The sequence below is a fragment of the Dendrobates tinctorius genome, unplaced genomic scaffold (genome assembly GCF_039654945.1).
Source record: "Dendrobates tinctorius isolate UK_male_01 unplaced genomic scaffold, ASM3965494v1 ptg000065l, whole genome shotgun sequence".
Taxonomy (NCBI): Eukaryota; Metazoa; Chordata; class Amphibia; order Anura; family Dendrobatidae; genus Dendrobates; species Dendrobates tinctorius.
Genome location: NW_027361733.1, coordinates 24575019 through 24647107, shown reverse-complemented (window position 1 = coordinate 24647107; position 72089 = coordinate 24575019). Strand labels below are relative to the sequence as shown.

General features: G+C 46.3%; 2 protein-coding genes across 7 annotated transcripts; one reads left to right on the top strand and one right to left on the bottom strand.

Moving 5' to 3' along the window:
• The first annotated feature begins 30695 nt into the window (after nt 1–30695).
• Nucleotides 30696–37843, top strand: PDRG1 (p53 and DNA damage regulated 1). Its single transcript, XM_073580767.1, has 6 exons — nt 30696–30854; nt 31775–31850; nt 32046–32120; nt 32331–32411; nt 32502–32610; nt 37590–37843. Exons 1-5 carry the CDS (start codon nt 30765–30767, stop codon nt 32582–32584), a joined length of 405 nt encoding a protein of 134 aa, XP_073436868.1. The 5' UTR covers nt 30696–30764; the 3' UTR covers nt 32585–32610; nt 37590–37843.
• TTLL9 (tubulin tyrosine ligase like 9) lies at nt 34450–58407 on the bottom strand. Of its 6 annotated transcripts, none has more exons than XM_073580763.1 (14): nt 58293–58407; nt 55414–55463; nt 50420–50512; nt 45690–45801; nt 45420–45605; nt 41055–41123; nt 40877–40967; nt 40667–40707; nt 40440–40527; nt 40293–40351; nt 39428–39624; nt 37564–37677; nt 34623–34747; nt 34450–34539 (listed from the first exon to the last, which is right to left on the bottom strand). In XM_073580763.1, the coding sequence occupies exons 1-14, from the start codon at nt 58305–58307 to the stop codon at nt 34463–34465; spliced, it is 1317 nt and encodes a 438-aa protein (XP_073436864.1). In that variant the 5' UTR covers nt 58308–58407; the 3' UTR covers nt 34450–34462. The 6 variants fall into 6 exon arrangements, with proteins under 6 accessions (XP_073436864.1, XP_073436865.1, XP_073436862.1 ...); XM_073580764.1 differs by having other exon boundaries at nt 55414–55460; nt 58293–58394; XM_073580761.1 differs by having other exon boundaries at nt 40877–41123.
• Nucleotides 58408–72089: the final 13682 nt, after the last annotated feature.

Below are 72089 nucleotides of genomic sequence, written 5' to 3'. Positions count from 1 at the left end.
CACCGTCGTCATCCGGACAAGCCGGGTCCTATGAGTCTTGAGGGCCCTGGGGTCCCTCGTAGAAGACGGGGTACTGTCATGTCGGATGCTATTCACACCACAGCGTCCGGCAGGCAGAGGTAGTTCCACCTCCGTCCACTATAGCCTCAGTGGCGCCGGCTTGAGTTTCTCAGGCTATCGGGGGTTAATCTAGCTGAAGATCAGGTTGGATGTTTGGTCACGCCCACGGTCTTTAAGTAGTCATGCTGGCCTATGGGCGTCGCCAATTATAGCTTGTGTGTCATACCAAGTGGTTCCGGTCTGGAGTGGAGGTGTTGGAGAGAGAGAGAGATTCATATCTGGTGTCGTATGATCCATTGTTACCTTCTCGCCTTCCCATATTTGTGTTTTGTTGTGCCCTGTTCACATTACTGTATAGTCCTGTGTGTATGCGGCGCGGTGCAGTTTAAGTTCTCCCTGTCTGTCTTTATTGTTTGGGGCTTTGGTGGTTTGTCTCCTCACTGGGTGGAGGGTGGAGGGTTAAGCTTAGGGCTGAGCAGGAGATAAGGAAAGGGTGGAGTCTCAGGCATTTGCACCATCAGCAAAAACCCTGGGTTGAGGGTCAGACAGGGTTTCCCCTAGTTAAAGGGACATCACAGGGGCCCCGGGTATTTCTGCCTTAGTTGACCTAAGCCCCGCGTGACAGACAGACATTTACAAAGCTTCTATACTTACACATGTTAGGATATAGAAACTCCTGATGAAACATTGGTTTATTCTGAAGGGGGACCCTATACTCTCTGGACATATTCCTGTCCGGCCTAGAACAGTTTGTAGAAGAAGTCTTACTCTCCGTAATCTCATTGAACCGAGTAACACAACCTTGAATCCTTCCCTTGGGTCTGGGGCAACATCAGCCAGGAACCCCGGATGTTTTGCTTGTAGAACTGCGAAGTGCCTGTATTGTTCATCTACCATTAACGTTGAAGGACTTTAGATCTAACACCATGGGCATTAGTTATATAATTACTCATTTTGTCAACTGCCAATCAATTTTTGTAGAGTATCTACTGGAATGTGGTTGCGGGCTCCAATATGTAGGCCGCACCATACAGACCATGCATGCGCGGCTAAATAAGCATCGCCAGAAAATTCGTAATGACTTTCCACTGCTTAGTTTGTCCAAACATTTTCTTACTACGCATCAGAAGGACCGAAAATCTTTACATTTAATAATTATTGATTATATACCAGATACTGTATCTGATCATTACAGTAGCTTAATTAATCGGGAAAGTTTTGGGATATTTAAGCTAGGCACATTGGCCCCTGAGGGATTGAACTTGACTATTGGGAAAGTGACAAGATAATTTTATTTCTTTTAGGCTGTGTGCACATGTTGCAGATTGTTAGCGTTTTTACCGTGTATTTTCGCCGCAAAAACGCTGCGTAAACGTAAAAAATCTGCAACCCATTGTAGTCAATGGCATTCCGCACAAGCTGTGCTAATGCTGCGTATTTTTCCACGGAAAAATACGCAGCATGCTCATTCTTTTTGCGGAATCGCGGGGATTCCGCACACATAGGAATTCATTGTTCCGCTTACTTTCTGCATGTGGCTAAGCCCACCATGCGCAAAGTAAGCAGAAAATGTGCCGATGCTACCCAGGGCCCTGGGTACCATATCCCTGTTAAAAAAAAAATTAAAATAAAAAATCGTGATATTCTCACCTTCCTGCATCCCCCGCAGCCTTCCCATCTGTCAACCATATTCCCAGCATCTTCCGGTCCCAGGGATGCCTTGCGACAATGACCTGTGATGATGTATCGGTCTCGCGAGGCCTGGGGACGCCGGAAGGTGAGAATATCACGATTTTTTTAAAATTATTTTTAACATTATATCTTTTTACTACTGATGCTGCATAGGCAGCCTCAATAGTAAAAAGTTGCTCACATTTGTCAAACACTATGTTTGACAAGTGTGACCAACCTGTCAATCAGTTTTCCAAGTGATGCTATAGATCACTTGAAAAACGCTAGCATTCTGCAAGCTAATTACGCTTGCAAAATGCTAGTTATTAGCGGGAATTCCGCATGCGAATTTCCTGCGGCAGGGAGTTGCGGAATTGCCATGGAAATTTCCGCGGCAATTCCGCAACTCTCTGGCGTGGGAAATTTGCGGGAAATCCGCATGCAGAATTCCCGCGAAAAACTAGTGTTTTGCAACCAAAATTAGCTTGCAGAATGCTAGCGTTTTCCAAGCGATCTTCAACGTGTGCACACAGCCTTCCTTTTTAGCCTTATATAATTTTTATTGTAATACATATGTTCTTAACTTTACTTTTTAATCTTGTTTTATGCATTTTATTATGTATTATTATCCTTATTGTTTTCCTTCCTGTGTAATTTTATGCTGTCATGTGACAGGTTAATCATGTGATTGTTGTTGGATCATTTGTTTGTTTGTCTGTTATATACAGTGGGGCAAAAAAGTATTTAGTCAGTCAGCAATAGTGCAAGTTCCACCACTTAAAAAGATGAGAGGCGTCTGTAATTTACATCATAGGTAGACCTCAACTATGGGAGACAAACTGAGAAAAAAAAATCCAGAAAATCACATTGTCTGTTTTTTTTTCATTTTATTTGCATATTATGGTGGAAAATAAGTATTTGGTCAGAAACAAAATTTCATCTCAATACTTTGTGATATATCCTTTGTTGGCAATGACAGAGGTCAAACGTTTTCTGTAAGTCTTCACAAGGTTGCCACACACTGTTGTTGGTATGTTGGCCCATTCCTCCATGCAGATCTCCTCTAGAGCAGTGATGTTTTTGGCTTTTCGCTTGGCAACACGGACTTTCAACTCCCTCCAAAGGTTTTCTATAGGGTTGAGATCTGGAGACTGGCTAGGCCACTCCAGGACCTTGAAATGCTTCTTACGAAGCCACTCCTTCGTTGCCCTGGCGGTGTGCTTTGGATCATTGTCATGTTGAAAGACCCAGCCACGTTTCATCTTCAATGCCCTTGCTGATGGAAGGAGGTTTGCACTCAAAATCTCACGATACATGGCCCCATTCATTCTTTCATGTACCCGGATCAGTCGTCCTGGCCCCTTTGCAGAGAAACAGCCCCAAAGCATGATGTTTCCACCACCATGCTTTACAGTAGGTATGGTGTTTGATGGATGCAACTCAGTATTCTTTTTCCTCCAAACACGACAAGTTGTGTTTCTACCAAACAGTTCCAGTTTGGTTTCATCAGACCATAGGACATTCTCCCAAAACTCCTCTGGATCATCCAAATGCTCTCTAGCAAACTTCAGACGGGCCCGGACATGTACAGGCTTAAGCAGTGGGACACGTCTGGCACTGCAGGATCTGAGTCCATGGTGGCGTAGTGTGTTACTTATGGTAGGCATGGTTACATTGGTCCCAGCTCTCTGCAGTTCATTCACTAGGTCCCCCCGCGTGGTTCTGGGATTTTTGCTCACCGTTCTTGTGATCATTCTGACCCCACGGGGTGGGATTTTGCGTGGAGCACCAGATCGAGGGAGATTATCAGTGGTCTTGTATGTCTTCCATTTTCTATTTATTGCTCCCACAGTTGATTTCTTCACTCCAAGCTGGTTGGCTATTGCAGATTCAGTCTTCCCAGCCTGGTGCAGGGCTACAATTTTGTTTCTGGTGTCCTTTGACAGCTCTTTGGTCTTCACCATAGTGGAGTTTGGAGTCAGACTGTTTGAGGGTGTGCACAGGTGTCTTTTTATACTGATAGCAAGTTTAAACAGGTGCCATTACTACAGGTAATGAGTGGAGGAAAGAGGAGACTCTTAAAGAAGAAGTTACAGGTCTGTGAGAGCCAGAAATCTTGATTGCTTGTTTCTGACCAAATACTTATTTTCCACCATAATATGCAAATAAAATGAAAAAAAAAACAGACAATGTGATTTTCTGGATTTTTGTTTCTCAGTTTGTCTCCCATAGTTGAGGTCTACCTATGATGTAAATTACAGACGCCTCTCATCTTTTTAAGTGGTGGAACTTGCACTATTGCTGACTGACTAAATACTTTTTTGCCCCACTGTATATACCCCTTCCTGTCTTGTAATAATAAACTGCAACCTGATGAAGACAGGGTTACCGTCGAAACGCGTTGTGAGCTAAAGAAGAAACAATTGTCTTTTCCTTGTGTTCCTAGCGCTCCGCTGACCGCTCACTCTCATCTTCCAAGTTCACTTTCCTCCATTGGAGGTGTACGGCTGGAGCTGCAGTGGATCATTAACTCCTAAATTGTTTTGGCGCTCTCCTGGCGCTCCCTAGCGACCACTAACCCTATTGACTTCTATACTTAGACAGTTTTGTCCTCACCATGACAGAAAGCAGCACCAGGAGACGAACAGGAGAAAACTGCTGCACCAGGAGACACCCACTGCACCAGAGAGTCGGCCAGTCATATGAAAGTACTGCCGTCAACTAAACTGACAACCTCCCCCATCACATCCGCAGATTACTTCCACCATATTGTCACGTTCCCCATTCATGAGTTCTGTCACTCCACATCTCTCGTGACGAGAGGACTGGCCAGTGACAGATGGCTCCTGGGTATGGGCAATAACAGAACTGCCACCATTACACTGCTAGAGAGCTAGATAGCATAGCTTGGATGCGGGGGGGGAGCATATACCATATACTCACCTTCCTGTGTGCCCTTGCTGCATCTTGTTGGTTCTGGCGCCAGCAGTATTTCCAGCCGAGTGATCACGTGGCCCTGCTCATTAACCCCTTTACTCCCAAGGGTAGTTTGCATGTTAATGCCCAGGCCAATTTTTACAATTCTGACCACTGTCCCTTTATGAGGTTATAGCTCTGGAACGCTTTCATGGATCCTGGTGATTCTGACATTGTTTTCTCGTGACATATTGTACTTCATGTTAGTGGTAAAATTTCATTCATATACAGTCATATGTTAAAGTTTGGGCACCCCTATTAATGTTAACCTTTTTTCTTTATAACAATTTTGATTTTTGCAACAGCTATTTCAGTTTCATATATCTAATAACTGATGGACTCAGTTATATTTCTGGATTCAAATGAGGTTTATTGTACTAACAGAAAATGTGCAATCTGCATTTTAACAAAATTTGACCGCTGCAAAAGTATGGGCACCTCAACATAAAAGTGACATTAATATTTTGTAGATCCTCCTTTTGCAAAAATAACAGCCTCTAGTTGCTTCCTGTAGCTATTAATGAGTTCCTGGATCCTGGATGAAGGTATTTGTGACCATTCCTGTTTACAAAACAATTCCAGTTCAGTTAAGTTTGATGGTCGCCGAGCATGGACAGCCCGCTTCAAATCATCCCACAGATGTTCAATGATATTCAGGTCTGGGGACTGGGATGGCCATTCCAGAACATTGTAATTGTTCCTCTGCATGAATGCCTGAGTAGATTTGGAGCAGTGTTTTGGATCATTGTCTTGCTGAAATATCCATCCCCTGCGTAACTTCAACTTCGTCACTGATTCTTGCACATTATTGTCAAGAATCTGCTAATACTGAGTTGAATCCATGCGACCCTCAACTTTAACAAGATTCCCGGTGCCGGCACTGGCCACACAGCCCCAAAGCATGATGGAACCTCCACCAAATTTTACTGTGGGTAGCAAGTGTTTTTCTTGGAATGCTGTGTTTTTTAGCCTCCATGCATAACGCCTTTTTGTATGACCAAACAACTCAATCTTTGTTTCATCAGTCCACAGGACCTTCTTCCAAAATGTAACTGGCTTGTCCAAAAGTGCGTTTGCATACCTCAGGCGACTCTGTTTGTGGCGTGCTTGCAGAAACGGCTTCTTTCGCATCACTCTCCCATACAGCTTCTCCTTGTGCAAAGTGCGCTGTATTGTTGACCGATGCACAGTGACACCATCTGCAGCAAGATGATGCTGCAGGTCTTTGGAGGTGGTCTGTGGATTGTCCTTGACTGTTCTCACCATTCTTCTTCTCTGCCTTTCTGATATTTTTCTTGGCCTGCCACTTCTGGGCTTAACAAGAACTGTACCTGTGTTCTTCCATTTCCTTACTATGTTCCTCACAGTGGAAACTGACAGGTTAAATCTCTGAGACAACTTTTTGTATTCTTCCCCTGAAAAGCTATGTTGAATAATCTTTGTTTTCAGATCATTTGAGAGTTGTTTTGAGGAGCCCATGATGCCACTCTTCATAGAAGAATCAAATAGGAGAACTACTTGCAAGTGGCCACCTTAAATACCCTTTCTCATGATTTGATACACCTGGCTATGAAGTTCAAAGCTCAATGAGGTTACAAAACCAATTTAGTGCTTCAGGAAGTCAGTAAAAAGTAGTTAGGAGTGTTCAAATCAATAAAATGATAAGGGTGCCCATACTTTTGCACCGGTCAAATTTTGTTTAAATGCAGATTGCACATTTTCTGCTAGTACAATAAACCTCATTTGAATCCAGAAATATAACTGAGTCCATCAGTTATTAGATATATGAAACTGAAATAGCTGTTGCAAAAACCAAAATTGTTATAAAGAAAAAAGGTTAACATTAATAGGGGTGCCAAAACTTTAACATATGACTGTAACTTGCGTTTATTTGTGAAAAAAAAATTCTCAATTTTCCAACTTTGAATTTTTATGCCCTTAAATCACAGAGATATGGCACACAAAAAAACTTAATAAGTAACATTTCCCACATGTTTACTTTACATCAGCACAATTTTGGAACCCAAATTTTTTTTGTTAGAAAGTTATAAGGGTTAAAAGTTGACCAGCAATTTCTCATTTTTACAACACCATTTTATTTTTAGGGACCACATCACATTTGAAGTCACTTTGAGGGGTCTATATGAATGTTTAAAAAAAATTAACATTTAACTTTTTTTCACAAAAAAATTACTTCAGGTCCAATTTTTTTATTTTACCAATGGTAACAGGAGAAATTGGACTGCAAAAGTTATTGTGCAATTTGTCCTGAGTATGCTGATGCCTGATATGTGGGGGGAACCACTGTTTCGGCACATGGCAGAGCTCAGAAGGGAACGAACGCCGTTTGACTTTTTCAACGCAAAATTGGCTGGAATTGAGATCGGGTGCCATGTCACGTTTGGAGAGCCCCTGATGTGCCTAAACAGTGGAAACTCCCCACAATTGACACCATTTTGGAAACTAGACACCCCAAGAAACTTATCTAGATGTGTGGTGAGAACTTTGAACCCCCAAGGGCTTCACAGAAGTTTATAACGTACAGCCGTACAATTCAAAAATCATATTTTTTCCACAAAAAAATGGTCTTTTCACCCCCAATTTTTATTTTCCCAAGGGAAACAGGACCCCAAAAGTTATTGCGCAGTTTGTCCTGAGTACGCTGATACCCCATATGTGGGGGTAAACCACTATTTGGGCGCATGGCAGAGCTCGGAAGGGCAGCAGCGCCATTTGCCTTTTTTGGCAGGAATTGAGATCGGACCCCATGTTGCATTTGGAGAGCCCCTGATATGCCTAAGTAGTGGAAACCTCCCATAACTGACACCATTTTGGAAACTAGACCCCCCAAGGAACTTATCTAGATGTGTGGTGAGCACTTTGAACGCCCAAGGGCTTCACAGAAATTTATAACGTACAGCCGTACAATTAAAAAATAATATTCTTTCCACAAAAATAATCTTTTCACCCCCAATTTTTATTTTCCCAAGGGAAACAGGACCCCAAAAGTTATTGTGCAATTTGTCCTGAGTACGCTGATACCTCATAGGTGGGGGTAAACCACTATTTGGGCGCATGGCAGAGCTCAGAAGAGAAGCAGCGCCATTTGACTTTTTTGGCTGGAATTGAGATCGGACACCATGTTGCATTTGGAGAGCCCCTGATGTGCCTAAGCAGTGGAAACCACCCACAAATGACACCATTTTGGAAACTAGACCCCCTAAGGAACTTATCTAGATGTGTGGTGAGCACTTTGAACCCCCAAGTGCTTCACAGAAGTTTATAACGCCCGGGTGTGAAAATAAAAAAATCATATTTTTTCCACAAACATGACCTTTTAGTCCCCAATTTTTTTATTTTCCCAAGGGTAACAGGATAAATTGGACCACAAAAGTTGTTGTCCAATTTGTCCTGAGTACGCTGATATCCCATATGTAGGAGAAAACTACTGTATGAGCACACGTCAGGGTTCGGAAGGGAAGTAGTGACGTTTTGGAATGCAGACTTGGATGGAATGGTCTGCGGTTGTCATGTCGCATTTGGAGAGTCCCTGATGTGCCTAAACAGTGGAAACCTACCACAAGTGACCCCATTTTGGAAACTAGAACCCCCAAGGAACTTATCTAGATGTGTGGTGAGCACTTTGAACCCCAAGTGCTTCACAGAACTTTATAACGTAGAGCCATACAAATAAAAAAAATTATATTTTTTTCCACAAAAATGATATTTTTGCTCCTAATTTTTTATTTTCCCAAGGGTAACAGGAGAAATTGGACCACAAAAGTTGTTGTCCAATTTGTCCTGAGTACGCTGGTACCCCATATGTAGGGGTAAACCACTGTTTGGGCACATGGCAGAGCTTGGAAGGTAATGAGGACCATTTGTTTGGAGAGCCCCTGATGTGCCCAAACAATGGAAACCCCCCAATTCTAACTCCAACCCTAACCCCAACACACCCCTAACCCTAATCTCAGCCCTAACCCTAGCGCTAACCCTAACCCTAATGGGAAAATGGAAATAAATACATTTTTTTTTATTTTATTATTTTTCCCTAAGGGGGTGATAAAGGGGGGTTTGATTTACTATTTATGGCGGTTTTTATGTTTGGCAGCTGTCATACGCTAAAAGACGCTTTTTGTTGTAAAAATAGTTTGTGCATCACATTTTAAGAGCTATAATGTTTCCATATTTGGACCCACTGAGTCATTTGAGGTCTTATTTTTTGCGGAGCGAGTTGACGTTTTTATTGGTACTATTTTCGGGCATGTGACATTTTTTGATCGCTTTTTATTTCGATTTTTGGGACACAGAATGAGCAAAAAACAGCATTTCATGAATTTCTTTTGGGGGGGTGCGTTTACACCTTTCCACATGTGGTAAAATTGATAAAGTGGTTTTATTTTTTGGGTCAGTACGATTACAGCGATACCTCATTTATGTCTTTTTTTATGTTTTGGCGCTTTTATACAATAAAACCAATTTTATATACAAAATAATTATTTTTGCATCGCTTTATTCTGCGAGCTATAACTTTTCTATTTTTTCGCTGATGATGCTGTATTGCAGCTCGTTTTTTTGCGGGACAAGATGACGTTTTCAGCGATACCATGGTTATTTATATCCGTCTTTTTGATCGCGCGTTATTGTACTTTTTGTTCGGCAGTAAGATGATAAAGCATTGTTTTTTACATAGTTTTTTATTTTTTTAAGAGGTTTACTAAAGAGGTTAACTAATGGGACAGTTTTATAGGGTGGGTTGTTACGGACATGGCGATACTAAATATGTGTACTTTTATTGTTTTTTTATTTTGAAAAAAAAAATATTAGGGAATATTTTTTTTTTTAATTTATTTAGGAATTTTTTAAAATTATTTTTACAAGTGTTTTTTTTAATTTTTTTTACTTTATTATATTGTCCCAGGGGGACATCACTAAAAGGTGTCAGATCGCTGATCTGACAGTTTAGACAGCACTGTGTCAGATCTCCGATCTGACAGGCGCTGCTGCAGGCTTCCTCCATGCCTGCTCTCAACAGGCACTGTGGAGGCCGCCTCCCTGCAAGACCCCAAAGGCCCCCGCGGCCATATTGGATCCGGGGGCCTGCAGGGAGGAGGCCCTACGCGATTCTTTCCTGTGTTTCCAGTACACTGCGATCATGTTTGATCGCAGTGTGCTGGGGTTAATGTGCTGGGGGTGGTCCGTGACCGCCCTGACACATAGTGCCGGGTGTCAGCTGTGATAATCACCTGACACCCGGCCGCGATCAGCGGCGCTCCCCCCGAGAGCGCCGCTGATCGCGCTGGACATACTATTCCATCCTTGGGACTTAGGCAGAGGCGTATCCAGGGGGGCAGCCGGGGCATTTGCCCCGGGCGCAGCCAGCAGGGGGGCGCAGTCAGGCCGCCTAATGCAGCGGTCCACAGTGTCTCCCCCCGGCGGCTGCGTTCTGCCGCCCCCTGGCCTGTGAGTCGGCTGTTCTCTGTGATGACTGTCAAGCTGACAGCTGGTGCAGGGAAGCTGCGCGCGCTGGCTCCCAGGGAGTAATTGTACTGGCGTCTATACAGACGCCAGTACAATTGAAGCTCTCACCACCGGGTCAGAGCAACGTCAGCAGCGTGATCAGGTCATATGATCACGCTGCTGACGTCACTACCCGGCACCCAGAGCGAACACTGGTGGTAAGTGTGCTCCTCTGTGGAGCTGAAGGACCACCGAAGATGGGAGATGGGGGGTGTTAATGAGTGGGGATGGGGGTTAATGAGTGGAGATGGGGGTTAATGAGTGGAGATGGGGGTTAATGTGGGGTTGGGGGTTAATGAGTTGATATGGGGGTTAATGAGTGGATATGGGGGTTAATGTGTGGGGGTTAATGAGTGGAGATGGGGGTTAATGTGGGGATGGGGGTTAATGTGTGGGGGCGTTAATGAGTGGGGATGGGGGTTAATGTGTGGGGGGTTAATGTGGGGATGGGGGTTAATAGGTGGGGGGTTAATGAGTGGGGATGGGGGTTAATGAGTGGGGGGGTTAATGTGTGGGGGTTAATGAGTGGGAGGTTAATGAGTGGGGATGGGGGTTAATGTGTGGGGGGATTTGGAGTGGGGGGTACATAATGTGTGGGGGGATTCGGGAGTAGGGACGGGGGGGTTAATGAGTGGGGATAGGGGATACTTAATGTGTGGGGGGATTTGGAGTGGGGATGGGGGGTTATTTAATGTGTGTGAGGGATTTGGAGTGGGGATGGGGGATTTAATGAGTGTGGGGGGATTTGGAGTGGGGATGGGGGTACTTAATGTGTGTGGGGGATTGGGGATGGGGGGATTTAGAGTGGGGATGGGATTTAATGTGTGTGGGGAGATTTGAGGACACAAAATGAAGAGTATGTATGTATGAGGGCATGTATGAGGAAACAGTATTCGGATGGGTGCTGACAGTAAGGGGTGTGAACGGGTAAATGTATGTGGACACAGTATGGGGAGTGAGGGTGATGGGATGTGTGCAGACACAGTATGGGGAGTCAGGGGTATGCGTGAGCAGACAGTATAGAGAGTGAGGGGGTAAATATATGAGGAGACAGTATGGTGAACAGGGGGATGTTAGAGCATTATAATAACACTTCTATCTTTAAGGGCATCGTGTGGAGATTTGCTGCAGAAGACCGGAGAAGATGGATGTCTGCAGAGACGAGATGTGGGTGAGAAAACTCATCATGGGGTCTGGACAAGAAGAAGAAAAGGAGAACGACTGCAGAGATGATGTCATCTATAAGGTACCTGGATGTAAATGTTATTTGTGATACTGACTAATTCTCTTGTTTTTATTTATGTTAGGAACATTAAAGGGGTTGTCCAGGTTTGTGCTGAGTCTGCAGTCATTCTATGTGACTGCAGACTTCTGAATTCTCACAGTACTCACTGAACGGTGCAAGGATTCTCTCATGCTGGCGATTTACATACATGCGGTCACATGCTGACTAGACGTGTGGCCTCACTCAATGAAAATGAATGTAATGAATGGAAGCGGAGGCAGAGATGGTGAAGTTCACATTCGTTTTTATTTTTTAAGTGGAACCTCAGGACCACGGTCCGGGGGGGCTCCGAAGGGGGCGTGACTAGTGAGCCCCGGGCACCCGTAGTAAAGCCCCTCAGGCAGGGCCAGAATGGAATACCCGGAGGACACAGGTGCTACCTCCAGTTAGACTCCGAACACGTGGCAGCTGTCCCAGCGGGACCAAAAGGGATAACAAAAGTTACAGCAGAGTCCGTAATGCGCTGGGTCCTGGATCCGGTTAGTTGGTAAGGAGTTGGTTCCAGTGACCTTGGCTGTAGGCGGAACGGGATGGCTTAGGCCCAGATGGTTGCTGATATAACCAGGTAACACAGGATACTGATATGCTGTGGAAACAGAGAGCATTAGATAATGCACAGAGACTGCAGATGCAATGCAGACAGGTTAGCATGAGAACCGGATGAAGCAATGAAAGATACTCGTTGCTCTGGCGCTCTCCCTATGGAGGAGAGGCCAGAAATAGCAGCCAGTGCACTGCCATTGGTTGATTGCATTTTTTGAATAATGCACGCCGCCCCTTTAAGAAGGCAAGAGAGCGAACGGGCATGCCCTAATAGCCTTAGTTACAGATCTCCTCACAGGACGCCAGGAGGAGGAGGCAGGAGGGAGGACAGAATGCTGAGCAGCAGCATGAGAGCCTCGAGGTGAGTGCCCAGAACGGAGAGCAGCGGCAGACCTGGACGCAGCACCAGCACGGGGGCCAGGTGTAACAGCGGCAGACTTGGGCGCCGCACAAGGACGGGGACCGGGTGTAACAGTGAACAGAGCGAGGCCGGACACGTCTATTCGGAATGTGTCCAGAAGTATATAAACAGGGCTGCCACTAGGAATTTCGGGGGCCCATACTGGCAAAAATTTTCGGTGCCCCCTTGAAACTCTGCCCAGGCTCCACCCAGCCCCGCCTCCACCCCTCACACTGTCCACAGTTCCACCGCTCTCTCTTGGAAAAACTCCACTTCTCACCTATCACACATTAACAGTTCCCATCACCAGATCACACATATAGCCGGCAGCTTTTGCTTTGGACCAAAGAATTTTTTAAGCCTCCACCATAACAGGGTAGACACTTTTGGTCGGGCTCTACTCCACTGTAACCAATTAAATATTTGTTAAAATATGCAATACAATTTAGGTATATTTTTATTTATTTTTCAATTTTTCAAATGACCAATAATATCACATACAAGGAACAAATACCGCTACACCATGTCCAGACCACATATTACCACCACATAGTGACCCATAATACCACATACAAGGAACAAATACCGCCACACCATGACCAGACCACATATTACTACCATAGTGACTGAATAATATCACATACAAGGAACAAATACCACCGCACCATGACCAGACCACATATTACCACCACAAAGTGACCAAATAATAGCACATACAAGGGACAAATACCACCGCACCATGCCCAGACTTCATATTACCACCACATGGTGACTGAATACTACAATACTGATCATTAATAAAAAAAAACATAATACTATCACCATAAGTGGCATTATACACAGGGGATCTGTATTTAGTATGCAGTGTCTGTGTACAGGTAATATAGTGATCACTGGTGACATTATACACAGGACCTCTGTATATAGTATACAATGTATAGTGTCAGTGTACAGGTAACACACTAACTCACCAGTGATGCCTCTAGGTGAAGTCCTTCATCCTTGCTTTTCATTCATCCAGCACAGATCGCCATCACGTCTTCCAGCCAGGGCTCGTGTCTGCAGGAAATAACAGTTATCTAGAGCTCCGCTTGCAGAACACATTACTTATTTTTTCCCAACTTCTACATTACACCACATGAAGAAAAAAAGGTGACATAGTGTCGCTCTGCACAGTAACAGGACCGCACCCCCATTTAAAACAGTATCCTCAAAAAATTAAATACATCACTGCAGTAATAATATTCCTTAATTAGCCCCTATGGAGGAAATAATATCCCCCATCCTTGCCCCCGTGTGTCTCATTCCTGGCTTTAGCCATATGTTCTCCCATCCCGCCCTCATGAGTATCCATTCTGCCCCCATATGATCTCCATCGTATCCATCCTCCTCCATGATCCTGTGCGATCTGTCTCCAACCCTGCCCCATCTGTCTCCAATCATGCCCCGTATCTCCATTCTGCTCAGTGTCTCCAATCATGCCCCGTGTCTCGCATTCTGCCCCCATGTCCAGCATTCTGCCCCCAGCATCCAGCATTCTGCCCCAGTCTCCATCATTCTGCCCCAGTCTCCAGCATTCTGCCCCCAGCGTCCAGCATTCTGCCCCAGTCTCTAGAATTCTGCCCCATGTCCTGCATTCTGCCCCATGTCCTGCATTCTGCCCCATGTCCAGCATTCTGTCCGTCTCCAGTATTCTGCCCCATGTCCAGCATTCTGTCCCATGTCCAGAATTCTGCCCCATGTCCATCATTCTGCCCCAGTCTCCAGCATTCTGCCCCATGTTCAGAATTCTGCCCCAGTCTCCAGCATCTGCCCCATGTCCAGAATTCTGCCCCATGTCCAGCATTCTGCCCCATGTCCAGCATTCTGCCCCATGTCCAGCATTCTGCCCCAGTCTCCGGCACGCTGCCCCATGTCAAGCATTCTGCCCCATGTCCAGCATTCCACCCCAGTCCAGCATTCTGCCCCAGTCCAGCATTCTGCTCCATGTCCAGCATTCTGCCCCAGTCTCCAGAATTCTGTCCCATGTCCAGCATTCTGCCCCAGTCCAGAATTCTGCCCCATGTCCAGCATTCTGCCCCATGTCCAGCACTCTGCCCCATGTCCAGCATTCTGCCCCATGTCCAGCATTCAGCCCCAGTCCAGCATTTTTCCCCAGTCCAGTATTCTGCCCCCATGTCCAGCATTCTGCTCCATGTCCAGCATTCTGCCCCAGTCTCCAGAATTCTGTCCCATGTCCAGCATTCTGCCCCAGTCCAGCATTCTGCCCCAGTCCAGCATTCTGCCCCATGTCAAGTATTCTGTCCCAGTCCAGCATTCTGCCCCATGTCCAGTATTCTGCCCCCATGTCCAGCATTCTGCCCCAGTCCAGCATTCTGTCCCATGTCCAGCATTCTGCCCCAGACCAGCATTCTGCCCCGTGTCCAGCACTCTGCCCCATGTCCAGCATTCTGCCCCAGTCCAGCATTCTGCCCCAGTCCAGCATTCTGTCCCATGTCCAGCATTCTGCCCCAGATCAGCATTCTGCCCCATGTCCAGCATTCTGCCCCATGTCCAGTATTCTGCCCCCATGTCCAGCATTCTGCCCCAGTCCAGCATTCTGTCCCATGTCCAGCATTCTGCCCCAGACCAGCATTCTGCCCCATGTCCAGCACTCTGCCCCATGTCCAGCATTCTGCCCCAGTCCAGCATTCTGCCCCATGTCCAGTATTCTGCCCCAGTCCAGCATTCTGCCCCAGTCCAGTATTCTGCATCATGTCCAGCATTCTGCCCCAGTCCAGCATTCTGCCCCATGTCCAGCATTCTGCCCCAGTCCAGCATTCTGCCCCAGTCTCCAGCATTCTGCCCCATGTCCAGCATTCTGCCCCAGTCCAGAATTCTGCCCCATATCCAGCATTCTGCCCCAGTCCAGCATTCTGCCCCATGTACAGCATTCTACCCCAGTCCAGCATTCTGCCCCAGTCTCCAGCATTCTGCCCCAGTCCAGTATTCTGCCCCCATGTCCAGCATTCAGCCCCAGTCCAGCATTCTGTCCCATGTCCAGCATTCTGCCCCAGTCTCCAGCATTCTGCCCCATGTCCAGCATTCTGCCCCATGTCCAGCATTCTGCCCCAGTCTCCAGAATTCTGTCCCATGTCCAGCATTCTGCCCCAGTTCAGTATTCTGCACCAGTCCAGCATTCTGTCCCAGGTCCAGCATTCTGCCCCATGTCCAGCATTCTGCGCCAGTCCAGCAGTCTGCCCCATGTCCAGCACTCTGCCCCAGTCCAGCATTCTGCCCCAGGCCCCCCAGATCGCCGCTGTAAAAAAAAAAGCAAAAAAAAAAACAAATTCTCCTTACCTGGCTGTGCTCCAGCGGCGGGCGAGGCTCCGTCCCTCCAAGATGCTGAAGCGCGCTCTAGCCAGCGACTGACAGTGACATCAGACGCCGGCGATGTGTGCGCTGCAGCTGACGTCAGCTGCCAGCCTCCGATTGGCTGGTGGCTGTTAACTATTGACGTGCGGGCTGGCGGGCCCGCATGTCAATAGCGTTTAGCTGCCGCCCGCAGCGCCGCGTTAAGGGCCCGGTTTACCTGCCGGTAGAGGCCCGGTGAGCAGAGGAAACCGGGCCCGATGCGGGCCCCCTCTGCCCACCGGGCTCCATACGCCAGTCAGGGCAGTAAGCCCTGATGGCGGCCCTGTGTATAAATCACATGCTTGTGCTGATATATCACCGTGTACTCTTGCCACCGGTACGGGAGAATCCTAAAAGTGTGCAGGTGCATTCGTCGTGTGAATTTAGAAGCCTGCAATGTCAGGATTCAGCTCTGCAGGTTCCAGTAGTCATCACATGGACACTTCACTCATATGCGATTTTCATAGTTATTGTCTTGTGACAACGAGCTTCTATTCCTGCTATCAGTTTTTTACTGAACATTGAGAGCATTAGGGAGAGCAGCTCGTCGGTACATGACTAAGTGTGCAAGTCACATATGTATTTGGGGGGGGGCGCCGAACCAAATTCTTGCCCCGGGTGCCAGAAACCTAGATACGCCTCTGGACTTAGGTCCCAGGTCACATGGACGGAATAGTACGTTCAATGTAGGAAAGGGGTTAAGGTAATGAATATGCACGCCTCTCCACTTCCATAGGCGTGGAGTGAATATTCATTACCTTAATGAACCGAGCCACGTGATCGCTCGGCAGGAAGAGCTGCTGGCGCTGGAACGAGATGCATCGAGGGCACGCAGGAAGGTGAGTAGGATTTTTTTTTCTTTTTTAATAGGAAACATGCATACAAAGATAGGGGAGCCATGCATACAAGGACGGGAGAGGGGAGCCATGCATACAAGGACAGTGACCGGGCAGCCATGCATACAAGGATAGTGGATAAGGAGCCATGCATACAAGGACAGGGACGAGGAACCATGCATACCAAGACAGCGATGGGGGAGCCATGCATGCCAGGACAGGGATGAGGGGACAATGCATAACCGGCTTATACTCGAATCAATAAGCTTATCCAGTTTTTTGTGACAGATTTAGGGGCCTCGGCTTATACTCCATCGGCTTATACTTGAGTATATACGGTATATATTGCCAACATATTCTGCAATATTGTGGGGGTAGGGCACTGGGGGGGTTAATGTGAGAGGATGGGGGTATTGTGGGGGCTGAAGTGGGGGAGGGGCAACAGGGCACGGGGTGAATGTGAGAGGATGGGGGTATTGTGGGTGTTGAGGTGTGGGAGGGGGACAGGTGTTATGAATGAGTCACCGGAGGAGGAGAAAACAAAAAATACAAGCTAAGTCCAGAAAACCGGAGAGGTTGGTAACTATCGGATTGCAGACCCCTGATCCTATACACCACAACTAACAGTAGCCGTGGGGGGCTCCTATGGTGCCCTAGACCCCTCGTCACAGCCGGAGAACTACATAAGCCTAAAGAAGGAAAGGGGAAATCTAAACTGCCCCAGAGCAGACCCCAAAGCAATAGACAGCCCCCAACATGTATTGTCGGTGAAAAACAGATGAAAACACAAACACATACAGAAAGACAGGCTGAGCAAACGATGGGGCCCAACTAACTAGATAGGACAGGACAGAAAAGATGCTGGCTGCAATCTGCAAAAAACCCTACCAAAAATGTCCCAACCGTCTGATAGGGAAAAAGGCCCTGAAGTCACTAGACTTCAAAATCACTATATCAGCACTCAGGTATATTCTGAAAACAGAGCAAAGAGATCAACTGATCAGAGACAAAAATGGAATTCAGCCAGTCCCAACCAGGACTGGATGAATACAAACACTAAGGAAACCAGACAAAATCTCATGGAATAATAGCAGGGCAAAATCTTAGCTTTTAGTAGACAGGAACTAAACTGGATGCAAGAGCTCAGAGCAGAAAGGATCACCAGCAGCCCTGCAGGGCGTTGACTGCCTTATAACCACTCAGAAATTCCAGATGTCCAATCACACTCCGCCTGTTCAGATGACAGGCTCTTCCCATCCCAATCAATTTCACTACCTCTCTTCACCAGCAGAGGGAGTTCATCAGACATCGAAGGTGAAGGGGAGAATGAACTCACAACAGTACCTCCCCCTTGAGGAGGGGTCACCGAACCCTCATCCACGCCACCAGGGCGATCAGGATGGGCCCGATGAAAAGCACGAACCAATCTTTTGGCATGAATATCGGATGCAGGGACCCAAGAATTATCCTCCTGGCCATAACCCTTCCATTTAACCAAATACTGGAGTCTCCGTCTAGCCAGAGGAGAATCCAGTACCTTCTCAACCTCATATTCCACATTACCTTCAACCAATACAGGGTCAGGAGGTGCCACCACAGGAACTACTGGCTCAACAAACGTCTTTAACAGAGACTTATGAAACACGTTATGGATCTTGAATGTAACAGGAAGAGCCAATCGAAAAGAGACAGGATTAAGAATCTCCAAAATCTTGTAAGGTCCAATAAATCTAGGTTTAAACTTTGGAGAAGCCACCTTCATAGAGATATTCTTTGATGACAACCAAACCATATCACCCACCTCAAACCGGGGACCAATGGTCCTATGCCGGTTGGAAAACCGCTGGGCCTTTTCCTGGGAGAGAGACAACTTATCCACCACTTGGTCCCAGATCTGGTGCATTCTCTCCACCACAGTGTCAACACCTGGGCAGGCAGAAGACTCCACCTGCCCTGAAGAGAATCGAGGATGAAACCCAAAGTTACAAAAAAAAGGTGACATCAAAGTGGCAGAACTAGCTCTATTATTTAAAGCAAATTCGGCCAAGGGCAAAAATGAAACCCAATGATCCTGATCAGCAGAAATAAAACATCTCAAATACGACTCCAAAGTCTGGTTTGTTCTCTCCATCTGCCCATTGGTCTGAGGGTGAAACGCAGAGGAGAAGGACAACTGAATTCCCAGCTTGGAACAGAAAGTCCTCCAAAATCTAGAAACAAACTGAACTCCTCTGTCAGATACAGTGTTCTCAGGAATCCCGTGCAAGCGAACCACCTGTTGCAAAAACAAGGGCACCAACTCTGAGGAAGATGGCAACTTAGGGAGTGGTACAAGATGGACCATCTTAGAGAATCTATCACAAATCACCCAAATAACAGTCATTCTCTGAGAGACAGGCATATCAGAGATAAAATCCATTGAAATATGGGTCCATGGCCTCCGGCGCACCAGCAAAGGCATCAACAACCCACTAGACCGGGAGCAAGTCCCACAGGACTGCACAAAATTCCTGACATCACGAGACAAGGCTGGCCACCAAAAAGACCGACTCACCAAATCTCTAGTACCAAAAATACCTGGATGACCAGCCAATGCGGAGCAATGAACCTCAGACATCACTCTCTTCCTCCACTGGTCAGGAACATACAATTTTCCAATGGGACAACGCTCAGGTTTGTCCTCCTGAAACTCTTCCAGAACACGTCTCAAATCGGGTGAGATGGCAGAAAGAACTACCCCCTCACCTAAGATGGTAGCAGGCTTGGTCACAATAGGAGAATCAGCAAAGAAACTCCTAGAGAGGGCGTCTGCCTTGACATTCTTAGTGCCCGGAAGAAAAGAGACCACAAAATCAAAACGTGTGAAAAACAAGGCCCACCTAGCCTGTCTAGGATTCAAGCGTTTGGCCGATTCCAGGTAAATCAAATTCTTGTGGTCAGTAAGGACCATGACTTGATGTTTAGCTCCCTCCAACCAATGTCTCCACTCCTCAAATGCCCATTTCATGGCTAACAGTTCCCGATTCCCCACATCATAGTTACGTTCGGATGGGGAGAACTTTCGGGAAAAGAAAGCACAGGGATTCATTTTAGATGTTACAGGATCTTTTTGGGACAAAACAGCTCCTGCACCAATCTCAGAAGCGTCCACCTCTACCTGAAACGGGAGTGAGACATCAGGTTGCCGCAAAACCGGGGCAGAAGTGAATCTTCGCTTCAGCTCCTGAAAGGAAGAAACAGCCTCCGGAGACCAATTCAGCACATCAGCCCCCTTCTTAGTCAAATCAGTCAATGGTTTGGCAATACCAGAAAAATTAGCTATAAATTTACGATAAAAATTAGCAAAACCCAAAAACTTCTGGAGGGCCTTCAAAGAAGTGGGCTGAACCCAATCATAAATGGCCTGTACCTTGGCCGGGTCCATTTCAATAGTTGACGGAGACAAAATAAATCCCAAAAATGAAATCCTCTGTACACCAAAAAGGCATTTCGATCCCTTGACATACAGGGAATTCTCCCTCAAAATCCGGAACACAGTCCGAACATGTTTCACATGAGAGTCCCAATACTTGGAGAAGATCAAAATATCATCCAGATACTGTAGATGATCAAAAATGTATCCACAAAGTCTCGGAAAATATCATTCATGAAGCACTGGAAGACAGAAGGGGCATTAGTGAGCCCAAAAGGCATCACCAGGTACTCAAAATGTCCCTCCGGAGTATTAAGTGCCGTCTTCCATTCATCCCCCTGCTTAATGCGAATAAGATTATACGCCCCCTGAGGTCAAGCTTGGTAAACCAGCAAGCACCTTTAACTCTGGAGAATAGATCAGATATCAGGGGTAACGGATACTGATATTTAACAGTAATTTTGTTGAGGGAACGATAGTCAATATAAGGCCTTAATGAACCATCTTTCTTGGCCACAAAAAAAAACAGCACCTAAGGGTGAAGAGGATGGTCTAATATGACTCTTCTCCAACGACTCCTTAATATAGGATCGCATAGCCTTGTGCTCGGGTACAGATAAATTGAAAAGTCGACCCTTGGGAAATTTACACCCAGGGCTCAGCTCAATTGCACAGTCATAACTCCTATGAGGAGGCAAAGACGCAGACTCATTCTCACTAAATACATCATAAAAATCAGCCAAATAGTCAGGAACATCATGCGACTGGGGAGAGGTGGAGAAAATAGGAGCGTCACTAAGGGCACACCGACAACCCCAACTCGCCACAGACACAGATTTCCAATCCAAAACTGGATTATGAATTTTCAACCAGGGAAACCCAAGAATGATGGTATCATGCAAATTATGCAACACCAAAAATCTGCAATTTTCTTGATGGTCTGGGGCGACCCGCATTACCACCTGGGTCCAAAACTGAGGTTTATTCTTCGTCAAAGGAGTAGCATCAATACCCCTCAAAGGGATAGGCGTCCGCAGAGGTGTCATAGGAAACCCACAACGTTTAGCAAAATCCAAGTCCATGAGGTTCAGAGCTGCTCCCGGATCCACAAAAGCCTTAGCGGAAAATGTGGACAGGGAGCAGATCAGAGTAATTGCCAGAAGAAACTTAGGTTGAACACCACCCACAGCAAATGTGTGTGCAAAATGTTTCTCTCGTTTAGGGCAGACAGAGATAATATAAGAGGCATCTCCACAGAAAAAACACAGCTTATTACGCCTTCTGAACTCCTGACGTTGCGCCCTAGACAAAACTCTATCACATTGCATAGGTTCAGACATTTGTTCAACAGGTGGCAACACCTCTCGTGCAGTTTTGCGTTCACGCAAACGCCGATCAACCTGAATGGCTAATGACATAGAATCGTCAAGACCAGAGGGAACAGGAAATCCCACCATAGTATTTTTTACGGTTTCTGACAAGCCCTTCCGAAAGAGAGCTGCCAAGGCACCATCATTCCAGGTAGTAAGCACCGCCCACTTTCGGAATTTTTGACAGTACAACTCTGCAGAATCCTGACCCTGGCTCAATGCCAACAGGGCCTTTTCAGCCTGATCAATAGCATTAGGTTCATCATATAACAACCCCAAGGCCTGAAAAAATGCGTTCACATCAGTCAGAATAGGATCATCAGGTTTCAAAGAAAACGCCCAATCCTGGGGATCGCCGCGCAGCAAAGAGATGACAATTTTAACCTGCTGCACGGAGCTCCCCGATGAGTTAGGCTTCAAGGCAAAAAATAATTTACAATTATTCTTAAAATTCAGAAATTTAGACCGATCCCCAAAAAACACATCAGGAGTAAGGATCTTTGGTTCAGCAGCATGTGAATGAGCAAGATAGGCATAAATTCTCCGCACTTCAGCAGTAAGCTGCTCCACATGATCAGACAATTGCTTAATCTCCATTGAGAAAAAATTCCTCCTACGGCCTCAGAGAAATAGAGGAAAAAATATACACAAAAAAAAATTCTGACACTTTTTTTTTTTTTTACAATTCTCTCCTGCTATTGAGTACCCTAGAATCTGCGGTATGGCTGGTGATTCTGTTATGAATGAGTCACCGGAGGAGGAGAAAACAAAAAATACAAGCTAAGTCCAGAAATCCGGAGAGGTTGGTAGCTATCGGATTGCAGACCCCTGATCCTATACACCACAACTAACAGTACCCTTGGGGGGCTCCTACGGTGCCCTAGACCCCTCGTCACAGCCGGAGAACTACATAAGCCTAAAGAAGGAAAGGGGAAATCTAAACTGCTCCAGAGCAGACCCCAAAGCAATAGACAGCCCCCAACATGTATTGTCGGTGAAAAACAGATGAAAACACAAACTCAGACAGAAAGACAGGCTGAGCAAACAATGGGGCCCAACTAACTAGATAGGACAGGACAGAAAAGATGCTGTCTGCAATCCGCAAAAAACCCTACCAAAAATGTCCCAACTGTCTGATAGGGAAAAAGGCCCTGAAGTCGCTAGACTTCAAAATCACTATATCAACACTCAGGTATATTCTGAAAACAGAGCAAAGAGATCAACTGATCAGAGACAAAAATGGAATTCAGCCAGTCCCAACCAGGACTGGCTGAATACAAACACTAAGGAAACCAGACAAAATCTCATGGAATAATAGCAGGGCAAAATCTTAGCTTTTAGTAGACAGGAACTAAACTGGATGCAAGAGCTCAGAGCAGAAAGGATCACCAGCAGCCCTGCAGGGCGTCGGCTGCCTTATATCCACTCAGAAATTCCAGATGTCCAATCACACTCCGCCTGTTCAGATGACAGGTTCTTCCCATCCCAATCAATTTCACTACCTCTCTTCACCAGCAGAGGGAGTTCATCAGACATCAAAGGTGAAGGGGAGAATGAACTCACAACAGACAGGGCACTGGGGGTGAATGTGAGGATGGGGTATTGTAAGTGAGGGGGGACAGGGCACTGGGGGGTGAATGTGAGAGGATGGGGTATTGTGGGGGAGGGTGGTACAGGGCACTTGGGGGTGAATGTGAGAGGATGGGGCTATTGTGAGGACTGCAGTGGGGGGAGAGGGGACAGGGCACTGGAGATGAATGTGAGAGGATGGGGGTATTGTGAGGCAGGGGGGACAGGGCATTGGGGGTTAATGCGAGAGAATGGGTTATTATGAGGCAGGGGGGACGGAGCTCTGGAGGTGAATGTGAGAGGATGGGGTATAGTGAGGGAGGGGGACAGGGCACTGGGGGTGAATGTGAGAGGATGGCGGTATTGTGAGGCAGGGGAGACAGGGCACGGGAAGGTGAATGTGAGAAGATGAGGTATTGTGATGGAGGGGGGACAGAGCACTGGGGGTATTGTGGGGAGGGGGGACAGAAGACTGGGGGTGAGTGTGAGAGGATGGGGGTATTGTGGGGAGGGGGAAAGGTCACTGGAGTGAATGCGAGAGGATGGGGGTATTGTGGGAAAGGGGAGACAGAGCACTGGGGTGAAAGTGAGAGGATGGGGGTATTGTGGGAGAGGGGGGACAGAAGACTGAGGGGTGCATATGAGAGGATGGGCTTTTGAGGTATGCGAGGGGGACAGGGGGGAAGTAGGGGGCTTTTTTTTACTTGTGAGTTAATACTTTTGTCACGGGGTCCTTCTCCAATACCACACAATCAACAGAGGGAGGGAAGTGTGAACAATCCCTAGACCTTTGTTATAGGCAAAACTAAAAGGTCCATAAACAATCCACCACACTGAGGATACAATACTCCAGAACACGAATGCAGTTCAGTAACAGGATGAATGTCCATGGAGATGAGAGTCCAATAATCTAGCAGACAGAGGATAAAATGGGTCCATATGCTTCCCCTTTTCTCTAACGTGCCTTCTTCACAAGATCATCACCACACACGGTCTGACTTGTACAGCTCCTGTCCTACCCAGCCCCCTCTATATGTCCAGGGGTAGTCAGACAGGTTGGGGTGGTTTTGGGGATTAAGGCACTGCAAGGGGTTCATCAAGAGGCATATACACAGTCAGACTGCAGACTGTAAGTGAGCTAATTCAATTATCAGACTTTTGGAAGGTAATTGAATCATAGAATCATAGAATCATAGAATCGTAGAGTTGGAAGGGACCTCCTGGGCCATCTGGTCCAACCCCCTGCTCAAAGCAGGATTCGCTAAATCATCCCAGTCAGATGTCTGTCCAGCCTCTGTTTGAAGACTTCCATTGAAGGAGAACTCACCACTTCTCGTGGCAGCCTGTTCCACTCATTGATCATTCTAACTGTCAAAAAGTTTTTTCTAATATCTAATCTGTGTCTCCTCCCATTCAGTTTCATCCCATTGCTTCTAGTCTTTCCTTGTGCAAATGAGAATAAAGTTGATCCTTCTACAATGTGACAGCCCTTTAGATATTTGTAGACAGCTATTAAGTCTCCTCTCAGTCTTCTCTTTTGCAAACTAAACATTCCCAAATCCTGCAACCTTTCCTCATAAGACAGGGTTTGCAGACCGGTCACCATTCTGGTTGCTCTTTTCTGAACTTGCTCCAGTTTGTTGATGTCTTTTTTAAAATGTGGTGCCCAAAACTGGACACAATATTCCAGATGAGGTCTGACCAAAGAGGAGTAGAGGGAAATAATGACTTCACGTGATCTAGACTGTATGCTTCTGTTAATACATCCTAGAATTGCATTTGCCTTTTTTGCTGCTGCATCACACTGTTGACTCATATTCAGTCTGTGATCTATTAGTATACCCAAGTCTTTTTCACATGTGCTGTCACTTAGCCCTATTCCTCCCATTCTATATATGTTTTTTCCATTTTTATTGCCCAGATGTAGTACTTTGCATTTCTCCCTGTTAAAAACCATTCTGTTAGTTGCTGCCCACTTCTCCAGTTTATTTAAATCTTTTTGAATCCTCTCTCTCTCTTCTCTAGTATTAGCTATCCCTCCTAGCTTTGTGTCATCAGCAAATTTAATCAGTTTACCCTCAATTCCTTCATCTAAATCGTTGATAAAGATGTTGAACAATACAGGGCCCAGGACAGAGCCCTGTGGTACCCCACTTGAGACATTCTTCCAACTGGATGTGCAGCCATTTACGACCACTCTTTGGGTCCGATCACTAAGCCAGTTATGAATCCACCTAACAGTTGCCTTGTCCATTCCATACTTAATCATTTTTTCAATAAGGATTGTATGAGAGACTTTGTCAAATGCTTTGCTGAAGTCAAGATATACTATATCTACAGCATTTCCTTGATCCACCCAATCAGTGATACCGTCATAGAAGGAAATTAAGTTAGTCTGACATGACTTATTAGTTACAAACCCATGCTGACTCTGTTTAATCACTTCATTCTTATCCAGGTAAGACTCTATACAATATGGGGATTGCACCGAATGATACAGGGCAACAGGAGAACACTATGTAAATCCGTAAAATATAAATAGACACAAAATGATACCCACATAACATATCATACCATCACAACCTTAATAATAGATTAATATTTAAGTATTAGTATAACAATAAGTATTAGCATAAGGGCACAGCCAGACAGCCATATAACTCATGCGAGGATCGCACTGCAATCCTTGGACTGTCCGGTACCGCTCCTTACATGAGCGTGACAGTGTGATGAATTACTATTCAGCTGTCACACTCAGTCCGAGGATTGCGATTCGATCCTCGCATGAAAAATATGTCCATCTGTCTGCCCCCTGACAAGAATAACTGTGATGGTGTGATAGGCTATGTGGATATCATTTTGTGTATATTTCTATTTCACTGATTTTCATAATGTTTTCTTGTTGCCTTGTATCATTTCGTGTATTCCCATATTGTCTGGAGTCTCAATTACCTTCCAAAAAGTTGATAATTGAATTAGCTCACTTACTGTCTGCAGTCTGACTGTACATAGTGTCTGTTTATCTTTGTCTATTGATGTGTACTGATATGCTAATTGTGCATTGTATTATGACACTAGTTTCTTGACTTCTAAAGAGGGAACAGAATGTGAGAGTGTACTGAAGGACACTGGGTAATTCTAAAAATAGATTACCTTTCTGGGGTATAAAAGACCCTGAGAGGGAGAGACCACATCTCATCTCATCACACAGCACGTCAGAGAGAAAGGGAAGCGGATGGACCCATTTTATCCTCTGGCTGCTGGTTATTGGACTCTCATCTCCCTGGACATTTTATCCTGTTACTGAACTTCGTTCGTGTTCTGGACTATTGTATCCTCAGTGTGGTGGATTGTTTATGGACCTTCTAATTTTGGAAGTTTATTCTCGTGTAATGTTCTTCTCATTTGGGGATGTTCTGAAAACTAATTTTTCTTCCGCTTCAATGATATAATGAAGACTTCCATCAATAAGAAGAAAAACTGTGCTTTATTGCATACGTTCTTGTGCAAGATTTTGAAAACGTTGGGTATATTGATTGGTGTTATAATATGTCTTTTGCAATGTCTTATTATTGTATTTGAATGTTTTTTGGTTATACATTAAATTATGAATTATTTTTGTAGTAAAAATATATATTTGCACAATGTTTGTAATTTAATAGATCTAGTATTAAAGGATAATATAATATTATTAATGTTTATCACTTTTGGTAGACATATTTTTTATATGATTGAGCATAGTTCACTTTGTACGGTTTAATGCACGGGAATGTCTTTGGTCAGCATTGATTGATTTTCCTAGGAGCGAGCCCATTCTTTTGTCTGCTGCATGACTCTGATTTCTCCGGCCAGACGGTGAGTGCGGGCATGCACGTGTCTATTACTATGGCCACCTGTATGCTTGCGTCTCACAGACCGGGGCTGAAGAGTATTTTGTATAGGCAGCGGCTTTAGGATGTGGTGCGCCACAATATGGAGCATCATTCTTGATTGACTTAGGCTGTGCAGCTTTACACCTATTGGTGCTGCACTGTTTAAAAGACCCACCTTTTTCCTGTCTTTGTTACACGCCCCCTGAGGAAGAGGACAAAACGCGCGTCGGGGAGTGGGACACGCAGCTACTTACATCCATGTAAGCATATTGTGCTATAATTGTTGCTGATCGTGGGTGCAGCATTATCTGCAAACACAGATTTTTATATAGTAGTGCTATTAATTCTGTTGGGGCACTCATAATTAATTGTGTTGCAAGAATCGCTACCTAGCGGTATCGGACAATTGAAGGGAGAGTGAGTTTTGCTTTTTTTGGTATGGTGTCCATGAGGAGCCTTTTTTTGAATCAGTATTACCATGATTGCTATTTTGAGTTATAGGTGCATATTCATTCGGCTTACTGCATGGTAAAAAAATATTTTTGTCATATGTTTATTTTTTCCATAGCATTTTCATCCATTGCATAGCATTCATGATCTCTCCATTGTCCAATATTATTGATCTCTTGGATTCACATAGCTTTGCACGTGTCTTATAACAGAGGTTTTCCATGTTTGTTTGTTTTTTAATATTTATCAATAAATGAATGATTTTTTATTGTTTGTGCATAGTGCCTTTTCTGTCTTGGGGTTATTATTACTACCTATGGGATGGACGGGATTTGGTTGTGACTGTACATAGTGTCTGTTTATCTTTGTCTATTGATGTGTACTGATATGCTAATTGTGCATTGTATTATGAAACTAGTTTGTTGACTTCTAAAGAGGGAACAGAATGTGAGAGTGTACTGAAGGACACTGGGTAATTCTAAAAATAGCTTACCTTTCTGGGGTATAAAAGACCCTGAGAGGGAGAGACCACATCTCATCTCATCACACAGCACGTCAGAGAGAAAGGGAAGCGGATGGACCCATTTTATCCTCTGGCTGCTGGTTATTGGACTCTCATCTCCCTGGACATTTTATCCTGTTACTGAACTTCATTCGTGTTCTGGACTATTGTATCCTAAGTGTGGTGGATTGTTCATGGACCTTCTAATTTTGCCTATAATAAAGGTCTTGGGATTGTTCACACTTCCCTCCCTCTGTTGATTGTGTGATACCAGAGAAGGACCCCGTGACAATAACCATATAGTAACCATGAGCTGCATTGTATTTAATAAGCAATTTATTATTATTGTAAAGTTATTGAAGACCCCAAGACCACTGGTGCGATCAGGCGGTCATGCGACCACATTTGCTATTTGCACGTGTCACTAGAAAAGTTTGACTTCACTCAATAGAAGAGAATTGGTAGAAGCTGGAAAAGTCATCACACCACCCCCTGCTCACATCAGCGATGCTGGGGGGCCATTACTACTGTACATAGGGGGACTCAGTTAAATATTAAGTGGGCACTTAAGAAGAATTATTATTTATAGGGGCACCAGTAGGGTAACTACCAGGTGGCAGACAGGGCTGAGACGGCTGTCAGTCAGCCGGGTGAGGTTACAGCCACCACTCTCTACACACAGAGCGGTGACTGAAACCGTGCCAGTACAACCAATATGACTGGAAGAGCAAGGCTGCTGGGAGGAAAAAAGTTAATTTCCTCAGAGCAGAGGGGCTCTCAGTGTGGGCGCCGCACAATGTCAGAATGCTATTAACAATTGTACTGTGCATTGGAGGAGCAGTGGGGACATCATTATATGTGTAGGGGAACTCTGGGGGACATCATACTGTATATAAGGGAGCTGTGGGTCTACCATACTGTGTATAGGGGAGCTGTGGGATCATCATACTGTGTATAGGGGAGCTGTGGGATCATCATACTGTGTATAGGGTAGCTGTGGGATCATCATTCTGTGTATAGGGTAGCTGTGGGATCATCATACTGTGTATAGGGGAGCTGTGGGATCATCATACTGTGTATAGGGGAGCTGTGGGATCATCATACTGTGTATAGGGGAGCTGTGGGATCATCATTCTGTGTATAGGGTAGCTGTGGGATCATCATACTGTGTATAGGGGAGCTGTGGGATCATCATACTGTGTATAGGGGAGCTGTGGGATCATCATACTGTGTATAGGGGAGCTGTGGGATCATCATTCTGTGTATAGGGGAGCTGTGGGATCATCATTCTGTGTATAGGGTAGCTGTGGGATCATCATTCTGTGTATAGGGTAGCTGTGGGATCATCATACTGTGTATAGGGGAGCTGTGGGATCATCATACTGTGTATAGGGTAGCCGTGGGCCCAGCATTCTGTATATAGAGGAATTATACATGGGGAACTCAGGGGACATTATTAAATGTTAAGTGGGCATTTAAACATGATTGTTATAGGGGCTCTCATTATTGTGACCATCAAAGTTGCACATGGAGTATTATTACTTTCTAGGGACAAAATTAGGAGGGCGCATGCACAGGAAATTAATCTTTTCTAGGGGGTAATTTTACCATCTAGATATCACAAAGGAGGCATTATTACGGTGTAAGGGGCACAGTGGTGGCATTACTATGTGGGGCACTAGGAGGAGCTCTGTTTTTGTACCACACAGCAGGTGCAGTAATAGGGAATCATACGGCAGCAGGGGCTCAGTATTGGGGTATCAGCAGGATGAGGAGATTGTGCAGGTTGGGAATACATTTGCACATGGAAACACGAGAAGCAATGGGATGAAACTGAAAGGGAGAAGATACAGATTAGATATTAGAAAAAAAAATTTGACAGTGAGAGTGATCAATGAGTGGAACAGGCTGCCACGAGAGGTGGTGAGTTCTCCTTCAATGGAATTGTTCACACAGAGGCTGGACAGGCATCTGTCTGAGGTGGTTTAGTGCATCCTGCATTGCTGCATTGAGCAGGGGGTTGGATATGCTAGGATTTCATGATTCTACATGTGAACAGTTGTTTTATTAGATGCCAACTTGTATAAAAAAATTGAATCTTATGGATTTGGAAAATAATAATTTATATGAAGAGATTTTTTCTGATCCTACTGAAAATTTCAATTTTGCTCTCAGTAATTTATTACAGGAGGGCCGTTATATGAAAGCGTTGTATAAAAAAGTAGTGGATTATCTATACAATGACCATCCTCTTGTACCCATATACCATGCGCTCCCCAAGATCCACAAACGTGTGCTCCTCACATGTAAAGCACCATGGAATCAATGGCGCTATAATAATAAATAATAATAATAATAGGGTCTTATCTAAGAAAAAAGGGGAGACAAAAGGCAGTTCTGCTCACCTGCTGGAATTGTGAAATCACAATTATAATAATAAATGGTAACTCAGGTTATATATTAACAAGTCTGCATTTGTGAAAAATAATATAATCATACACACATATTAATATAAACTAGATTACCTATAGAGAGTGTTGCAAAAATGAACAGTGGCTGTTCTAATTCGTGTGAATAGTATACCCAAATTCCGCAGCGCAGACTATCAGCACATGAAAAATTGGTGTACAGTGCTGATGGGAGATTACGCATGTTATTACCACTTCTCATCACCAGAGGGCGCACGTCCTGTTAAAAAAAACCATCCTAATGGTGTTTAGATTTTGTCAAGTGACCGCTAGAGGGCGCACGTTCTCCTAAAAATCAAGGGGTTTTTTTGTCACAAGAGGCGCAAGTGAACTATTAAAAAGTTGTCTCCATCGCCATTTTGTTGAGGATTTTTGAATATTGAAATTCAGCTGACGTAAATGTTTTGCGCTGCTGCGTGCATAAACCGGGTGAAAACATGGAGAAGTACGGGGAACCGGAGGCAGTGCTGGCTTATCTGCAGGAGGTGGAGAAGAAAGCCGAGGATGTGTTGGTGGACAGGCGGCAGGTAACCCGGGCAGCACCGATGGTGGTAGTAGTGACATGCTGCAGACTGAGAAGAGAAGGGTTTTCATATGGGGGGGTAGTACAGGGGCTTCAGTGCCACAGCCCAAGTGTCTGCATCCACAGTGGCTACCTTAATGAGAGCATTGCTGGCAAGAATGCCCCCTAAGTATCTAAAGCGCCAGGCGAGGCCCTCTAAATATAGCTCCAGCCGAGGGCCCCCTAAATATCTAAAGCTCCAGCCGATGGCCCTTTAAATATCTATAGCAACTGTAGAGTGCCCCCTAAATATCTAAAGCTCCAGCTGAGGGCCCCCCTAAATATATAGAGCTCCATCCGAGTGCCCCATAAATATAGCTCCAGCCGAGGGCCCACTTAAATATCTAAAGCTCCAGTCGAGGGCCCCCCTAAATATCTAAAGCTCCAGTCGAGGGCCCCCCTAAATATCTAAAGCTCCAGTCGAGGGCCCCCAAAATATCTATAGCGCCAGCTGAGGGCCCCCAAGATGCCTATATATAGCGCCAGCTGAGGGCCCCCAAGATGCCTATATATAGCTATGTTAGCGGTGGCGTGTGCCTGTGATACAGCGTAGGGTGTCAGGATCTGAGTACCATGGTTGCACAGGTGCGACCACAGAAGTTTGCAGAATCCCTTAGACGACCAGAATTCAGTGACCATCGTGAGTAATGCTCCCTCATTATGGCGCCTCTTGATCACGTTATACCCGTAAGCCTTGAGCATCAGTGTCAGTCGCTTGTTGTTTCTCAACAAATCACTTTGACAACCCCAAAGATCCATCAGTGATCCAATAGTCTTATAAGGGTCTATCCTTGGTGATTGGACGATGTTCTGTCAGTCAGGACCTTTGTCCAGGAGGTCTGAGGTGGGCACAAGGTGATCATTGTCTAATCCTTCATATTTCAGATTGTGGATCTCGATCTTAAAAGAAATCAGAATAGAGAGGCCCTACGAGCGCTCAGCAGAGACCCCTGTCATTCAGGTGGGTGAATGTTACTTTGTCTGGGAAAATTACTTCTAATCCAGCATGAAACTAATTTTGGAGCAAGGCGGATAAGCAAATCTTCCAGTTGCCAGATTGTAAAATCTTGTGCCGCTGCTGTGAGGTATCACCACTAACCTCACGGCTCCTAAGTGACCTGACACAGCCATCTTCTCCCTTGTTCTGTACCCACAGGGCCGGTGACCGTTTGTTTCGGTAACATGTTTATTACCCTTCCAAAAGATAAAACCAAGCAGATGATTGAGAAAGGTGAGTGGGAGGGGGCTGAGAGGGTTAATATTGGATGATAATCCCAGTCTAGGGCCTAATTCAGACATCCGTGTACTGTCTGTGATGTGCGGACTGGCCGCTCGTCTCCCGATACCTTATACCTGTAAGGCTGTTGAGTTTTGGTCTGGAGACCCTCAACCGTTCCATGTAAGAATGGCTGAATTCGGCCTACTGTTTTTTGTCTTACAGATCAGGAACAGTTGGACGTGGAGATCCAAAAACTTCGCTCTCAGCTAAAAGTAAAGGTGAACGAGTTATATGAGGTGCAAGGTAAAAGCAGGGCGATGGTGCAGAGGAGACGGGATCTGTGTCTTCCCTGCCTTCCAACCTTTCATTTGTGGTCCCTTTTTTGTACCGCAGGTAAACCGGAGCTGAAAGGCTTTAACTTGACCCCTCTGGATCCGGATGAAATTAAGGCGATCAATAAAGTATTGACTGTATGAGTGTAAAAGAAGAACGCAGCAATCTTGTAAGTGATGGAGGATTTATAAAAGTCTTACTTTGCCGGACCTTTCTGTATATGTATGTATGTGTGTGTGTGTGTGTGTGTATGTATGTATGTGTGTGTGTATATATATATATATATATATATATTTAGTTGTGGCCAAAAGTATTGACACCCCTGCAATTCTGTCAGATAATACTCAGTTTCTTCCTGAAAATGATTGCAAGCACAAATTCTTTGGTATTATCTTCATTTAATTTGTATTAAATGAAAAAACACAAAAGAGAATGAAGCAAAACATTGATCATTTCACACAAAACTCCAAAAATGGGCCAGACAAAAGTATTTTGTCTAATACTTGGTTGCACAACCTTTAGCCAAAATAACTGCGACCAACCGCTTCCGGTAACCATCAATGAGTTTCTTACAATGCTCTGCTGGAATTTTAGACCATTCTTCTTTGGCAAACTGCTCCAGGTCCCTGATATTTGAGGGGTGCCTTCTCCAAGCTGCCATTTTTAGATCTCTCCACAGGTGTTCTATGGGATTCAGGTCTGGACTCATTGCTGGCCACCTTAGAAGTCTCCAGTGCTTTCTCTCAAACCATTTTCTAGTGCTTTTTGAAGTGTGTTTTGGGTCATTGTCCTGCTGGGAGACCCAGCTTCTCACACTGGGCCCTACATTATGCTGCAAAATTTGTTGGTAGTCTTTAGACTTCATAATGCCATGCACACGGTCAAGCAGTCCAGTGCCAGAGGCAGCAAAGCAACCCCAAAACATCAGGGAACCTCCGCCATGTTTGACTGTAGGAACTGTGTTCTTTTCTTTGTCTCTTTTTTTTTTCTCCTGTAAACTCTATGTTGATGCGTTTGCCCAAAAAGCTCTACTTTTGTCTCATCTGACCAGAGAACATTCTTCCAAAACGTTTTAGGCTTTTTCAGGTAAGTTTTTGCAAACTCCAGCCTGGCTTTTTTATGTCTCGGGGTAAGAAGTGGGGTCTTCCTGGGTCTCCTACCATACAGTCCCTTTTCATTCAGACGCCGACGGATAGTATGGGTTGACACTGTTGTACCCTCGGACTGCAGGGCAGCTTGAACTTGTTTGGATGTTAGTTGAGGTTCTTTATCCAACATCCGCACAATCTTGCGTTGAAATCTCTTGTCAATTTTTCTTTTCCGTCCACATCTAGGGAGGTTAGCCACAGTGCTATGGGCTTTAAACTTCTTGATGACACTGCGCACGGTAGACACAGGAACATTCAGGTCTTTGGAGATGGACTTGTAGCCTTGAGATTGCTCATGCTTCCTCACAATTTGGTTTCTCAAGTCCTCAGACAGTTCTTTGGTCTTCTTTCTTTTCTCCATGCTCAATGTGGTACACACAAGGACACAGGACAGAGGTTGAGTCAACTTTAATCCATGTCAACTGGCTGCAAGTGTGATTTAGTTATTATCAACACCTGTTAGGTGCCACAGGTAAGTTACAGGTGCTGTTAATTACACAAATTAGAGAAGTATCCCATGATTTTCCAACAGTGCCGATACTTTTGTCCGCCCTCTTTTTTTTTTTTTTTTTTTTTTTTATGTTTGGTGTGGAATTATATCCAATTTGGCTTTAGGACAATTATTTTTGAGTTTTTTTTCATTTAAGACAAATTAAATGAAGATAATACCAAAGAATTTGTGTTTGCAATCATTTTCAGGAAGAAACTGAGTATTATCTGACAGAATTGCAGGGGTGTCAATACTTTTGGTCACAACTGTATATAATATATAGGGCTCTTGCAACCAGACGATAGTATCTGCTCCTCATAGGCAGCGCCACTTGCTGCAGCTCTATAAATATAACAGACCACAGGGCAGCTAAGTCATGGAGTTTATTGAGCGGTGGAAGACTTCTTGCTGGCGACTTTCATCAGCTGCCTCAAGTTCTTCTTTCTGTTGTTGATGCAGCCTGAAGAGGAGATAAATAGTTATACACGGGCCGGTGGAGGAGTGGTGGGCGATTTATATATGGCAGCAAGTGGCGTCACTAACCTAAGTGTGTGTTTGCAATAAAGCTTGCATTGCTGATGAAGTCCAGCTGTCCGTCGTCTCGGGATACAGGGCCGTCGTTCCACATGAGGTCGAAGCCCCCGACCCGCTTCTCCTTCCCGGTTAGTCTACAGAAAAGAGATAACGGGACGCTATATTATGTGACGTACATCTGGCGCAAGATGTGAGCGAAACAATGAGCCTGCCATGTGCGAATACAGAAAAGTCACATGCTAGGGAACGCGCTTGCATGGAAGTTTATTAGTCATGGAGTGATTGGGTTATGCTTGGTGGGTACGCCTCACAGCTATTAGGACTGGTCCCAAAGCCAGAAGACCAGAGTGAAAAGATGTAGTATGCCAGGGAAGGGGGGGTAGTTAAAAGGTGATGAACCCCTTAAAGGGGTGTCAAGTTCTTGTATTGCTTTAGTTAGCACAAAAATAAGCAAGTTTGCAAATGATTTGCTTTTTCTATCTAGTGTCATTCACTTGCAATGAAAGCTTTTCTATTGTACAGCTTGTTTCTATGGAGCCCGACCTCCTCCAGACCCTGGCCGAGAGCGTCCAGTAGTCAAGGGAGAGGGGTTAACTACTAATGTCTCCCAGTCACCTCTCTCCAGGTGATTTCTATGCAGCAGTTATTGGCTCCTCTTCTGAAGACATATAGTTATAAATCGCCAGCTTTCAGAGCAGGTCTCCTAATCGCTGCTCTCACTGTCTGAGCTGTGTGCTCGTTCAAGTGCCCTGTCATCTGTGTGTAAATATAATAACCACTGAATATGCTATAGCACAAGTTGTGCTGAGCTTTGTAGTTCTACTAATAATACAGCTGTACTGTTCACCTGAGCTGTCACTCAAGGAAGTGCAGAGCCTGTCCTGCTAGGAACCATCAAGCGAGGAGCTTGTATTGAGGAGACTGCATTGAACTGCTCACGGGACACCTTGAGAATATCCCTTTAACGATGCAACTTTTTTTTTTTTCAATCTACACAGCTATATGAGGGCTTGGTTTTTGTTTTTTTTTTTGTAAGATGAGTTTTGAACATATTTGACCCCAAAATGTACTGCAAAACAGGGAAAAAAATTCCAAGTGTAGTGAAATGTTAAAAAAATAATAATGCAATTCCACCATTGTGTTATGTTTGTGTGGGATTTGCTGTGCCGTAATGGGATTCTCCAGGTCCGTATAATCACAGCTAAACTTATATAGTTTCTATTTTGTTTCAGAACTTTTTAAAAATAAAAAACCAATGTCTGAGACAGAACTTTCTCTGTTGGACCTGTATGAGAGCTTGTTTTTTGTGTGTCATGAGCTATAGTTTTTATTGCTATTGATCTTTGGCTTGTCATCTGCCTCATACACCTACATCTCAGCTCTACTTAAAGGGGTTGTCCAGTGTTAGGCTCCAAATCTGCAGTCATTGTATTTGTAGACTTCTGAATTCTCACACTGTGCACCCTGCATGCTATGAGGATTCTCCGGTGCCGGCGGTGAGCATGTGACCACAAGTAATCGATTAGCATACGTGCGGTCATGTGCCAACGAGACGAGCGAGGCTGCAGATGTCTTGTCGGAAGTATGCAAATCGTATATTTGCAGTCACATGAATTTTTGGTGCCAAAGAGGATTCACTGCGGACTTCTTTTAAAGGGGGAAAGTTATATGCCCTAAACCAGGGGTCCCCAGCCTGTAGCTCGGGAGCCACATGTGGCTCGCGGTCCCATGAATTGTGGCTGTCTGCCAGCTTGGTGCATTAGGTCCAGGTCTAGCAAACAGGTATGAAGAGCACATCTCAAAATAGTGATTTACGTGAGTAGCCCTGCACAGAAGAGCAGCTCTGGATGCACAGATACTGGTCTTAGGGGTTTAGAGATGTTTTAGGTATGGAACGCTGGAGGAAGGTACTACCTGTTAGAGGAGGTGCCCAAAGCTGGATGTGACAGTGTGTTGGGTGTGCTTGATGGGAGAATACTGAATGGGGGTATTGTGGGAACCCCTGGATCTCAGTGTACTGCTTTGGAGTGATTTCTGTGGAAAAGCTTTGGTTATCATTATACCTGTAATGGGGGCTTTGGTTGACACTTTGAAGGAGATGGGAGCTGGATGTGGCTCGCACCCCTCTCTGTGCTGAATGTGGCTCTCTAGGACAGTGGTCTCCACCCTTTCTGACCTTAACCATATGATTGTGTAGCCCTTTAAAAGATAAGCAAGTTGATCCCTTTTATGACCTCAAAGCAATGATCCAGCAGCGAGAAATCACAATATAAAGTTCTGAGACATTATATCTGCCTGGAAGTGCATTGTGGTGTGATGATGCACTTACAGTGTCTCGGCCTCATGCTGTATTCCCTGCAGAGGATCGGAGCCAACGACCTGTCAGTTAGCCATAGAGTGTCGCTAGGCAGGGTACACAGCGTGAGGCCGAGGAGCTGTAAGTGCATCGTCACGCCCCAATGAACGAGTATACAGAACTTCAGAATGAGTTCTCACTGCCGGAGCATCGTTTTGGTGGCTATAAAGAGATCAGCTTGCTTTTCTTTTAAAGGGCTACACAGACATATAGGTTTGGGTGTGTAGAAGATTCTTACAGGTTCCACTTAAGGGGTTAATAACGCAGAAGTGAACAATTTGCTTTCATTTCATCAGCACATACGTTTTCACAGCATTGTGGGGAATTTCTCAACTTGTGAAAAACACTTTGACCAACCAGTGCTGTCCCAAGCTGAGGGTTTGTTACAGTGCAACGCTGCGGCTAAACAGTAGGAGACAGAGCTCTCTGCTGTCCTGAAGTTCAGCTCTTACCTACACTGATAAATTGTAAGAAAGTGTTGCTGTGTGTGAGCAGGACATAATTGACATGGATTTTTGGCCTGTAAAATTGTTTTTTGTTCACTGACAGCAAACAGACATCTTTCCTGCAAAGAATCTTTTGTGACTTCTTTACCTGCCTTCCATGTCTACCACATGCAGGGTGTCCTCCAAGAGACGACATTTGAGGTCATAATCTTCTTGACTGCTGGCGGTCAAAGAGGGAGAAGCGTTAACTTCCAGCAACCACCTGCAAAGTACCGGAAGAACGTGAGAAGATGGCGGGAAGCAGGATCTGACAGCGGCACTATACAAGAGCAGTATGTGCGGTCACTTCGTCTAAGGGCCCCGCAGGGCGGATGTTTATATGTAATATAATGTATGTGACAATATAGCTATATGCTTTCTCATACAAAGTGTTGTCTGCCCTTCCTCCGCAGCAGTACATTGGGGTAGGTGTGGGGGTTCGGACTGTCATTTTCTTCCCTTACACAAAGGATGCTTCCACCTTGAGGACGCAGTCATTTTTAATTTCTGCGTCTTTTGTTTTGAACCCCATTCCTTTTTTTTTTTTTTTTCTCCTTTTATATTTTTTTTTTTCATCGATGGACCTGTATTTGCGTGCTAGGCTGTGGCTTTTATAGGCTAAATTTTAGAGTACAAATGATGATGTTTTGATGGCATTTTTATGGGTGGTGGGACAATGTGGGGACTAAGAGTGCAATTTTTATGGGTGTGGCAATTCCAGACATGCTCCCTTTTTTATTTTCAAACTATTACCGTATATACTCATGTATAAGCCAACCCCCCCCGCCTAATTTTGACACAAAATAATGGGAAAAGTTATTGGCTCGCGTATAAGCTTAGGGTTAATGGTGGTCCAAGAAGATGCTCCATAAACCCCCCCCCCCCCCCCAATGCTGCTACACAACGGTTAATGCTGGCCCAAGAAGATGCTCCATAAATACCCCCATATGCTGCTGCACAAGAGTTAATGCTGCCCCATAAGATGCTCCATAAATACCCCCCATATGCTGCTGCACAAGGGTTAATGCTGCCCCATAACGTGCTCCATAAATACCCCTTATTTGCTGCTGCCACTGCTGCTTCAATAAAGAAAAAAAAAAAAGACATACTCACCTCTCTCACTGGGGGCCAGGTGCTGGTGTCTTGAGCCCCTGGCAACAGCGATACTTACCGATCCCGGTTCCATCGCCATCCACTGCTGTGTCTCCCAGGTCTCTGCAGCAGTGACAGCAGAGGGCGCACACTGACTACGTCATCGCACCCTCTGCCGTCACAGCAGGAGGACCCAGAGGCACAGCGGTGCGCGGCGATGGGACAGGTGAATATTGCTCTGCCCCCATCATACTCACCCCCTCCTGGTGCAAGGTCCTCTCTGCAGCAGCAGCCCCTGCTTCTCCCTCTGCCGTCTGCTTCCTGCATTCAGCCAGTCACATGGTACCGCTCATTAAACTCATAATTAAACGCATATTCATGAGTTTAATGAGCGGTATCACGTGACTGCTGAACGCAGGAAGCAGACGGCAGAGGGAGAAGCAGGGGCTGCAGATATGTGCCAGGAGTTGAGTATGGTCTCAGACCCCCCCGCCCACCCCCCGGTATATGACTCGCGTATAAGCCGAGAGGGGGACTTTCAGCCCCAAAAAATGGGCTGAAAATCTCGGCTTATACACGAGTATATATGGTACTTTTTTTTTTTTTTTTTTTTTTTTTAAGAAAATAAAGTTTTGGTTCCCAGAAAGGTGCCTGTGTCATTTTATACCATTAAGATCCTGCTGTCAGAGTTTGACAGTAGCATGTAATTGGTTAAAAAGCAGCAATCAGAGCTAGCTCCGGTCACTGCTGTTAGAGGATAATACAGGTATAATACAGCTGGCACCCATAGTGTAGAGAACGAGCTCCGTTCCAGAGCCCAATTCAGGTCTTTAATGGGTTAAAATAATAACCCTACATTAGAAGAAGCAGTTGTTGCTCACGGTTTCAGGTCCTCGTCCAGCAGAATGTCGTATCCATACAATTCAAAGCAGTGCTTGTCATTAATGATGATTTTCTGGACGCTCTGTAGGCTCTTGATGAATATGTTGTCCATGTTCTGAAAGAGAGTCTCCACCACTGTAGGGCCGTGTTTGGCCGTCAGGTACTGCCGCAGTTGCTGGATCATCCATTTGCAGCCCTAAGAGGGATATGTCATGACTTAGGCTGGTTTCACATTAGCGCTTTTTAAGCGCCCGCACGGCCGGGGGTAGCTCCGCCCCCGAGCCGGCTCTCTGCCCGGCGTGCCCGCCCCTTGCTTGTAACGCCGCCTCCTAGCGCACAGCGGCGCCTGCGATCGGCGCACCCTATCTTTAGCATAGGGTGCGCAGGCCGTGCGCTAGTTGCGCTTTGACCTGCGCTGCGCACTTTTGACGGTGCGCCGTGCGCGCCAAAATCCGAAAAGTTTGATTTTGGCGCGCACGGCGCACCGTCAAAAGTGCGCAGCACAGGTCAAAGCGCAACTAGCGCACGGCCTGCGCACGATCTGCGCACCCTATGCTAAAGATAGGGTGCGCCGATCGCAGGCGCCGCTGTGCGCTAGGAGGCGGCGTTACAAGCAAGGGGCGGGCACGCCGGGCAGGGAGCCGGCTCGGGAGCGGAGCTACCCCCGGCCGTGCGCTTAAAAAGCGCTAATGTGAAACCAGCCTGGGTGCTGTGACACCTGAAACGCGTTGATAACGCAACTTTTTGTCCGTACTGTGCTGAATTTTATCCTCTATTTTTGGAAAAATCTGAGTGAATAAAGAATTGTGTTTTTCACTTCATCATTGAGCTGGATTTTCTCTTCATTGGATTAACATTTCTTACCTTCTCTGGATCATAATCTGGAGCAGTTTTCTGGATTGCCACATTGGTCAAGTGAATATCTATCTCAGGTAGTTAAAGTTAATAAAGGCGTAGCAAACTCCCGGTATGGACCATATATCTGGTAAGATGCGCTCAGTATAAGGATACACTGGTCGTCGATACTGCTGAGTGTAAAGCGCGTGTTCGAGAAACGGGCAAAACCGTCTCGGTAAAGCCAGGCTCGGAGGGGGATGTACTGCAGGGAAAGAGAACGATGCCATATTACAGGAAATCGCTTCATCTATGTTCTGCATAAGGATGGACAGTAGTGACAGAAAACGCATCGTATCTGCACAGTAGGTAGGAGACATCTTATGCCAAGGAACAGATCTTACCGATGTGACCAAGACATATACCCGCAGGTCAAATTTTCTCCCTGTAAATGAAGCAGACACATATGTAGTGTGCACAACAGCCGTTGTCTCTTCCAGTAGACTGTATGCACAGGATCTTATGTATGTGTGGAAGCCACCATGGTAAGTAAGCATGTCCGGTATGGTGGGGAGCGGTATCGGGTCCACGTTACAGGCAGAAGCTTTTCTCACCTCCTATTAAATATGGATTCTCTATATAGCGCTGAGCCACATAATTTTCTACAGGGAGCTCGTCTTTCTGCTCATCTGAGCGGCTGCCATCCTGAATAACACAGAAATGAGCGGTTAGATTTTTACTTTGTAAGATGTGATATCGTCCTATTCCCTGACTACAGGATCCTACAATCACCTTCCTCCAGTCTATGATGTCCTTCAGCTTCCGGAAAAGGAAAATCCCCTTCCCCTGTGACTTGGCCACCTATGGGAAAAGACAATTATCCACGCGTCTCATATGACAGTATGCCAGTGTCAGCAGTTCAGTCCATCTCTTGGAAGACTTGGCTGTCTCGCATTACCCTGACAGTCTGCCGATTTGAATGGCACTGTGTAAAGACTCATACCCTTGGAGCAGCACAGAAATGACCACTTATTCACAGGTTTCCATATACTGTATATTACTAAGGGTCTCAGATAATCTTTTCTAATAAGTAGGATTGTCCAAAGTGGAGTACCTCTTTAAATATATCCATAGATAGAAAGACACAAACGCTGCAGTCTTCCCATTTAGGGCGATGTTATCTATTTAACGGTCACCTCATTCATATACGGTAAATATAAATTGCCCATGTGGAGCTCCATGTCTATCAGAAAGCATGGAGGGGCCTGCAGCACTGAGGAGAAGCAGAGTGCTTCTGGGAAATGTAGTTTTAGCAGATAAGAATAGGACCACCCATTCAGCTATGTAAAGCTGAATGCTCACAGGGTAGGACATAAAAAACTCACAAAGGCAGAATGTTTATGGAATTGTACTTTGTTAGTCATGCAGATACTGTACTTTTTTTTTTTTTATATATATATATTAGGGTGTTTCATTTTTCCGAAGTTATGATGATTTTCATATTACTTTGCTTCAATCCTTGGTCTAAGTCATCTGAAAGATCCATGTAAAAATATTAGCGAAATCGATTAAAATTTAGGGGTTGCACACTTTGATCACTTTTATCTGAAAGTACTGAAATTCATGAAAATGTATCATCTACATCACACTAATGTGTATGTTGTGTTTCTATTATGTTTTGCAGGTAGTTAAACTGAAAATGAGTACTAGAAAGGGAATTTGGATTGTTATGGCAAGGATGCAGGAAAGGTTTTCTTGTGATGATTCTTCCATGAAGGCCATATTTCTGCAGGTTGTCTCTGAACAGCAGAACAATGTACCACAACTCCAGAGTCTGCTAAATATTTCTGAGGCCATGTGCACACGATGCAGATTTGCAGCGTTTCCGCAGCAGATTTTACCGCGCAGAAACGTTGCATATCCGCATTGTGATGTACAGTACCTTTAAAATGAATGAAAAAAAAAAACCCGCTGTGCAGACGCTGCGGATTTTTCCGCGCGGTTTTCCTGCGGTACAAAATCCGCAGCATGTTACTACTTTTGTGCGTTTTTCTATCTCCCCTGTTACCAAATCCGCAGGGGGAAGACCGCAATGGAAAACCGCATGAAAACCGCGTGAAAAATGGAAGAAATCCGCAGGAAAAATGCAGGTCATTTGACCTGCAGTTTTCTTCCATTCTGCACGGAAAAATCCGCAGGGCTCAAAACTCCGTCTGCACTCAGCCTGAAGGTCTTTTGCAGTCAAGCGGAGTTTCTGATTTGCCTCTCTAGAAATCCTACGAGAAGCTCTCACTGAAATTTTGCTTGGTCTTCCAGACCTTATGTTGACCTCCACTTTTCTTGGTAACTAACATTTCTTAGTTACATTTCGATCTGAGGAAAGGGCAACTTGAAAATGCTTTGCTATCTTTGTATAGCCTTCTTCCGCTTTGTTTGCCTCCACCATTTTCATTATCAGAGTGCTAGGCAGCTGCTTAGAAGAACCAATGGCTGCTGTTTTTTTGCACAAGGTTAGAGGAGGCTAGGATTTTATAAAGCTAGGAAATTTGCATCACTAGGCCTTTCCTAACGATGATGGTGAACAAGCCTTAACCCTAACAGGCTAATTAAGGTCTTAAACCTTGGGCAGAGTTTTCTGAGCAAACAAGCCTCCAAACTTTTGCATTGCAATTTAAAATGAAAGAAAAATGACTTTTCTTCCCCGACTAAAATACAAAGAAAATGTGTCATCTTTAACTTTAGGCCTTTTGGTGATAATTTCATCTTCAACTTGCTTAACTGTTCACAATAACAGTAACTTTGACCAGGGGTGCCCAAACTTTTGCATGCCACTGTATATTTTTATTGGGTTTTTTTTCATGCAAATCTTAAACTATAGCAACTTTACATAGGCCAGAAAAATGACAATATATCACACTATCCCCTTATTGACACTTTTTATGCCACATTTGGACATGGCATAAATTTTGCTGTGGCTTTTGCAGCACGTTTTTACCTCTTACAAAATGTGACTTTTTAGACAAAATTCTGTAACGACTCAGCAAGACAAAGATCATACTGCATATAGAAAATCCACAGCCTTCCCAAATGTCTCTGGCCACCTAGAAAAGGGGTTTCCTAATACCGGGGTTACTAGCCTTATGATGTACTTGGGGGGACAATCTGAATATGGCCTCGGTGTCGAATAATCAATATTTCCCCTTTTCTTTTCTTTCCTAAAACAGATTCATACTCTTGCTCCCATTTAGCAGCTTTTATTATCCTCTCCATATCTTTTCAATTTTCTTTTTTTTTGAACAAGGATGCAAGAAATAAAAAAAAAAACAAAAACCTGGATTTTTAAAGGTGCTCTAAAAAAGCAGAAGTTAAACAGAAGTCCTTGTACACAAAGGGGGATTGCATTAGTCAGTGTTTCTCCGGCAGAATTACGGCTGAAAATGAAGAACAACGTGTGAAAATGGTGGACTACCTCAACAATGTCTTGAAAGATGGCAGTCATCCAAGAGAAGATTACAAAGAGCTATTACAACTATCACTTCTGTATCTTGGGAGGTTGGGATGAAAACGATTTCGAATTTAGGGTTCCAGGGGCTCTGACTGAAGCAAGGTGGATGGCAAAGGCCATATATGTCCTCAAAATTGTGCTAGTCACTAAACAATGGCAAATGTCTAATACCGGATTGAAAGGAATAAGAAAAGTAGCTTGTATTGTCTGTCTGATATATGTCCGCTTGTGGCACGAGGCAATTGTAAGACGATGGGCTCCACAGAATGATTTGGAGATGCTACAGCTTGTGTAATATTACCCAGATAAAGATGTCAGAGAACGGGCCCTCACAGTGGCTAAGAGACACATTTGGCATCTGTCAGAAACTAACAGGATTGGCATTTTTGGATGAACGTATCGGTCAGGCTGAGAAGGAGAAAATGTTTGAAAATTTAAGAATGAAACCTGCAAAGATTTCATTTTTCTTTTGTTCGCTTGGTGACGGCTTTTCTATGATACTCGACAACTCTTAACAAGAAGGAGCCGCATCTTTCACAGCACATTAGTGTAAATCATTTAATGCGTATGATACTATCAATGTGCCTGTTTGTTGTCATTATTATTCTAAGTTTTTAATTGTTTGAATTTCTAATAAAAATTACTTAACATTGAAAATCTGTTTTTTTCGTACTTTTATTAAATTGATAAAAGTGTGTAACCTCTAAATATTCGATCGTCTTGAGATTTGGCATATATACTTTTTACATTAGTGAGACTCGGGGCGTAAGCAAAGTCTGCAAAAATTTGACATTTTAATTTCTACCATACAAAATGAAACACCCAAATATATATATACTGTATATATACACTGCTATTGTGGGAATATCCCTTCAATTCCTTTAATTAGCAACAGGGACCAATATATTGAAAAACCTGTGAAAACTCCATCTTGTCTTAGTGCGGATTTTAATGCACTGTCACAGTTAATAGCATAAAAGCGAAAATTACAATTCTGCAGCATCAGGATGACATTTTGACAAATTGAAGTTAAATGCCTTGCCTTGTAAAATCATTGTGGATTTTATCTGTGCATATCCCCAAGGGTAAAATCTGTAACATTTCCAGTTCATGTGAATTTATATTAAAGGGAATCTGTCACCAGGTTTTTGCTACCCCATCTAAGCGCAGTAGGGACAGAGACCTTGATTCCAGCATTGGCACTTTCTAGGCTTGCTTGCTGCAGTGTTTATAAAATCGCAGTTTTCTCTGCTGCAGATCTATCGGTTTTCTGAATGTTGAGCCCTGGATATTCCAGCTCACATCACTGATTAGCAGCTTTCTGTTTACACTGTGCATAGGCAGAAAACTGTGGTGGGTGCGTAGTTGGACTACATGGCAAAAGGTTTACTAGTCCTCTAGTAATAATCTCCTGCTAAGTAATTTATTCAAAACTACAGCAAGCAGCCCAGTAAGTGACACATCCCTGGAAACAAGGTCTCTGTCTCTATATTGTGCTGCTCTCAGATTAGGTGGCTAAAACATGGTGAGATTCCGTTTTAAAGATATATTTATAGGCAACAGATTTAACTGGAGACATTTCTATGACTGTCCCATGGATCTGAAAGGGTGGGATTTGTGTGAGGACCCCTTTACTCTCCTGCCCAACTTACAGGCTTCATAATCCACGTGATTCCAGGGTTTCTGCGGAACTCTTCTACAAACAGATGATATTCTGCTGGAAGCTCAAAGGTCTTGGGGAAGAAGTCGCATTTTAAGGCCTCGAGGCGACCAGATTCTCGATCCAGCTGCTTCCGGTAGCGCTTGAGATTTTTCACCATAAAGTTCTTCCTGGTCAGCTAATGGAAGAGACGGCAGAATGTGAATATGGCAGATGTCATGCTCAGGGCCAAATTCGCAACACTGCAGAGACAGACGGTCACCTCGTAGTGGTTGCGGAAGTGGCAGATGCGCACGTGTTCCTCCATGTAAATGTGGTCGAAGTTCTCGCGCAGCCAACCGACATCACACCAATAGAAATCCCACTCTCCATCGCTGTAAAATGGATTGTGAAGTGCAGCAAAATAAGAGACCTTACAGAGATATTGCTGTGATGCAGATCAGTAGGGTGAGACCTCGCACCACATCTAATACACTGGAAAATTCCCTTAACCTTTTCCCATTGGAGCAAATTTTAATTTTTGCTTTTTTTTTTTTTTTTTTTTTCTTCCTCCCCTTCATCCAAGAGCCATAACTTTTTTTTTTTTTTTATTTTTTGTAGACATAGCCTTTCAAGTTTTTTTTTTTTTTCCTTTCTTCTGTACCAGTTGTATTTGTGAATGCCACCATACACTGTATCATATAAAAAAAAAAAGTACCGTTTATAGTAGAGTATAGGCCAAGGCCCCTAATTTTGCCACAGAAAACTGGGTAAGCTTATTGACTCGAGTATAAGCCGGGTATGCATTGTCCCCTCATCCCTGTCCTGCTCTGTGTGGCTCTCCCCCCGGTATGCATGGCTCATCTCCCCCGTCCTCCTCAGTGCTCCCCCGTCCTCCATGCTCCTCAGTGCACCCCGTCCTGCTCCGTGCTCCCCCCTTCCTCCTCAGTGCTCCCCCAGTCATACCCTCCTATGCCATTGCTGAACGTCCCTGCATCTTCTGTTGTCCCAGGGCTAGCAGCTTCTTCCTGTGTTAAGCGGTCACATGGTACCGCTCATTAAGGTAATGAATATGGAAGCAAAGCCTATGGGAGTGGAGTTGCGTCCATATTCATTACCTTAATGAGCGGTACCATGTGACCGCTCAACACAGGAAGAAGCCGCCAACCCTGGGACAACAGAGGATGCAGGGATGTTCAGTGATGGCACAGGAGGGGTGAGTATGATGTCCCGGCCACCGGTTTCTGTCGCCGCTCCCCCCTCCCCTGTTGGTTTCTGCACAATGACTCGTGTATAAGCCGGGGGGGGGGGGGTATATACGGTAAGTGAAATAGTGAAAAGAACACTACTGACATTGTTTTTTGGATTTAGTTTTTGCGACTTTAATTGTGCATTAAAATTGACCTGAAACCATGATTCTCCAAGTCAGTGCGATTGCGGTGACACTAAACATGTATAGGTTGTTTTTTTTATATATGTATATACAGTGGAAAAAATAAGTGTTTGATACACTGCCAATTTTGAAAGTTTTCCCACCTACAAAGAATGGAGAGGTCTGTAATTTTTATCGTAGAGACAGAATCTACAAATGAAAAACAGAAAATCACATTGTATGATTTTTACATAATTAACTAGCATGTTATTTCATTAAATATGTATGTGATACAATAGTAAAATAGAACTTAGTATTTGGTACAGAAACCTTTGTTTGCAATTACAGAGGTGAGATGTTTCCTGTAGTTCTTGACCAGGTTTGCACACACTGCAGCAGGGATTTTGACCCACTCCTCCATACAGATCTTCTCCAGATCTTTTAAGTTTCAGGGCTGTCACTCGACAACACGAAGTTTCAGCTCCCTCCAAAGATTTTCTATTGGTTTCAGGTCTGGAAACTGGCTACGCCACTCCAGGACATTGAAATGCTTCTTACAGAGCCACTCCTTAGTTGCCCTGGCTGTGTGTTTCGGGTCATTGTCATGCTGGAAGACCCAGCCACGACCCATCTTCAATACTCTTACTGAGAAGGAAGTTGTTGGCCAAAATCTCATGATACATGACCCCATCCATATGGCACAGTCATCCTGTCCTCTTAGCAGAAAAGCACCCCCAAAGTATGATGTTTCTGCCACCATTATTCATGATTGGGATGGTGTTCTTGGGGTTTTACTCATTCTTCTTCCTCCAAACATGGCGAGTGGAGTTGATACCAAAAAGTTCTATTTTGGTCTCATCTGACCACATGGCTTAGTTCCATGCCTCTACTGGCTTATACCCATGAGCACTGGCGAACTTCAAATGAGCCTGGACATGTGCTGGTGTGAGCAGTGGGCCTTGCGTGTCCTGCAGGATTTTAATCAATGATGGCGTAGTGTGTTACTAACGGTAATGTTTGAGACTGTAGTCTCAGCTCTCTTCAGGTCATTAACCAGATCGTCTTGTGTAGTTCTGGGCTGATTCCCTGGGCTTCTTCAGAATTATCCTTATTCCACGAGGCAATATCTTGCATGGAGCTCCAGACTGCGTTAGATTGACAGTCCTCTTGTGTTTCTTCCATTTTCTAATAATTGCACCAACAGCTGCCTTCTCACCAAGCTGCTTGCCTATTGTCCTGTAGCCCATTCCAACTTTGTGCAGGTCTACTATTTTGTCCCTGGTGTCCTTAGACAGCTCTTTGGTCTTGGCCATGGTGGAGAGGCTGGAATGTGAGTGTGTGGACAGGTGTCTTTTATACAGGTAACAAGGTCAAACAGGTGCAATTAATACAAGTAATGAGTGCAGAGTAGGAGGGCTTTGTATAGAAAATCTAACAGGTCTTAAGGAGCCAGAATTCTTGCTGGTTGGTAGGTGATCAAATACTTAATATTCACTGTAAATATATATGGCCGATTTATCCAAACAAACTGTATCCACTGACTACTCCAATTGGCGTGAAAGAATCTTAAAATATAACTTTTAATATAACTTCTAATAAAAGCTCATGAAAGTGACTAAAAATATTTAATAGTTCCATATGCTTATTTATGTTTATTGTGGGGATCAATAGAATATCACTCTATTATAATAGCGAGTGTGTTAGGGTAGCACCGAAGTAGTATGAATGCAATACTAGCAGCTGATCATTCGATGTGTAAGGGATCCTTTTGTTGCTGTTGTTCCCGCAGGTAAAGCAGACGGCAAATAACTTATTAGTTTAGTTTGCTAAAGTGCTATTCGTGCAATCTGCCTTACCCTATATTCTAGGATCAAATACTTATTTCATGCAATCAAATGCAAATTATGTAAGAATCACACAATGTGTTTTTCTTTTTAGATTCTGTCTCTCACAGCTGAACTGTACCTACGATAACAATTACACACCTCTCCATTCTTTGTAGGTGGGAAAACGTGCAAAATCACCAGAGTATCAAATACTTATTTTCCCCATTGTATATATTTAAGTTTATAAAAATGCTGAAATATGAAAAGAAGTAATTTAGTTTGTGTCGCCATTTTCTGAGACTAGTAACATTTTAATTTTTGCACAAAATTTTTCTTTAGTGAGGTGTTGTTGTTTTTATTGGTACCAGTTTGGGGTATGTACAACATTTTGATCACCTTTTATTACATTTAGGGAGAGAGCTGTGTTTTGACAAAAAAAAGCAATTCTGCATTATTTATTTTTTGTTACAGTGAAAAGTGTATAAGTGTATGGTTTTACTTAATTGTATATTTTCATAAACTGGACTCTTATGTATGTGGCAATGCCAAATACGTTTATTTTATTTATTTTACTATTTCTTTTTAAATATCTTTATTTGTAGATTGATAAAAGGGAGGTATGAAAAACCGCACGTTGCAGCCCCACCTGACATCCCTTATATGTCTGGGTTGGGGGGGTCACGCGGTACGGCCTCCCTACTTTCACCAACATGACGTTCAGCACTTCCTGGGAATAATGTACACTGGCACGGTTTTTTACAGACACTCCCTGTCCGCACGGGTAAGGTGGTAGTACAATAAGTATAAGCAGATGATACAAAACTCAGCAGTTGGACGTTAGGCCTGGGTGCTAGCAGCCATATGGGTAGTGTGGGGTGGCAGCGGTTTCTAGTTTCTTTCAACACGATATGCGGCGTAACCTTCCTTAGAAGAGAGCAAGGGCCACAGCTTTGCATGAGCAATTAACCCCTTGGTCGGTCACTCCCTTTCCCACCTCTGGGACGGTTCTAATTTCCCTCCTTTTAGGTCTGGTAGCTGAAACTCTAAAACCTATTGTGGATCATAACTTCTCAACAGAAGGTCATAGGATCCAGCTGGAACCCCTTTACGTTTGGAGACCAAACATGGCTTTGCTACCTGGCTTCTACTAGCCATTCTACCAACATCCCCACCCCGGGGTGCTTGAATGGGTCGAAACGCGGGCAGGTGTATGGCTTGTTCCCGAGACCTCAAAAATGTAAAAGGTATATGGCTAGGACGTATGATAATTCCATAACTCTTTATGAAATTACAGCTCCTATGTTTGGGGGGGGTCTTTGACCTTTGAAGCAGTTAAGCAGCTTGGGCTCCTAGCATGGGTTTGTCCTGCCAGAAAGGCCAGTTAGACTGCTGGGGTTATGAGCTTTTCCACTTGGAGCTTTTGAAGCTGGACCACCTGCTGAGCCAGGTGTCCTGTCTCAGCTTCACACTTTGAAAGAGGCTATAACATCTCAGACCGTATATGATGCAGTCGATTGGCATGCAATTATATTCCCCATGTTTTTAGTTCTATTAGGAGACATGAGTCTGCGATCTTACGATTTCTTGCTCTATGTGCTACAATACTTCAGGATTTCTGCACAAAGTAAAAATGACAATCTCCTAAACCCAGTGGCAGTAGTAGTCTGGACTGGTCCTACGATGGTAAAGGGTTAATCCAGCGTACTCCGGATAAGACAATGCCAGACCACCCACTCTACAAGGAGCTTTCTGAAGGCTTCACACAAGCCTAATGTAAGCAGTGACCGACTACAGCACAGTGCACCCAAACCTTACTCCTTCACCTCCGTCCATCCAGGCCTCTGTCTCAGCACATCCGCGATAGTGTTGATGAGGCCGCACTTGTACCGGATGCAGGATCTGGGCTCTCTGCAGAAAAACAGAAACATTTCTGGACCTTAAAGTGCTGATCCCAGTTTTCTATAGAGTGTCATCAGTGTATTATGGAGGTTCTGCAAATTTACACTATGCTTATCAATTCTTCACACTTTTCAAGATCTGTGCTTGCTGTCACTCAAAGGGAACAGTGTTGATTCTATCTAGAGATTAGAAACCATGCTGACTCACTGCTGAGGGTTTGTTACAATGCGTCTTTTCCCTATTTAACTCAATCTCCATCAGTTATCTATTACAATTTGAGAAAATCCTGTTCCCAGTGTGGTTTGTTTTTAAAAAAAAAAAAAAAAAATAAACTGCCTTCCTCAGCCTCCCCATGTTCTGTGCCGAGTCTCTGCCGCTGCTCCCGATGTCTGGTTTTGGATGCAGCGCTGATATCACGAACAAAACATGGCAGCCAATCAGTGAGCCCATCAGCTCTAAGGGGGGCATTCTGTTTACACTGGCCGAACCGCTGAGCTTAGTTATCAGCTGCAACGCTGTCGACATGACATCAAGCGCTGCAGACAATACCAGTCAGGCCGGGATCACACATGCCAGAAACTCGGACGAGTGGAAAAAAAAAAAGTTGTCGGATCACACAGCTGAATAATAAAAAACAATTCTTCTTTATTTCACACAAACATAAAAACATATAGATATATCCACAAATAGGTAAAAACAGAGTCACGCGTAAGAATGTGACTCTGTTTTTTATTATTCAGCTGTGTGATCCGACAACTTTTTTTTTCCCTCTCATTGTGATCCGACGATCAGACGGAATTTTTTGGATCGCTGCTGGCAAATTCAAGGCTACCAAGCACATTGACACGGTGAGGCATTCCGGTTTTCCCTGCATTTTTTCTGTTTGCAAACTCGGACGAGTCTCTCACGTCAATACCCGGCGCTGCTTCCAGCACTCGGGACCAGAGCGTGCGGCTACATGTATTTCTATGCAACTGAACACTCCGATCCGAGTGCCGGCGGCAGTGCCAGGTATTAACATGCGAAACTCGTCTGAGTTTCTCGCAAGTGTAATCCTGTCCTCACCGTTAGACTCGGTGATTAATTTTTTTTTTTTTATAACTAATAGCGCCCGGGGACCGTGATTTTCTGAAAGGGAAAAGCCCATTAAATGGCTTCATATTTTTCTAGTTTCACAAGTCCGTTACTTCAGGTGACATGGGAATGAACAACCACATCTTACCACCTACTGCTGCCTCCAAACATTTCTCAAATCTGCAAACAAGCAAAAATGTCTGTGCAAACCCTCATCATCTCCCGCCTAGATTACTGCAACCTCCTCTGTGGCCGACCACCTAACACTTTTACCTCCTCCAAACTGCTGCCTGGATCCTTCACCTGTCCCCCTAGACCCTCACCATGTAATCTTCAGTCTGTATACTGTTCTATCCACACATCTTTGGCAGAGGCACACACATCCATTGGTGCAGCCACACAGGGGCCAAAGAGGTGAGGGGCCCGATTTCTACCACCAAAGCAGTCATAATGGCACCTATTATAAATTCATAACTCTGTATTATCAGGTGGTCGGGCCTCAGTTTCCATCCCAATCGCTGGTCTCCTAAGCTGAACTTAAAACCATGTTCACACTATCAGTATTTGGTCAGCATTTTCCATCAAGCTTTTACATGACGCATCACAGAGGTAAGATTTTACCATCCTACAAGGCTGTCACAAGTGCAAACTGATGTGATGGCAGGGCCGCCATCAGGGCATTACTGCCCTGACTGGCGTATGGGGCCCGGCGGGCAAAGGGGGCCCGCATCGGGCCCGGTCGCCTCTCTGCTCACCGGGACCCTACCGGCAGGTAAACCAGGCCCTGGTTAGCGGCGCTGCGGGCGGCAGCTAAACGCTATTGATATGCGGGCCCGGCAGCCCGCACGTCAATAGTTAACAGCTGAGCTGCCAGCCAATTGGAGGCTGGCAGCTGACATCAGCCACAGCGCGCGCTGCGGCGTGGAGGGATGGAGGGAGCCTTGCCGGCCGCTGGACCACGGCCAGGTAAGAACTTTTTTTTTTTTTTACAGCGGCGATCCAGGGGGCCCGGGGGCAGAATGATGGACTGGGGGCAGAATGCTGAACATGGGGCAGAATGCTGGACTGGGGGCAGAATGCTGAACATGGGGCAGAATGCTGAACATGGGGGCAGAATGCTGGCTATGGAGCAGAATGCTGGACATGGGGGCAGAATGCTGGACTAGGGGCAGAATGCTGGACTAGGGGCAGAATGCTGGATATGGGGCAGAATGCTGGGTGCTGAGGCAGAATGCTGGACATGGGGCAGAATGCTGGACATGGGGCAGAGTGCTGAACATGGGGGAAGAATGGAGATATGGGGCATGATTGCAGACAGATCGCACAGGATCATGGGGCAGGATGGGGAGATCATATGGGGGCAGAATGGATACTCATGAGGGCGGGATGGGAGAACATATGGCTAAAGCCAGGAATGAGACACACGGGGGCCAGGATGGGGGATATTATTTCCATAGGGGCTAATTAAGGAATATTATTACTGCAGTGATGTATTTAATTTTTTGAAGATACTGTTTTAAATGGGGGGGGCAGTCCTGTTACTGTGCAGAGCGACACTATGTCACCTTTTTTTCTTCATGTGGTGTAATGTAGAAGTTGGGAAAAAATAAGTAATGTGTTCTGCAAGCGGAGCTCTAGATAACCGTGTTATTTCCTGCAGAGACGAGTCCTGGCTGGAAGACGCGATGGCAGTCTGTGCTGGATGAATGAAAAGCAAGGATGAAGGACTTCACCTAGAGACATCACTGGTGAGTTAGTGTGTTACCTATACACTGACACTATACTGTTGTGAGTTCATCTTCCCCTTCACCGTCGATGTCTGATGAACTCCCTCTTCTGGTGAAGGAAGGTGGTGAGGCTGATTACCAAACACCTGATCTGGTAGATGATGACTGGGTAACAGGAAATTCTGACTGGATATAAGGCAGCCAACGCCCTTCTGAGTCGCTGGTGATTTCTCTGCTGGATTCTTGGAGACCAGTCTGATTCCTGCTTCCCAAAGATAAGTTTTTGCTCTGCTATTGAACTTATTAGTTTTGTTTTGTTTACCTTGTTTTTTGGAGTTCAGCCATCCCCGGTCGGGGGTGTGCTGAGTTCCATTTTTGTCTCTGATCAGTTTGTCTCTTTGCTCTGTCTTCAGAATTTACCTGAGTGCTGATATAGACTTTTTTGAAGTCCTAGCAACTTCAGGGCCTGTTTTTCCTATCAGACGGTTGGGACATTTTTTGGTAGGGTTTTTTACGGATTGCAGACAGCAGCTTTTCTATCCTGTCCTTTTTAGTTAGCTTGGGCCCCATCGTTTGCTCAACCTATCTTTCTATCTGTGTTAGTGTTTTCATCTTGCTTCACCGTCATTATATGTTGGGGGCTGCCTATTGCTTTGGGGTCTGCTCTGGGGCAGTTTAGATTTCCCCTTTCTTTCTTTAGGCCTATTTAGTTCTCCGGCTGTGTTCGAGGGGTCTAGGGCATCGTAGGAACCCCCCCACGGCTACTGTTAGTTGTTGTGGATAGGATCAGGGGTCTGCAATCCGATAGCTACCAACCTCTCCAGTTTTCTGGACTTAGCTTGTATTTTTGTTTTTTCCTCCTTCGGTGACTCATTCATAACACTATACATTGTATACTATATACAGAGCAACAGTGTATAATGTCATTGAACAATATATTACCTGTACACAGACGCTGCATACTAAATACAGATCTCCTGTGTATAATGCCACTTATGGTGATAGTATTATGTTTTTTTATTAATGATCAATATTGTAGTATTCAGTCACCATCTGGTGGTAATATGAGGTCTGGGCATGGTGCGGTGGTATTTGTTCCTTGTATGTGGTCTTATAGGTCACTATGTGGTGGTAATATGTGGTCTGGGCATGGTGCGGTGGTATTTGTTCCTTGTATGTGGTATTATAGGTCACTATGTAGTGGTAATATGTGGTCTGGACATGGTGTAGCTGTATTTGTTCCTTGTATGTGGTATTATAGGTCACTATGTAGTGGTAATATGTGGTCTGGACATGGTGTAGCGGTATTTGTTCCTTGTATGTGGTATTATAGGTCACTATGTAGTGGTAATATGTGGTCTGGACATGGTGTAGCGGTATTTGTTCCTTGTATGTGGTATTATAGGTCACTATGTAGTGGTAATATGTGGTCTGGGCATGGTGCGGTGGTATTTGTTCCTTGTATGTGGTATTATAGGTCACTATGTGGTGGTAATATGTGGTCTGGACATGGTGTAGCGGTATTTGTTCCTTGTATGTGGTATTATAGGTCACTATGTAGTGGTAATATGTGGTCTGGGCATGGTGCGGTGGTATTTGTTCCTTGTATGTGGTATTATAGGTCACTATGTGGTGGTAATATGTGGTCTGGACATGGTGTAGCGGTATTTGTTCCTTGTATGTGATATTATTGGTCATTTTAAAAATTGAAAAATAAATAAAAATATACCTAAAGTGTATTGCATATTTTAACAAATATTTAAGAGGTTACAGTAGAGTAGGGCCCGGCTAGAAGTGTCTACCCTGTTATGGTGGCGGCTTAAAAAAATCTTTTGTCCAAAGCAAAAGCTGCCGGCTATATGTGTGATCTGGAGATGGGAACTGTTAATGTGTGATAGGTGAGAAGTGGAGTTTTTCCAAGAGAGAGCGGTGGGACTGTGGACAGTTTGAGGGGTGGAGGCGGGGCTGGGGTGGAGCCTGGGCGGAGTCTCAAGGGGGCCCCGAAAATGTTGCCAGTATGGGGCCCCGAAATTCCTAGTGGCAGCCCTGTGTGATGGAGAGTCGTGCTCCCACTGATATGGGAGGATTACAGCATTATTCCGTCCTCACCGCTCCTTCTGCCGCTGGTAGCCATATTGATTCTTGATTGTAGTGACCTGCTGCAAAAGAAAAGCAGAAAAGTAAAACTTCCGGGACGTCAGAAAGAAGCGGACCAGTCTCATAGTCCTTGTATAAAGAAGCTTTTTCATAGACTTTCTGTATGAACTCTTTGCCATTTTCAGGATGGCGGCTTACTGTCAGTGTGCAGGAACGTTCTGTGGTGTCCTGATAACACAGCTGCTGGGGTTCATGTATCAGTGCTACACGCAGCAGCAGCCCATCTCCCGGACCCCGAGACACTGTAACGAGTCCATCAGCTGTAAGGGAAGGACTAGATCAGGAGAGTTATTAACAAGTGCATTCCCATTCACTGACAGGAAGCAGAGATCCGAGAATGAGGAGAAATTGAATCAGTATATAAAAGTAAGCCGCCAACGTTCATTCTCTGTTCGGGCACTGTTATGGGGGCACTGTGGTTATCTCCTTCAAGGGAGTAATGTGGCTGACACTGTTATGGGGGCGCTGTGGCTGTCACCGTTAAGCCGGGTCACACTTGCAGCAGCACGCTCTGGTCCCAAGTGTCGGGTATTGATGCACGAGTTTCTCGCACCACACTCGCAAGTGTGACCCCAGCCTTATGGGGGTGCTATGGCTGTTAGTTGCACTGTTATGGGGGCACTGTGGCTGTCACTGTTATAGGGGCACTGTGGCTGTCAGTGTCACTGTTATGGGGACACTGGGTGTTGTAGCTGTCACTATTATGGGTGCGCTGTGGCTGTCATTGTCACTGTTATGGGGTCACTGTGGCTGACACTTATGGGGTCACTGTGGCTGTCAGTGTCACTGTTATGGGGGCACTGTGAGTGTTGTGACTCACTGTTATGGGGGCACTGTGGCTGTCACTATTATGGGGGCACTGTGGCTGTCACTGTCACTATTATGGGGGCACTGTGGCTTTCACTTATGAGGGCACTGTGGCTGTCAATATTATGGGAGCACTGTGGTTGTCACTGTCACTATTATGGGGGCACCGTGGCTGTCACTATTATGGGGGAGCTATGGGTGTTGTGGCTGTCACTGTTATGGGGCACTGTGGCTGTCACTTTATATGGGGGCACTGTGGCTGTCACTATTATGGGAGCACTGTGGCTGTCACTATTATGGGAGCACTGTGGCTGTCACTATTATGGGGGCACCGTGGCTGTCACTATTATGGGTGCGCTGTGGCTGTCATTGTCACTGTTATGGGGTCACTGTGGCTGACACTTATGGGGTCACTGTGGCTGTCAGTGTCACTGTTATGGGGGCACTGTGAGTGTTGTGACTGTCACTGTTATGGGGGCACTGTGGCTGTCACTATTAAGGGGGCACTGTGGCTGTCACTATTATGGGAGCACTGTGGCTGTCACTATTATGGGAGCACTGTGGTTGTCACTGTCACTATTATGGGGGCACCGTGGCTGTCACTATTATGGGGGAGCTGTGGGTGTTGTGGCTGTCACTGTTATGGGGCACTGTGGCTGTCACTTTATATGGGGGCACTGTGGCTTTCACTTATGAGGGCACTGTGGCTGTCACTATTATGGGAGCACTGTGGCTGTCACTATTATGGGGGCACCGTGGCTGTCACTATTATGGGGGAGCTGTGGGTGTTGTGGCTGACACTACTATGGGGTCACTGTGGCTGTCAGTGTCACTGTTATGGGGGCAATGTGGGTGTTGTGACTGTCACTGTTATGGGGGCACTGTGGCTGTCTGTCACTATTATTATGGGGGCACTGTGGCTGTCACTGTCACTATTATGGGGGCACTGTGGCTGTCACTATTATGGGGGCACTGTGGCTGTCACTATTATGAGGGCACTGTGGCTGTCACTATTATGGGAGCACTGTGGTTGTCACTGTCACTATTATGGGGGCACCATGGCTGTCACTATTATGGGGGCACCGTGGCTGTCACTATTATGAGGGCACCGTGGCTGTCACTATTATGGGAGCACTGTGGCTGTCACTATTATGGGAGCACTGTGGTTGTCACTGTCACTATTATGGGGGCACCGTGGCTGTCACTATTATGGGGGCACTGTGGCTGTCACTGTCACTATTATGGGGGCACTGTGGCTGTCACTATTATGGGAGCACTGTGGCTGTCACTATTATGGGAGCACTGTGGTTGTCACTATTATGAGGGCACTGTGGCTGTCACTATTATGAGGGCACCGTGGCTGTCACTATTATGAGGGCACCGTGGCTGTCACTATTATGAGGGCACCGTGGCTGTCACTATTATGGGAGCACTGTGGCTGTCACTATTATGGGAGCACTGTGGTTGTCACTATTATGAGGGCACTGTGGCTGTCACTATTATGAGGGCACCGTGGCTGTCACTATTATGAGGGCACCGTGGCTGTCACTATTATGGGAGCACTGTGGCTGTCACTATTATGGGGGCACCGTGGCTGTCACTATTATGGGGGAGCTGAGGGTGTTGTGGCTGTCACTGTTATGGGGGCACTGTGGGTGTTGTGGCTGACATTGTTATGGGGGCACTGTGGGTGTTGTGGCTGACATTGTTATGGGGGCACTGTGGGTGTTGTGGCTGACATTGTTATGGGGGCACTGTGGGTGTTGTGGCTGTCACTGTTATGGGGGCACTGTGGGTGTTGTGGCTGACATTGTTATGGGGGTACTGTCAGTGACACAGTAATCTATCACACCCGCTCCACTATTGGGGCTTCTATGGCTGATCCCATTATTTGCTTCCCAGAACCAACATATGGTCACGTGAGCAGGAGCGGCGGACACACACCGTGCTGGAGCGTTATACCGGCGCCGTATCCTCTGTATTTGAGCACCGAGGCCCCGCAGGTCCCACCTGCCCGCACTGACCTTTCCTCTGGACATTGCTGGCTGCTGGCGCTGACCGAAACCACGGGATTGTAAACAGACCCAGCAAAACACAGCAGAGGCTTAGCCGTTCCCATGACAACTGGAGAAGACCACGTGACGTGTAGATGCGTGCGCTACAGGAAATGTGCGCTGTGTCCAGATATGTGTCGCCACACGGTGGTGGCGGACATTTTGTTGGTGTGCGGTGCGTAGTAATATATAGTCACTGCCTGTACACACTGGGGGCGCTCTGCGGCCGCACTCCGGACATAGACGCTGGCTGCGCTGTAAACACTGGGGGAGCTCTGCGGCCGCACTCCGGACATAGACGCTGGCTGCGCCGTACACACTGGGGGCGCTCTGCGGCCGCACTCCGGACATAGACGCTGGCTGCGCTGTACACACTGGGGGCGCTCTGCGACCGCACTCCGGACATAGACGCTGGCTGCGCTGTACACACTGGGGGCGCTCTGCGGCCGCACTCCGGACATAGACGCTGGCTGCCCTGTACACACTGGGGGCGCTCTGCGGCCGCACTCCGGACATAGACGCTGGCTGCCCTGTACACACTGGGGGCGCTCTGCGGCCGCACTCCGGACATAGACGCTGGCTGCGCTGTACACACTGGGGGCGCTCTGCGACCGCACTCCGGACATAGACGCTGGCTGCGCTGTACACACTGGGGGCGCTCTGCGGCCGCACTCCGGACATAGACGCTGGCTGCGCTGTACACACTGGGGGCGCTCTGCGGCCGCACTCCGGACATAGACGCTGGCTGCCCTGTACACACTGGGGGCGCTCTGCGGCCGCACTCCGGACATAGACGCTGGCTGCCCTGTACACACTGGGGGCGCTCTGCGGCCGCACTCCGGACATAGACGCTGGCTGCCCTGTACACACTGGGGGCGCTCTGCGGCCGCACTCCGGACATAGACGCTGGCTGCCCTGTACACACTGGGGGCGCTCTGCGGCCGCACTCCGGACATAGACGCTGGCTGCCCTGTACACACTGGGGGCGCTCTGCGGCCGCACTCCGGACATAGACGCTGGCTGCCCTGTACACACTGGGGGCGCTCTGCGGCCGCACTCCGGACATAGACGCTGGCTGCGCTGTACACACTGGGGGCGCTCTGCGACCGCACTCCGGACATAGACGCTGGCTGCGCTGTACACACTGGGGGCGCTCTGCGGCCTCACTCCGGACATAGACGCTGGCTGCCCTGTACACACTGGGGGCGCTCTGCGGCCGCACTCCGGACATAGACGCTGGCTGCCCTGTACACACTGGGGGCGCTCTGCGGCCGCACTCCGGACATAGACGCTGGCTGCCCTGTACACACTGGGGGCGCTCTGCGGCCGCACTCCGGACATAGACGCTGGCTGCCCTGTACACACTGGGGGCGCTCTGCGGCCGCACTCCGGACATAGACGCTGGCTGCCCTGTACACACTGGGGGCGCTCTGCGGCCGCACTCCGGACATAGACGCTGGCTGCCCTGTACACACTGGGGGCGCTCTGCGGCCGCACTCCGGACATAGACGCTGGCTGCCCTGTACACACTGGGGGCGCTCTGCGGCCGCACTCCGGACATAGACGCTGGCTGCCCTGTACACACTGGGGGCGCTCTGCGGCCGCACTCCGGACATAGACGCTGGCTGCGCTGTACACACTGGGGGAGCTCTGCGGCCGCACTCCGGACATAGACGCTGGCTGCCCTGTACACACTGGGGGCGCTCTGCGGCCGCACTCCGGACATAGACGCTGGCTGCCCTGTACACACTGGGGGCGCTCTGCGGCCGCACTCCGGACATAGACGCTGGCTGCGCTGTACACACTGGGGGCGCTCTGCGACCGCACTCCGGACATAGACGCTGGCTGCGCTGTACACACTGGGGGCGCTCTGCGGCCGCACTCCGGACATAGACGCTGGCTGCGCTGTACACACTGGGGGCGCTCTGCGGCCGCACTCCGGACATAGACGCTGGCTGCGCTGTACACACTGGGGGAGCTCTGCGGCCGCACTCCGGACATAGACGCTGGCTGCGCTGTACACACTGGGGGCGCTCTGCGGCCGCACTCCGGACATAGACGCTGGCTGCGCCCTACACACTGGGGGAGCTCTGCGGCCGCACTCCGGACATAGACGCTGTCTGCGCCGTACACACTGGGGGAGCTCTGCGGCCGCACTCCAGACATAGACGCTGGCTGCGCCCTACACACTGGGGGAGCTCTGCGGCCGCACTCCGGACATAGACGCTGGCTGCGCTGTAAACACTGGGGGCGCTCTGCGGCCGCACTCCGGACATAGACGCTGGCTGCCCTGTACACACTGGGGGCGCTCTGCGGCCGCACTCCGGACATAGACGCTGGCTGCGCCCTACACACTGGGGGAGCTCTGCGGCCGCACTCCGGACATAGACGCTGGCTGCGCTGTAAACACTGGGGGCGCTCTGCGGCCGCACTCCGGACATAGACGCTGGCTGCCCTGTACACACTGGGGGCGCTCTGCGGCCGCACTCCGGACATAGACGCTGGCTGCGCCCTACACACTGGGGGAGCTCTGCGGCCGCACTCCGGACATAGACGCTGGCTGCGCTGTAAACACTGGGGGCGCTCTGCGGCCGCACTCCGGACATAGACGCTGGCTGCGCCCTACACACTGGGGGAGCTCTGCGGCCGCACTCCGGACATAGACGCTGGCTGCCCTGTACACACTGGGGGCGCTCTGCGGCCGCACTCCGGACATAGACGCTGGCTGCGCTGTACACACTGGGGGAGCTCTGCGGCCGCACTCCGGACATAGACGCTGGCTGCCCTGTACACACTGGGGGCGCTCTGCGGCCGCACTCCGGACATAGACGCTGGCTGCGCTGTACACACTGGGGGCGCTCTGCGGCCGCACACCGGATAGACGCTGGCTGCACCGTACACACTGGGGGGCGCTCTGCGGCCGCACTCCGGACATAGACGCTGGCTGCGCTGTACACACTGGGGGCGCTCTGCGGCCGCATTCCGGACATAGACGCTGGCTGCGCTGTACACACTGGGGGCGCTCTGCGGCCTCACTCCGGACATAGACGCTGGCTGCGCTGTACACACTGGGGGCGCTCTGCGACCGCAGTCCGGACATAGACGCTGGCTGCGCCGTACACACTGGGGGCGCTCTGCGGCCGCACTCCGGACATAGACGCTGGCTGCGCCGTACACACTGGGGGCGCTCTGCGGCCGCACTCCGGACATAGACGCTGGCTGCGCTGTACACACTGGGGGCGCTCTGCGGCCGCACTCCGGATAGACGCTGGCTGCGCTGTACACACTGGGGGCGCTCTGCGGCCGCACACCGGACATAGACGCTGGCTGCGCCGTACACACTGGGGGCGCTCTGCGGCCGCACTCCGGACATAGACGCTGGCTGCGCTGTACACACTGGGGGCGCGCTGCGGCCCCACTCCGGATAGACGCTGGCTGCGCTGTACACACTGGGGGCGCTCTGCGGCCGCACACACACTACATGGTGCTACCTGTACACACTGGGGGCGCTCTGCGGCCGCACTCCGGACATAGGCTAGTTTCACATTAGAGTTTTTTTGCGCAGCGCATCGGGCGCATAAAAAACGCAAAGAAAAACACAAAACAAACGCACGGTTTTTTTTACGTCATGCGCACGCTGATGCGTCAAAAAAACGCAGCGTTACTTGCGTTTTACATGCGTTTTTGCATGCGTTTGCGTTTTTTATGCGCATGCGTTTTTAGGTGTGACATTTCACAATAGAAAAATCCTTGAACACCAATGGGTCACCAGTGGGCGTGTGTCATTGGAATGTTTTATATAGACCCTGTTACTGCTGAATTCATCAGATTTTGCTGCTGTTTCCAGTGTCAAGATGGACCTGCGTCTGGATAATTTCTGCTTCAAGTTGGATCTTGACATCGCGCTGTCTCAGGCGTATGCCTTTTGTTGCCAGCAAGAAAGGGAGAGGGAGAGACGGCAGAGACGGCAGCGGCGTCGGTTTTGGAGGCATCCAATTATCGAACTCCGGGCAAGCCGTGGAGCATATCACACGCTGTACAGCGAGCTCCAGGAAAACCCGGAGAAATTTGCTGACTATACACGGATGTCCCAGGAAAGCTTCCTTGACTTGCTGGGTATGGTTGAAGGAAACATCCGGAGACGGGACACTCAGCTCCGGCGTGCCATTCCTCCCGAAGAAAGGCTCCTTGTCACCTTACGGTATGTATGTTGTTATGTTTGCATAATTTTTTTGGCTTTTTCCATTTTTTTATTTTTTTTGGCAAAAAAATTCGTTTTTTTTTTGGCTATTGAATTTTAACATTATATTTGGGAAATTGCTTTTTTGCATAATGGTTTTTCTTCTGTCATGTACTAATCCCAAGCCTTTATAAAATGTTTTTTTGCTATGTTGTATTAAAAAAACATGCAAAATAGTTAGGCCATGTACTTTTTTATTTTCAGTGTTTTTAGTAATACCCAAGACAGAAATATAATTATTTTTTCTTTTTATGTTTGGCAGGTTCCTGGCAACTGGAGAGAGTCTTTCATCCCTGCATTTCCAGTACCGGCTGGGAATCTCAACTTTATCCGGGATTGTTGCCGACACCTGCAGGGCTCTGTGGGATGTTCTGTGTCCGGAGTTTCTGCCATTGCCCACTGCCGAAAAGTGGCTTCAAATATCGGACAAATTCTGGGCAGTCTGCAATTTCCCGAACTGCCTAGGAGCGGTGGACGGGAAGCACATCCGCATCACAAAACCTGCAAGAAGTGGCTCTGAGTACTACAACTACAAGAAGTACTTTTCCACAGTACTAATGGCCATTGCGGATGCAGACTGCCGGTTTGTGGCGGTGGACATAGGGGCATTCGGACGGGGCAACGATTCCCAGACTTTTAAGAACTCTGATATGGGCCGGAGGTTGTACGGCAACCATTTCAATTTTCCACTGGCACGGCCTCTTCCCCAAACCCAAACTCCACCACTGCCATTTGTAGTGGTTGGGGATGAGGCATTTCAGATGTGCCAAAACCTGCTGAAGCCGTACTCCAGCCATGACTTGGACCACCCCAAGAAAATTTTCAACTACAGGCTTACGAGGGCTCGCAGGACTGTAGAGTGCGCCTTTGGCATTCTAGTGTCCAGATGGCGAATTCTCAGCACCACCATCAATCTCAAAATGGAAACAGTGGATGAGGTGGTGAAGGCATGCGTGGTTCTGCACAATTTTGTTATGGCAAAGGAGCGGCCGAACTTTGACATGGATGAACCTGCTGCCAACCCTTTGCCAGATTTTACTCAGCACCCTCTTCGGTCATCAGTCGAAGTTGCCCAAATGAGGGACCAATTTGCGGACTTCTTTTTATCCGATGTGGGTCGTGTAGCATGGCAGGATCAAATGGTTTAATAGTTTTGTTGTTTGGTAAAAATAAAATACATGTTTTTTTATACCTGTACCCAGTGTACTGTGTCTTAATACACTCCACTACTCACCTGCCCAGGTTAAAGGAAAGAAAGGGAAACCACCATAAAAAAAAAAAAATAATAATATATATATATATATATGTGTGTGTATGTATATATATATGTGTGTGTATATGTATATATATATATATATATATGAGATTCAAGATTCAAAGAAGCTTTATTGGCAGGACTAAATATACATTAGTTTTGCCAAAGCAGGTGTACAGAAGGGAATTGGGATAGGGACTGTAGGGAAGGTGGATGGGGCAGATCCAGGATGGGGCTATAAAAGTCCATGGCATAGGGAAGGTGGATGGGGGATTGGGGCATATCCAGGATGAGGCTATAGAAGTCCATGGCATATCATAGTTCTCTTTCTCGCAGTCTATGGCATTCGCTCACATATTGCGCTGCTATCTCCACTGCTCTCTCTTCTTCCCCCAGCAGGATGTATGTTTTCCTCCTTCATGGTGGTGAAATCCGGGAAGAGATGTGAGAGTCTCCTGAAGTGAGTGTCCCTCACTGCTGAGTACTTGGAGCAGTGTAGCAGGAAGTGGGTCTCATCCTCCAGGGCCTCCTGGTCACAGTGTTGGCATACTCTTTCCTCCCTGGGCTTGTAGCTCTGCCTGTGTCGGCCGGATTCGATGGCCAGACTGTGGGCACTGAGTCTATACCGGCTCAGGATCTTGCGGTCTTTGGGGTCCGGGAGTTTCTCCAGGTATGGGGCCAGTCTGTAGTCTCTCTGTAGACTCCGGTACATGGTCAGTTTCTGTGAGCTAATGATGTCGTTCTTCCAGTCACTTACGTACCTCTCCTGGCCTTCGTCTACCATCTTCCTGATTCCGGCTTTTGTCAGGTTGTTGTGATTGGTTTTCTGGTCAGGTTGGGTTTGGGTGAGCTGTTCCGAGGGTCCTGGTTTTTCTGTTTCCCCTACATGTGTCAGGGCTTTATGGTGATGGGAGCTTGGATTGCTCCTACGTAGGTGAGCCCGGAATGACAGTGCACTCTTTAGAACCGTTAGGTGTAGAGGGAATCTGCCCAGCTCGGCCCGGCAAGCGCTGTTGGAGGTGCTCCGATGGACTTGGAGAAGGTGCTTGCAGAATTCCAGGTGGAATATTTCTGTTGGGCTTGAATCCCACCTTGAACAGTCTGGGTAGGTGTGAGGACCCCAGACTTCGCTGCCATACAGGAGGATTGGGGCGATGATAGAATCGAAGATTTTTAACCAGACCCTCACTGGTGGCTTTAGATGGTAGAGTTTCCTTCGGATGGCATAGAAGGTTTTGCATGCCTTGTCTTTCAGGGTCTCTATGGCTTGTTTGAAGATCCCTGATCGGTGAATCTCTAGGCCCAGATAGGTATATTTGTCCGTTCCTGTAAGGGCGCAGTTGTTGAGGATAAATGAAGGGTGCTGGTCTGATTTTCTCTTTCTCTTCTGGAACACCATGAAGTTGGTTTTCTTTAGGTTGACCAGTAGAGCCCAGGTGGAGCTGAATTTCTCTAAGATTTTCAGGTTGTCTTGGAGGCCTTTCTCGGTTGGTGACAGAAGCAGCAAGTCATCTGCATACAGCAGGAATTTCACCTGCACGTCGTGGAGGGTGAGACCTGGTGCTGTGGAAGATTCCAGAGCGGTAGCCAGCTCATTGATGTAAATGTTGAAGAGCATTGGGCTTAGGCTGCAGCCTTGTCTGACTCCCCGGCTCTGCTGGAAATAAGCCGTTCTTCTGCCGTTCACACTCACACTGCAGAGGTTCTCGGTGTAGGAGCTTTTGATAACATCGTAGGTCTTTCCTCCTATTCCGCTCTCCAGCAGTTTCAGGAATAAGCCTGGATGCCACACCGAATCAAAGGCCTTTTTAAAGTCCACGAAACAGGCGTACTGTATATCTTCCCATTCTTTGTATTGTGGACGTGGCTCTGAATGAGGCTGTGCAGGGTGTAGATGTGGTCAGTAGTGCGGTGGTTTGGCATGAAGCCTGCTTGGCTCTTGCTGAGGACGTGCTCGGTGAGGAAACTGAGGATCCTCTTGTTCAGGATGCTGTTGAACAGTTTTCCCAGGTTGCTGCTGACACATATTCCTCTGTAGTTGGCTGGGTCATACCTGTCCCCATTCTTGTGGATGGGTGTGATGAGGCCTTGATTCCAGGTACGAGGGAAGTAGCCGGCACTTAGCACAATATTGAAGAGTTTAACCATTGCGGCCTGTATTTCTGGTGGGCTGTACTTCAGCATTTCTGGTAGGATTCCATCCAGGCCACCGGCTTTTCTACATCTTATGGAAGAGATTCTCTCTGCTACTTCCTGTAATGTAATAGGTGCATCCACGGGGTTTTGGAAATGTTTTACTTTTTGCTCCATTGCTTTTAGTTTTGCCATTATGTTTTCCTGTTCTTGGCTTAGTTCTTCCTTTGGAATGTCTTTATAGAGGTCTCTGAAGTACTGGAGCCAGATGTTGCCATTTTGGATATGGATGTTGTTTTTCTTGTCTTTTGTACCCATGTGATTCCATAGTTCCCAGAAGGAGTTGTCTTGGAGGGCGTCTTGGAGTTGGTTAAGTTTGGTGGAGATGTAACTCTGAGGATGGTTTTGTAACTTCTAACTTCCTCCTGAGGATGGTTTTGTACTGCCTTTGTATGGTTTCATAGGCTTCCCTCAGACCCGGGTGGTTGGGGTCTCTGAGTTTCTTGCTTGAGGCTGTTCTCAGGGTCTTCCGTACGGCTTTACATTCTCTGTCAAACCATCCATTGATCTGTTTTTCTTTTGGTCTCTTGTAGTTGACTTTTTTAAGGTCGGACAGTCTGGCCATTGCATAGAATATATTGTTGAGGTCTTTTGCAGCTTGACTCACTCCCTTTGGGTTAGGCTGGTACTCGTAGTTGTAGAAGTGGTGGAGCATCCGCTGTATTTCAGGTCTGCTGGGAACCTCTCTTTATACTTTAATGTCGACGTTTTGTGCCATTTATAGGATGGAGGCCGGGTGAAGAGGCCGCTCTGCTGTGGCTTTTGAGTGGATGGTTTCTCTGTAGATTTCAGGTACAGAAGAAGTTGGTTGTGGTCTGACAGGTGCGTTTGTGGGGAGACTATGAAGGCGCTGATATTTGCTAGGATCATATCTGTAATGGCATAATCTACTACACTCCTCCCTACATGGGAGTTTAGTGTGCACCTCCCTAAGGAGTCTCCTTTGGTTCGTCCGTTAAGAATATGAAGTCCTAAACTTCTGCATACGTTCAGGAGCTTTTTACCACTTTTGTTGACTGTACTGTCATAGCTGTTTCTCTCTGTGACTACTGAGTCTTGGCCGTTATTCTCTGCTCCAAATATGTAGATGTTCCCATCCGTGGTCAGGAAGTCGTTTTCTCTCCCTGTTCTTGCATTGAGGTCTCCAAAGATGAGAACTTTGCCCAGGCCCTGATAGTGGGCGGCTTCTCTTTGTAAGATCTCGAAGCAGTCTGGATTGAAGTAGGGTGACTCTGGCGGTGGTATATAGGTGGCGCAGAGATAGACATCAGACCGAGAGGTGAGGATGGAGCTGCTGATCCTGATCCATATGTGGCTGCCTCCTCTCTTCACCGGTTTGATGTACTGGTGGAGCTCCTCTTTATGCCAGATCAGTATTCCTCCTGAGCTCCGGCCCTGTTTTTGATGTTTTTATTTTTCAGGGCAGGGACAGAGATTTCCCTGTATCCGATGGGCACCAGAGATTCGTCTTCGGCTCTGGTCCATGTTTCCAGGAGGATCTGAATGTCTATATTTCTCAGTCTTTGTATAAAGTCAGGGTCATTTGTTTTACATCCAAAGGCCGAGGTGTTGAGACCCTGAATATTCCAGCTGCTGATTGTAAGTGAGGTCATTTTTTTTTTTTTCTATATATCTTGGGTGTATATACCTTGTAATGAGTATGGCTGTGTAGGACACACCGGATCTCTGACTGGTTTATTAATGGTGTTGTTTCCGTCCAGTCACATTAGTTTCCTGCACACTGTGTTGAGTAGAGTCTTTATCTCCTCCATATCTCTGCTCTGTATATCTCTGCTCTGTCTGCCTCTGTTTCGCATGTCTCTGTGTGAGGTCGGTGAACTCCTCCATGGTGGTCTCCTCCTCTGATGGTCCAATTTTGGGTGAGGGTGTATGTTTTCAGCTTCCTTTGATATAATTGTTGTTTCTTTCCTTCTTATTGTCGGGGGTCTTTTCATGGGATTCTGGTTGGTGTTGGCTCCAGGCCTAGGGTGGTCTCTGTTTAGTACAATGTCCTTCAGCTCTTTGGCCAGAAGGCTGACCCCTGATTTGTTCAGGTGCTTACTGTCATAGAGGTGATGGTGATTTATGGAGGGGTGTTGGGCCAGAATCACTCCTGGCACAGATTTCATTCTTGCTGTTAGGTCCATATTGATGTTCTGGATGGTGTGGTTGGATATGTCCTTTCTTGGGAGCAGAGATGACAGAATGATTTTGCTGTCTGGGAATCTTAGTTGTGCCGTCTTTGCTAGTTGGGCCAGTTGTCCTGAGATCTGCTGGTGCTGGTCTGGCAGATTGTTTGTGCCGGTGTGTATAATGATATGGTTTGGGTTGGAAAACCGTGGATTATTGATGACCGCTGTCACCTGCTCAATAGTTGCACAGCGGATTTTTTTGACCCTTTTTCCTGGGAATAGCCGCCTTGTATTCAGGTATTTCCCATTTGAGTCCATTATGAGGACGGTGTCAGGACTTTGTGATGTTGTTGGTGGGGGATGTGGCTGCTGATGGGGGTCTGTGCTGGAGATTATGCTGGTAGCAGGTTCTCTTTTCTCTTCTATGGGTCTTGCTTCTGGCTCACTTTGATTAGACTCCGGTTCCTCCATATTGGGGTTGTTTGGCCTCTCAGCCTCCTGGCCAGTGGAGGTCATGTCGTCTCCACTCCTCGTTTCCATGGCCCCCTCCTGGCTCAGATGTCCAGGTGTTGGTGCTTTCAGCTTTTCTATCTCCTGTCTCAGCCTGGCATTTTCTTCCTGCAGTTCACACATTGCGGCTCGTATTTGCTGCAGGGATGACCTGTATTCACATTTCAGTTTGCTTATCTCAGTAACTATGTGGTCATTAGCATTTCTGTCACCAGTGTTTCTCAGATGTTCTTCCTTAAATTGTACAAATTCTCTTTCTAATTGAGATAAACAGTCTCTGAGGTTCTGCGGTGAGGGGTGTGAAGCATTGGGGGCAGTGGTGTCTCTGGAGGTCTCTGTAGGCCTGTGGACATCAGAGGTGGCTGGGGTTTGTTGTTCTTTGTGGGATTGGGCCTGGAGTTTAATATGAGGGAACCTGTCTTCAAATTGCCCCAGATTGTCCTCAGTCCCTTGCACCAGGACGGTGCCACTGTTGTACAGAGTGATGGTAAGTGAGCTGCATTCGTCGTCTTTATGGTTTCTGACTCTAATCTGCCGGCTATTATTGGTATCAGACTTGGTTGTATGTTGATATTGCTTGCACAGGGCGGTGTGCCAGGCTCGGAGATGCTCTGTGAAGAATAACACATTGGTTTTCCTTTTCTCTTCCTCACTAGATGTGAAGTCTGCATACAGGGTCTCTGGGTTTTCTCTAATTGTGGCAGTTTTTATGGCTTTCTTTACATGACTGTTCTTCTGCTCTTCAGAGTATGTTATCTCCATGATCTTAGACCCCCTGCTGCCTTGTGTCGCCGGCTCTCTATCAACATTTACTTTGTTCAGTTTCCCTTGTTCCAAATTAACATTTTCCATTTTTATAATTCTAATTCTAATTCTTATTTCTGATAGTTTTAAGTTCTAGCAAGATTCTGAGTGTGGTGAGGCTGGGGATGGTCCTACCTGAGGGTGCTGTCCTCTGGATGTCAGACCTGGTGTTGCCTGGTGGTTGCTGTCTGTCCTCCAGGGGATTCTTGTTTTGTCCTTTGGAACTTATTTTTTCCTCCTTTTTCATAAAATCTTTAGTCCGGCTCCGTCCTGCTCACTTCTGTATTCCACGGGGATGAATTTTTCCAGGTTGTGTCCTAAAGTTTCCTCATTACAAGGTATAAAGTGATGAAAATTCAGGAGCTCATGTTCAGTGCTGCTTACTCCTGGAATGGTGGGCGGGAATATCTGTATATATATATATGTGTATATATATATATATATATGTGTATATATATGTATATATATATATATATGTGTGTATATATATGTATATGTGTATATATATGTATATATATGTGTATATATATGTATATATATATATATATATATGTGTGTATATATATGTATATACACTCACTGGCCACTTTATTAGGTACACCTGTCCAACTGTGTGTTAAGACTTAATTTCTAATCAGCCAATCACATGGCGGCAACTCAGTGCATTTAGGCATGTAGACATGGTCAAGACAATCTCCTGCAGTTCAAACCGAGCATCAGTATGGGGAAGAAAGGTGATTTGAGTGCCTTTGAACGTGGCATGATTGTTGGTGCCAGAAGGGCTGGTCTGAGAATTTCAGAAACTGCTGATCTACTGGGATTTTCACGCACAACCATCTCTAGGGTTTACAGAGAATGGTCCGAAAAAGAAAAAAAATCCAGTGAGCGGCAGTTCTGTGGCCGGAAATGCCATGTTGATGCCAGAGGTCAGAGGAGAATGGGCAGACTGGTTCGAGCTGATAGAAAGGCAACAGTGACTCAAATTGCCACCCGTTACAACCAAGGTAGGCAGAAGAGCATCTCTGAACGCACAGTGCGTCGAACTTTGAGGCAGATGGGCTACAGCAGCAGAAGACCACACTGGGTACCACTCCTCTCAGCTAAGAACAGGAAACTGAGGCTACAATTTGCACAAGCTCATCGAAATTGGACAGTAGAAGATTGGAAAAACGTTGCCTGGTCTGATGAGTCTCGATTTCTGCTGCGACATTCGGATGGTAGGGTCAGAATTTGGCGTAAACAACATGAAAGCATGGATCCATCCTGCCTTGTATCAACGGTTCAGGCTGGTGGTGGTGGTGTCATGGTGTGGGGAATTTTTTCTGGGCACTCTTTGGGCCCCTTGGTACCAATTGAGCATCGTTGCAACGCCACAGCCTACCTGAGTATTGTTGCTGACCATGTCCATCCCTTTATGACCACAATGTACCCAACATCTGATGGCTACTTTCAGCAGGATAATGCGCCATGTCATAAAGCTCGAATCATCTCAGATTGGTTTCTTGAACATGACAATGAGTTTACTGTACTCAAATGGCCTCCTCAGTCACCAGATCTCAATCCAATAGAGCATCTTTGGGATGTGGTGGAACGGGAGATTCGCATCAGGGATGTGCAGCCGACAAATCTGCGCCAACTGTGTGATGCCATCATGTCAATATGGTCCAAAATCTCTGAGAAATGCTTCCAGCACCTTGTTGAATCTCTGCCACGAAGAATTGAGGCAGTTCTGAAGGCAAAAGGGGGTCCAACCCCTTACTAGCATGGTGTACCTAATAAAGTGGCCAGTGAGTGTATATATATATATGTATGTGTATATATATATATGTATATATATATACATATATACTGGGGGAAGAAGAGAGAGCAGTGGAGATAGCAGCGCAATATGTGAGCGAATGCCATAGACTGCGAGAAAGAGAACTATGATATGCCATGGACTTCTATGGCACCCACCCTGGATCTGCCCTATCCACCATCCACCTTCCCTATGCCATGGACTTCTATAGCCCCATCCTGGATCTGCCCCCATCCACCTTTCCTACAGCCCCTTCCCAACATCCCTACAGTCCCTATCCCTATTCCCTTCTGTACACTTGCTTTGGCAAAACTAATGTGTATTTAGTCCTGCCAATAAAGCTTCTTTGAATCTTGAATCTATATATGTATGTGTATATATATGTATATATATATGTATGTGTATATACATGTGTATATATATGTATGTGTATATATATGTATATATATATATGTAGATTCAAGATTCAAAGAAGCTTTATTGGCAGGACTAAATATACATTAGTTTTGCCAAAGCAGGTGTACAGAAGGGAATTGGGATAGGGACTGTAGGGAAGGTGGATGGGGCAGATCCAGGATGGGGCTATAAAAGTCCATGGCATAGGGAAGGTGGATGGGGGATTGGGGCATATCCAGGATGAGGCTATAGAAGTCCATGGCATATCATAGTCCTCTTTCTCGCAGTCTATGGCATTCGCTCACATATTGCGCTGCTATCTCCACTGCTCTCTCTTCTTCCCCCAGCAGGATGTATGTTTTCTCTTCATCCTTCATGGTGGTGAAATCCGGGAAGAGATGTGAGAGTCCCCTGAAGTGAGTGTCCCTCACTGCTGAGT

Excerpts from the sequence above, each read along its gene's own strand:
- PDRG1 (XM_073580767.1), top strand. The coding sequence starts at position 30,765 with ATGGAGAAGTACGGGGAACCGGAGGCAGTGCTGGCTTATCTGCAGGAG. Across the intron at positions 30,855-31,774 it reads TGTTGGTGGACAGGCGGCAG|ATTGTGGATCTCGATCTTAA; the intron begins GTAACCCGGGCA and ends TTCATATTTCAG. Across the intron at positions 31,851-32,045 it reads CAGAGACCCCTGTCATTCAG|GGCCGGTGACCGTTTGTTTC; the intron begins GTGGGTGAATGT and ends CTGTACCCACAG.
- TTLL9 (XM_073580761.1), bottom strand. Across the intron at positions 40,708-40,876 it reads GAATCCATATTTAATAGGAG|GGAGAAAATTTGACCTGCGG; the intron begins GTGAGAAAAGCT and ends CTTCATTTACAG. Across the intron at positions 34,748-37,563 it reads GTGGTAGACATGGAAGGCAG|ACTAACCGGGAAGGAGAAGC; the intron begins GTAAAGAAGTCA and ends TCTTTTCTGTAG.